Below are 72,089 nucleotides of genomic sequence, written 5' to 3'. Positions count from 1 at the left end.
TGATGCCGGAAGGGCGTTCCATATTCTAGCGGTTCGAATTAGAAACGAGGAAGCAAATCGCTTCGTACGTGTCCGATGAATTTTAACTACGTACGGATGTAGGATTTTCCGGAATAAAAAGTAGCCTATGTCCGTACCCGAGATGTAAACTAAATTTGAACCAAATTTCATCAAAATCGGTTAAACTATTAGGCCGTGAAAAGCTAGCAGACAGACAGACACACTTTTGCATTTATAATAATATAGTGTATAGTATATACATAGTATAGTATATAGTATAAAATAGTATATAGTTTGGACGATTATTAAGTATTTTCTCTTATAAAGGTAGGAATACACTAAGCACATAGAAGTTATAATATTTGATACCGGGCCTACTTGTTTGTCTAAAACACTGATGACATTTTGATGTGGACCATTTCGCTGGTACACTTTATTGCATCGCAGCGGGTAACTTCGTCTGTATGAACCTGGATAAGAATAGATTGAACCACTGGAAGTGTCTATTTGTGTAGAATAAAAATAGACATTATGTTTGTCTAAAACACTGATGACATTTTGATGTGGACCATTTCGCTGGTACACTTTATTGCATCGCAGCGGGTAACTTCGTCTGTATGAACCTGGATAAGAATAGATTGAACCACTGGAAGTGTCTATTTGTATAGAATAAAAATAGACAGTAATATTATGTTTGTCTAAAACACTGATGACATTTTGATGTGGACCATTTCGCTGGTACACTTTATTGCATCGCAGCGGGTAACTTCGTCTGTATGAACCTGGATAAGAATAGATTGAACCACTGGAAATGGCTATTTGCATAGATTATAAAAAAGACAGTAATATTATGTTTGTCTAAAACACTGATGACATTTTGATGCGGATCTACTCGCTGGTACAAATTTAATACATCGCAGCGGGTCACTTCGGCTGTTTGTATGTGGATGTAAATAGATTCAATGACTAGAAGTGACTAAATAAACAAATATTTTTGCCTCAAACACTGATGAAATTTTGATGTGGACAAATTCCTCTGTATGTGCGTGGATGTAAATACATATGTAGATCGAATGACTGGAAGTATATTCTTGTATTATAGCCTTCACTATTGTGATTACCAATACCTTGACGTGTCGGTTCTCAAATCTTAATTTTCTAATGATTCTTATTTCTTACTTACTGATATTTTACATAGGATCTTTGTGGCCACGAAAAGGTATTACCGTATTTATCTACATGCTAATAAATCATGGCTTGACACATCCTGCTAACTTCATTCACAACTTTATTACGTTACCAACATTATATATATGTATATTTAGGAGTGAATTTAGCAAGTTGCATTGAACCTTCCCTTTTAGAATTAGAATAGTGCTATTATTACGATTTAAAAAACCAAACTGCCGCTTCCAGTAAAGCTTTACATCTGAATTTACAAGCCCAATATAAATAGGCAAAAAAGTGACGCGTCCATTGCGCCTCCGATCGCACCGATAATTTTTCAACACACCATCTACTTATTACGATCATAGGCAGAGCATTAACTAACGCGTTGTCTTCCAATCTGGAAACCATGCTACACCAAAATCTACCCTACTTCTAATACAAATAAAGTTGAAATTTCATTGGCGGCGTCAATAATTTCGTTGAGATGTGATTAAAGGAAATTGTAATCAGAGTTGAAGGTGGTAAGGTGTAATTTGGGTTGTTGGAACGCGGGAATGGAGCCTAGCATTTCAACTCGACATCGGTCAAAGAATCGTGACCGGCCCAACCCCGCCACCTGACGACCACTTGTTCGGCGTAACCTCGATGTAACTATACAGCAACCTTACGTTTGAGACTGTTTTAAATACAGGTTCCACGACGTTCCCACTTGGACGTGACTTTCACGATCAAATTATGGATGGTGGCAGAGCATTAGCGCAAAGTCGTGCTTGATAAGATATTTTTTTTTTTTTTCTTTAAATCTGGCTTTACTCTGATTAGCCAATGTCAAGTTTGTGATATTTTCAAGTTATTGAATTTATACAAGTATGGACTCCGTCTGCGCCGGCGCCCGCCGACATACGCGCGGCGCCCCTTTAGAGCGCTTCCCTGTCAGTTCCACCACCAAAAACACCAACTAACACAAAAACCAGCCACTCTTAACAAAAAAAAAAAACACTCCAAACAAGCACAGCACGCGCGCCAGCAAACGCCATCACAGACGAAGTCCGATAAGATATTTACTGATAGACATATTTTTTTTAAATTCTAATAACTATGATGATCTATATCTATGCTAATAACACTAATAAATAAAATTGAAGTGTCTGTCTGTTTGAACGGGCTAATCTTCGGAATGGCTGAACCTATTTTGACGGGACTTTCACAGACAAGTAGAGGATTAACCAAGGAGTAGGTAACAAAGGCTACTTTTTTAACCGACTTTAAAAATGGAGGAGTTGTGTTTTTCTACCTATGTGCACTGATATTACCGAGATTTCTGAACCGATTTGCGTAATTTTTTTAATCGATAGAGGAACTTTGCGACATTGTTCCATAAAAAAAATTTAACTCCTCAATCCTGATGCTGCAGGGGATCTGACAAATCCATGCGGGCGAAGCTGCGGGCATCATCTAGTTTATAATATAAAATTATGAATAAAAGATTTTACTGCTGAAAAATAACATTACTTATACTAATCTTGAAGCAAGCGTAGTGTGGGACGCCCTTCAGCACGATGGACCGACGATATAAAGCTGGCTGGCGGGAAGTGTCTGGATGAGGAAGGCTGAAGACCGGGTGTAATGGCGCTCTTTACGGAAGGCAGGTCCAACTGTGGATGTCCACAGGCTGATAATGAATCATGAACCGACGACCCTCTTGTATACATTATCATGGTGTTTATATTATGTTATGGGTCCATAATTCAAATACCAGAAGTGTGCCTTTTAAATAATAGATAGGTAGAGGTAGGTACCCGTAAACCTCATCAATAAATGACAAAAAATATGCTAAGCCCAGCAGCAACATTTTTTTAATTGCAAATCTGAAACCTAACAAGTACCTAGGGACTATTCTCTACCTTTTGGTATAGTACCTATCTAAGTAATCTAAGTTTTGGTATAGCACCTAGTAGGCTTAGATTACTTAGATTGTACCTATGTAGGTATTGTACCTATATAGGTACAATCTAAGAGTAAGCAGTAAGCACAGTGATTAGCACTTTCAATTTGATTGAGGTTCTTACGCAATATCATACCCACTTGATCAACTCAAACCCTAGTACCCAATTAGAGTCAGAATATTCAGAGAATGGAATACTTTCAGTCTATTTCCAGCAGCCCTAGTAATTACCAGGCATACTAATTTCAAAACAATTTGTCCTACACCGTCTCACGAACTAAACACCGATCGCACATCCATAATAGTCCACATGCAATTCATAATAGTCCACATGTTATTCATAGTGCACGTCGCTTCGTGACCGCCCTGACAGCTACTTTTTATGCTCCCCTGGTACTTAGATACCTTGCGTGCTCTCTTTGTCTACTCGCATTTACCTCCCGTCTGTTTCGCTTGCGATTATTGTTAAGACTAGCTAAAAGACAGATGCGGACAAGTGCAGGACTTAGGCAGATCGTAATCGATCAAAAACTAGGTACTAAAACAAGCTAGATACAAAAACTAGGTAAGTGCGTTTTTTCTATTTACACGTACCTATTTTTCATGCTCTCTCTCCCGGTACGTACCTACTCTATCTAGATATATCTATACTCTATACTAATAAATTAAATTGAAGTGACTGTCTGTTTGAACGGGCTAATCTTCGGAGTGGCTGCACCTATTTTGACGGGACTTTCACAGACAAGTAGAGGATCAACCAAGGAGTAACATAGGCTACTTTTTTAACCGACTTTAAAAATGGAGGAGTTGTGTTTTTCTATTGCACTGATATCTCCGAGATTTCTGAACCGATTTGCGTAAATTTTTTTAATCGAAAGAGGAACTTTGCGATATTGTTCCATAAAAAATTTGGATGCCAGCTCTTCAATCCTGATGCTGTAGGGGATCTGACCAATCCACGCGGGCGAAGCTGCGGGCATCATCTAGTTTTACCTAAATAAGTATTTCCAACTTCCAATTAGAACAATTCTAGATAGTAGGTACCTACATCAGACTGAAAAATAAATGTTGCTTCTGTAGTATAGGTAGGTAACTACTCTTTGTCAATAATAAGCTCTTGTCCCAGCTCCGCGGAATGCCATGGGAACGAGTAGCTGCAATAATGCGGATTATTGAGCTATTAATAATAATATAATATAAGCCTTTTATTACTGAAAATAAAATTTACATTTTAAAATACAATATTATGTAAGTTATACATGCTTTTTAGGTAAGTTTACATAATTCGAATTTTTAATTTTATAATTACAGTAGCAACAAATATATGTACTTATAATATTTCTTTCCATTTTTGTTTTCTTAGTGAACACAATTTATTACTATAACAATAACTTCTTAATTTAAATTTTGATTTTTAATCACAATTTATTCTAAATAAAAACTGTTTTTTAATGGAAAAGCTCATTACACCTATATCAATCACATGGTAGGTATAGGCCTATGGGAAGGTACCTATTTATTGTTAATTGTTATCTATAATAGTTAGTACCTACTAATTTACAATTCAAATTTTATTATTTTTACTAGACAACAATATCATCTTATGTTTTTATTTATAATATTTTAAAAAGCACAATAGATGTTGCTAAAATATATCCGTATACATATTACATATTCTTTGCATTACAACAGCATATTGAAGAAGCAATGATTATACATATTATATCTATCTTTATCTATCATATTGTATGTAAAATATACTTATTTAATATTACGATTCTTATAACTTATATTACAATTAAATACAAATATTTCCCTGTCTTATTTTCTTAATGGTAATTATGTAGGTAATATAATTTATAATGCACCTAAGTTTCCACTTGCGAGTAATACTTATATAGTCACTTTATGTTATGGAAAAATAATGTTGTTTTATAGTAAATATCTGCATGTATACAGTGTGCTTGTAAGTAAGGATCCTTTACACCACAGTTGATTTCTAGTTCGTACTTCATAGTATTAAGTATTAAATAATAATATAATATAATAATATATTGAGCTATTACCTACACATAACAACTAGGGTTTGTGGGGTATGACTGAACATAACTTTTTAAAAACCTTCTTTATAAATTAACCAGTAAAGAGACATTAAAATTGTTTGTAACCCCCGACCCAAAAAGAGGGGTGTTATAAGTTTGACGTGTGTATCTGTACCTATCTGTCTGTGGCATCGTAGCTCCTAAACTAATGAACCGATTTTAATTTAGTTTTTTTGTTTGAAAGGTGGCTTGATCGAGAGTGTTCTTAGCTATAATCCAAGAAAATCGGTTCAGCCATCTGTTTGAAAGTTAGCAGCTCTTTTCTAGTTACTGTAACCTTCACTTGTCGGGGGTGTTATAAATTTTTAATTACACTTGTACTTTAGAGGTTTATAGGTCCAACTATGGATAAATAAGGGCTAACAAGGAAGAAGATGATGAATAATATTATTATACTGCAAGGATCAGATCAAGATGAGCAGACAGTGAGGAAGTGCAGGTCGGATGGCACAAGGGACAGCGCACGTGAAAGTGATTAGTGCAACACAGAGATGCGTTGTCGCGGACAAGGGGCCCTTGTGCTGGGAGGGGAGGCATAGGATAAATGGAACACAACAAAAATGTGCTGCGGGAAAATATATTTTGTAAGAGAAGTAAGTCGTACTCATATTATTAAAAACACGAAAGTGTGTCTGTCCGTCTGTCTGTCTGTGTGCTAGCTTTTCACGGCCCAACAGCTAAACCGATTTCGATTTTTGGTACAGAGTTAGCTTACATCCCAGGGAAGGACATAGGTTACTTTTATCCCGGAAAATCAAAAAGTTCCCACGGGATCCTTAAAGGGCAATCCGTTTAACCGATTTAATTGAAAGGTACGTCAAGTGGTTTTGGGAATTGTGTGGTGCTGCGTATTGCTTGCTTGATGGCTGGATTTTCCTACATGTTTATTAGTGGGAGGGCGTGTAGTGCATATCGTATGCTGCATGATGCACCATACAGATTTGTCTTGTTTAGCGGATTATAGCGAATTAAGCTTTTGGTTCCTTGTATAAAAAATTTAAAAAATTGGTAAATTATTTGACGATTCAGAAGTACTTGTAAAAGTCTATTTGAATAAAAATCTATTCTATTCTATTCTAAAGGATAATGTACTGTACATTTAGTCCCCTATCTCCCCAACGCAGTGCGATGTCGCGTGCGATCGAATTTCACCACCTACAACGGCTCCTTTGTGCGTCCATTAAACCAACACAACCGACAGAGAACAAAAAGCGTAATGTGTTAGCGGCACTTCGCGATGCAATTCCATCGCGCAACGCTAATTATGTGATACCAAGATGTTTGTGGTTAATTATAAGAATTAGTGGCTTGTGGGTCTTGGGTCCATAGTTTAAGGTAGGTACCTATTCGTAACCATAGTTTAAGGTAGGTACTTCGCAAGCTGAAGTGGCAATGGGCAGGTCATGTCTGTCGCAGAACCGACGGCCGATGGGGCAGACGTGTTCTGGAGTGGAGACCGCGTACCGGTAAGCGCAGTGTGGGACGACCTCCAGCCCGCTGGACCGATGACCTGAAGAAGGTGGTGGGGAGCGGGTGAATGAGGAAGGCGGAGGACCGTGTTTGGTGGCGCGCTCTTGGAAAGGCCTATGTCCAGCAGTGGATGCATACAGGCTGATGGATGTGGATGGATGTGGATGGACCTATTCGTACCAAGCTGTAGACCTTATTTTGCCCTCGTAACTCTATTTTACATATCTATGTCTATTTTCAGTAATCGACACTTTTGAGTTTTTCACTTTTTTAATGGACTCCCAAGGGGCTTTCCGACACGACAAAAAATAATTTTCAGGAAAATTTCGATTGGAAGTATGTTTTTTGCTAAGGATTTTGGCAGTGCTTGCATGAAAATTATAAGCTACGGAAAAGTGCAGTTTCCCCGAAAAGTTATTTTGCAAGTGCTGCGTTTTCAATATTAACGGCAGTATTGTACTGTTGTGCTGCAATGCGTTGCAACAATTTGATATTCACGTTCACACTGATACTCACAGTGAGTCTGCTCATAGCCAGCTATCCATTTGGTGTGAACAAAGCCATACAGTGCCGGCCGCACAACGTGCGATATCGCGCGACTTTATCGTGTCTTGTATATTGTGTTCCAAGCTTTATACGTCAAAGCATCGCGAGGTCACGCATAAAGACGGGTCTATACCGGCGGTCGTTGCGCAGTGCCAAATTTTGTAAAACCGTCGTAATTGCAAGACAAAGCGTTACGACTCATGAGCACTTGACGCCATTGTCGGCACACAAGGAGGTCACAGTGTTACAGTCAGGATGTTAACATTGGATGTTAATCATTTGTTATGGAAATCGAGAGCGATTTCTTAACATGTGTTTGTGAAAACTTTGTTAATTTGCTGGCTCATTTTTAAAAATGTGGATGTTTATTGTCTTGTAATTTTTAGCTATTTACCAACTACTCTGTGATGGTTTATTAAAAACTAGCCGATGCCTAAAAGCCTCAATAGCACAACGGTTAAAAGAGCGTACTGAAATCCAAGTCAGTGGCGATTCAAACCCCAGCCGTTGCACTTTTTTACCTACTCCTAGCTTACTTTACGCTTAGTTGGAAAAAAAAGTGAAATATTAGTTATTATAAATATGAGTAATAAGTATAAGTATATTTTTTTTAAAGTCTGGGTAGTAATAAATAGTAGGTAATTAAATAGGCATACACTTCGAATAATAAGTAGGTGATAGATGTAAGAAGACTTTATTTATGTAAGTTCATAAATTCATACTGCATTATGTGTCATAAATGTTGACATAGTCTACAGATCCGAAAATCGCCTAAAATAGACAAAAAAAAATTTTTTTCTTACCATAAAGCTCCATTATATCATGGCAGCTTTATTGCTACTACCATCTAACCTATGGGCTAATAAGTAATATTATTCTAGTTTAAACTTCTACTTATACAAAAAATAAATGAGAAAAAAAACTTAAAAGTCTATCTAACAGAACTTGATATAAAAATATTTTATCATCCTTTTCAAAAATAACCACCATTTGTGATAATTTATAACTCAGTGAAAAGATACTAATTATTCATACGTAGTACCTACCTACTTGATAACCCAAGTAGAGTACAAAGAAGGCTTTAAAAAGACAGCTACCACCTACCAGTACTTGTAGGTACTTACTTACCTATAACGAAAATAATTTCGAGTACAGGAAGCTTGCAATATTTATTAAAGTACTCTTTAAACCATCGATATTGTAAGAATAATTGGGCAAATTCGAAAATTCCGGCAATTTTCCAAACAACCCTCGAAAAAAAACGGGCAAACAAAAATTTGGGACTACTCAAACTGAGCGTGAAATATGGAAAAAAATCAACTACGCAAGTGAACAACAGCCCTATTGAATACCGTCATAAAAATATGATTGACATGTTTCTTAATATGACATCTTTTCGAGCGGTGATATTTTTTTGTCGCACGCCTGTACCAAGGGTTACTATTAGGAACTACTCACATTTTCTATCATTCGAAATTGATATCTATTTTCTGAGCAGTAAAAGCTATTATCAAATTGTACGTTGTAAACCATAAGGTCTAATATTATCAGCAAAAAGTTATAGAAAAGAGATATTAAGTGCTGTGTAATCCAATTTCATGTTCTTTGTCAAATTTCGGATGTGGATTATGTTTCCATTGAGCCACCATGTTTTCGCTGCGATATGTGACTATGTACAAAAGGGATGTCTATGGGTCTTTTTGTCCCTTTGTATTGTACATATCATCGACAGATTGTAGTGACATGGTTGAAGATACCGACAAAACTTTGGTATTTAGTATTTGCCCAAGTATCTACGCAATGTTTGTGATGCAATTATCTTACTTATACCTATAACTTATCTGTTTGTTGTACTTGGTGGTAAGTGATGATGCAGTCTAAAATGGGAGCGGGCTAACCTGAAAGGGTTATAAGGCAGTTTTATTAAACCCTTTGTACTTACTTACAGTGATAGACAATAAGTATGAGTAAGCAATAAACACTACAGATAGCTATAACGCTACAATACTTGTTTACGAATTTCGGCCAAATGTATATAATAGACCGACAAAAGACAAACTAATTGACAGATATGTGTCACATTATTGCATCTAGTTCTGTGAAATGGCAAGTCGATAATTTATCGGCGAAGATAAAGGACGTCGGTCGCTCAGACCCGCAGTGTGTCTGTGGGTTAACATTTCTAGCTCGCACCGACAGGGTTATCGGTTTATCACTATTTATGTCATAGGCGACACTGTTACGCATGTTTATTGCGAATTTATATCATTTTCATTGTATGCATTTGATTATTACGAGCATACCACCCTAGTCGAAAGATTATGTTGCATCGTGAGATGCATAAATTTAGTATGTACTAGATCAACAATGACAGATTACCGGTGTTACAAAAAATGAAACGTAAATGTGTGCGTGAAATAGAGTTGTCTTGACTGTAGCATTGTATTATCGATAGTCTTACTGGCGAAATCATAGGACACTAATGAGTTAGTTTAACGACGTGAAGTAAACAGTATCTTATAATCTTAAAAAATCAAATACATTTCAAATACACAAATAGCAACAAAGCTAAAGCTGGGTAACAAATTATTATTTATTAATGAAATGACTTGGTGCAGCTACTACAAATAAGCAATTTATAATAATCTATATGTATATCACGTTGTCAAGAATAAAAATGCGTAAGTATGGATGTTTCTGCGTGTTTTGGGATTTTCATAAAAATTACCGGAATTTGTTAGTTTTCCACCTCTATTTTTTTAAAGGGTGCAAGTCAATATAATTTGATTAAATACAATAACACTGGTATAATGTCTAAGTGACTAGTCAATAAAAATAAATAATATACATATATGGCGCTCAATTCATAGCTAATGACCTCCCCGATAAGCACTTAAATACAGTAATGTACGGATTACCCATAACCCTGTATATGAAATCTAAGTCACACCAAATAAAAAGGAAAACCGGCCAAGTGCGAGTCAGACTCGCGCACTGAGGGTTCCGTACTCGGGTATTTTTTTAAACATTTTGCACGATGATAAATCAAAAACTATTATGCATAAAAATAAATAAAAATCTGTTTTAGAATATACAGGTAAAGCCCTTTCATAATATGATACCCCACTCGGTATAGTTATCTTACTTTGAAAATTGAAACATATTTTAATTTTTTTTTAAATGGTGTAAACACAAATTCACAGTTTTCAGATTTATTCCAGTATTTGTGCTATAAGATCTACCTGCCTGCCTTTCATGATTATAGGTCAACGGGAAGTACCCTATAGGTTTCTTGACAGACAGACAGACAGACAGCTTAAGCCTATAACATCAAACCTACCGGCAGACACGATTATCGACTATCGATACTTGTGACGTCATCACTTTGTCAATCCCTATCGTAACCAAACGTTTTTAAATTTTACACAAAATATCCAAAAATTCTTCATTTAGCAATGTAATTTGATGATAAGTCTTAAAGGAAACCTATCATCTAAGCTTCCAATAGTTATTTTGCCTAATTTTCAAACAACAAATGACGAAATAATGATTATAAACAATTAGTATAAATAATCAGTAATTACCTGTGAAACGTATATTTACGCGGATTATAATGTCTTGTAACGTCACATTCGCTCACTGAACAAGACACCATGGTGGCAGGACATAGATTTTACGTTTTAATCGTAAAATTATTTAGTAAATGCAAAAAATCACCTCGACTTGGAACAGGCCGAACTCATAAGGACCGATACTCACGTAAACAATGACTTATCGGCATCTTGTTTCGCTATCTCGCTTTCGCTCGCGGCAGTGTGTCTTATCTAACTACTCTCGCTCCCTCACTTTGTCAGTCTTTGAGCGAAGCGAAAAATCGTAGGTCTATGGTGAGATGTACCTAACCTACTCTACTGGGTACAATTACTGTCTCTTACCTATTTTAAAAGTTACGCAAATCCTACTAATATTTGAGTCCCTGTAACTTTGGCATTGCGTTGGAGTACTTACCTATCTCGAAAAACCGGTAGACGTTGGGGTCTCAAATTGTTCGAATGGCGACCTCTCGCTGGAAAACTTGCTCGCAATCTTGGATTTTGGAATAATATGTATAGTGTCTTTAATTTCTATGTAGGGGTCCATAATTAGGTATTTTAATTTTATGAAACAAGTTGAGTTAAAAAAAATTATCATTAAAATCGTGCTTGTGATTTCATCAGACCTTACCCAAAAGTAGTTACCTACCTTACCTCTTCTAAGTTGTCTCCGACCCAATTTTGTTTATCCATCAACACTAATATTATAAATGCGAAAGTGTGTCTGTCTGTCTGTTTCATTTTCACGGCCCAACCGCTGAACCGATTTTAATGTTTGGTACAGACTTGGGGTACATCCCGGGGAAGGACATAGGCTACTTTTTATGCCGGAAAATCGAAGAATTCCTACAGGATTCAAAAAACCGAAATCCAAGCGGACGAAGCCGCGGCCATCCTCTAGTCTAAGATATTTTACACTCTGGTTTTACTCTACACTGCAGGTGAGCACCTTAGGCTGCTATCACGTACCTGCCTACCTAGGTTCTGTTCTTATCAAGCGAGGTCTTAAAGTCTTATTGACATCGATAAAACAAGTAATTGATACTGTAATCAAACCTAGTTACAAGTCAATCCATAGTTGTAAATTACACTTGTAATAAAGTTTATTGCGTTAATTAAATCTTTTGGGGAATAAATTAAATGTCATTGGTACAACATCGAATGGCAATAACGTAATAATTAGCTAATTGGTCACAGAGTAGTTTACGACTGGGAATGGGTGAAACATAATAAAATACGTCAAGCGGGAGCGGCCTTTGCCTTGCCGAGGTTCCGTACTTCATCTATCCATCCATCCATCAGCCTGTATGCGTCCACTGCTGGACATAGGCCTTTCCAAGAGCGCGCCACCAAACACGGTCCTGCGCCTTCCTCATCCACCCGCTCCCCGCCACCTTCTTCAGGTCATCGGTCCAGCTTAGATAGATTTAAATAAAATGCATAGATATTACTACAGATGGGTGTGATTTTTTGCTTAAATATACCTAGTAAAAGAGTTGGAAAGTGACATAGGCTACTTTTTATTCCGGAAAATTAAGTAGTAAAAAAAAAGATTCCGACGAATTGAGAACCTCCTTCTTTTTTCGAAGTCGGTTAAAAACCTAAATCCTCGTGGATGAAATCGCGGGAATGAGCTAGTTTTTATATGCCAGTAGCGATGTAGAATAGAAGCTTTCAATACACACGAAATAAAGGAAGAAAACATAAGATGAACTGGCAAGAGCGTAACATGCGTGGAATTTTTTGTTCATTACATGTGCATTACACGACAAAGCTCATACATTCCTATTTTAAAAAGTGAAGACAATTTGGTACGCTTGTGTGTGTGACACGCATGTGGTTAGCGGCACTTACCTTACAAAGAAAGATTAGTTACTGACGCGGGGTTTACACGTCTTTGGGTTAAAACCCAAACCGTTACCAGCCTATAAAAGTCGTTGATTTAAAAAAAGAATTAGGCAGAATACGTTAACGTACCAAACGTAACAAGCACACATTTAAATATTCAAACACTAAATACAGAACTCTAATTATAATTAGTCATAAATCGGACCGTGGCGACCGTCGATCGAATCTCGATACCGCTTCTCGAGTATCGATTATATTATTGATGTGAGTGTGTTGAGTGTGTGTGAGTGTACGAACAACAGATTTATTGTTAATGGTGTCCCGAACATAATTAAAATGGTTGATGTTTTGCCCGGCCCGCCGCGGCCAGCGTCCTCTTCCTTTGCACAGAGTAGATTCCTCACAGAGACTCTAGTTTAAGGTTAACTCTCAAGTTAACGTTAACGGTATGTAAATCTGTCACTTAGTATGGAAAATGGAGATGTTAACTCATGACCCGAAAATTTTTCTGCGGAATTACTGATACGTGAGAGTGAAAACGAAACAAAGCCATTGATAATACTATATTCCTTCACCAATCTCGACTGTTTAGTGTGTGTATAAATTGATCGCTTGATATATTCCATATTGTATTGTAATATATAATATTTCTTCTAGGTATTTTGAATTGTTTCCACACGTTGACAAGTAGCCAAAGGATCTTTGAATCTTATCCAGTCCACACATGCCGCCGGCTTATCGTATGATTTCATACATAGATCGACCGTGGCTTAATCAGAAGGTCAGTAAGAAAACAGTAGGTGGACTTGTTGGTGACTTGTTTAGTCACGTGTAAGTAGATGGACAGTAGATCCAGCAATAAAGATCGATCGATAAAAAGAGATTATTGGCAGCTTCGATTTTGTACTGCGTCGTCTCTGTTACTCAAGCGTAAGGCCCGGTCTCTACTTAAGTGGAGAGGAGAGTAGATGTGTTAAGTCGACCAATCATTATATAATAGATGATGCAAAAATATTATCACGTCATTTTTTTAAAACTCTGATTGGTTGACTGTACAGATCTCCTCTCCGCTTCGCTTAGGTGGAGACCGGGCCTTAGTGCCGTTTTATCGCCAGCTTGTCAGTCTGAACAACCGAGACGACGACGCTCTAAGAACCGAAGTATCGATTATCTCTTTTTAAAGCTCAATATGTACCTACTAATCTTTTTTGCCGGGTAGGCTTAGGTTCATAAAGTTCGAGTAAGCTCTCTGTGTAATATGTTCTCTATGGCCGTAGTGTTATAGATGATGAGCGATAAGCCTCGACTCTCCTCGTGCCGGAGATGGTCTCACCTCGTACAATATATTGAACGTGCAATATGGCGCCACGGGGCCACATACTCGTATTGCACGATCGATATATTGTAAATTGGATTAATATCGAAAATACATCTTTTATATTCTACTAGCTGATGCCCACGACTTCGTTCTCGTGGCTTTAGGTTTTAAAAACTGGCCAAGTGCGAGTCAGTCTCGCGCACTGAGGGTTCCGTACTCGGGTATTTTTTCCAACATTTTGCACGATAAATCAAAAACTATAATGCATAAAAATAAATACAAATCTGTTTTAGAATGTACCTACAGGTAAAGGCCCTTTCATATGATTATTCCTGTAATTGTACTATAAGACCTATTTACCTGCCAAATTTCATGATTCTAGGTCAACGGGAAGTACCCTATAGGTTTCTTGACAGACACGACGGACATACAGTCAGACAGACAACAAAGTGATCCTATAAGGGTTCCGTTTTTCCTTTTGAGGTACGGAACCCTAAAAACTCGCGTAGGAACTTTAAAAGTAGCCTATGTCCCTTTCTCCACTCCCTATCTTGCCTATAAATTCCAGTGTGAATAAGCTTTGAATGACGCTACAGAAACTTTGCAGTTTGAAACAAGATCACGTAGTTTCCTAGACAGCGTTCTTCGTCACCGTACCTATATACCTCACGTTGGTGGCAAAAAAAAATTGACTATGAAATCCAGTGTTAGAGACTTTGTTGACTACCCATTATTAAACACTGGTACTAAATCGTTTGTTGATACGGTTATACCGGTAGAGCGTTATCAAAAGAAAAGGAACGAAAATCTAATAACGTTATTTCACAGCGCCATTAATCAAAACTAACCGAACCGAAGTTAATTATTAGACAGGAGTTTATTTAATTTATTTTCACGTGGAATATGTCGGGGGACGTCCCGATATATCGGTGTTACGCCCCGCCATTATAGCAGACGGGTCGCACGGGCTTAGGGCTGCCAAAAATATTTATTTTATATTAAAACTTTTCATGTGTGTTCGTAATTAGCATTCTCAATATAATGGCAAACCATAAAACCTATTGAGTATTTGAGTCTAGTGATTCGTACTTATGAAGTACTTTCTAGATGATGGCCCACGGCTTCGTACGCGTGGATTTAGGTTATTTAAAAGCCCTATAGAAACTTTATCATTCTTAGGAATAAAAAGTAGCCCATGCCCATCTCCAGGATGCAAGCTATCTCAGTACTAAATTTCATCCAAATCAGTTAAACGGATGGGCTGTCAAAACACAGAATTAGAGTCTAGACACACTTCGGATTTTTAATATTAATGGATAAAGCTTTTACGAGTGGTTGAAAACACTGCAAGTTTTAATAATAATAATAATATGTAGGTAAAGATTTACATTAGACTCTAATTTAATTGTTATACTTAATACTTATTTAACAATGTCTAGGGATATTTACGAAGTAGAACTCGGAACGGCTTTCTAGAGTAAAGGCAATTTTAATAAATTCTAAAATTTGACAACCCTATTCAGTCACACATCTTGTGGACAAAATTACTATTTCTCTGCTATACCTACGTGTTCAAATTTAAACAAAAGGTGAAGGTCAAAATATTTAATAATAATACCGATTTATAATACTTAGGTAGGTATAGGCTTCTATTATTCTGAGCCCTGACTCCTGAGTGTCTCATTTAAAAAACGTGACACTGGCCGTATTACGGTGTTTGTTGGCCTGTCGATACTAATAACTAACATGATAATGAATTTAGTTAGTTACCTACTTATAAAATTAAAAATAATTTTCATAGCCAAACTATCTCAAACCTTAGACAAAAAGCTCTACGCACCAAGTGATGATATTATTCTTAAATCAAATTAATATCAAAATATTGAAAATTAGTTGGTATATTTCATCACATACTTACATAATATTACGTACATACATTACTTCGCTGCATAATAGCCTCTGGTGGGAAGGCTGATTTTTATTTTTCCTTCCTTCTTTGTATTTCATGGACTTCCGCAAAATAGCGGACTTCTACACAACATTTTATTTTCCCTACAGCACACTCCCGGACTGACCCTGTCTTTTGATATCGTACTATGATAAATGATTGTAAAACAAATCGCATAATGAAACAAATGTTAATAGATACCGACCATTGACTGCTATCAGCCATGTGTTCCGACCAACCGGCGTTATGTAACAGAAAGTAATCCAACAAATCGTACGATCACCATTTTTCAATCGGCGTTTTTATGAACAATTAATAATACGTAAAAATCATTAACGAGCGAGACAAGGGAACAAACGTCGCCGTCCTTTGTGGTCGGTATAAAAAAGGAAGGGGAGATAAAAAGGGATAAAAAAAAGGGATAAAGACTGTGCACCCCGCGGGGCGGCGGAACATCGCCACTAAACCAACACAGGACGTCGAGGCTGCGCGTACGCATCAAAAGCTCAGTGCTCATAATATGATGCGAACTGTAACTATGTTGTATAGGGATGTTTCAAACCAGGTCAAAAATAAATTATTTTGACTAGCTGACGCCCGTGACTTCATCCGCGTAGAGTTAGGTATTTAAAACCCCATGGGAATTCATTGATTCCACGGGCTTAAAGTAGTGTCACTCCAGATCTTCGAAATCAAATCGATCTGTTGCTCCGTTGCGGCGTGATTGAAGATAAAACAACAAACAAACACAAATTAAATAGACAGCCTTCCAAAATAAGTAAAATTCACGTCCTCTGTTAGTCTTAAGTTTCCCAGATTGTTAAATTAACGATTAAACTAAAAAGCATACCTTTTTATTACATTTCATTATTTCATACAAGCTCCCGTAGCTAAGCGCGCGCTACTTTTGACATTTTATAGGATTGTGATTTGATTATTAGGTAGGTAGAGTAACTTACTCTACCTGGTAACAAATTATAAGTATTTGAGTTTAACACTAAGCTAACTTAGCTAACTTACGACCGAAATTATTAATAGAATCCATCCATCGTTAATCTGGTTATTTGTCAAAATATAAGATAATGAAACTTTTAACGAACAAAAATTTTGCAGTAACTTGCGCATGATTTAAGACTATGTTACGTTGCGTACATGGTAGGTATGTGTACCCAGCTTTACATCGCTATTGCTATTGAAATGCAAACGTGTACCGATGATGTACGAAATCGTTTTATAAGTGCTCGTAACTGAAATGTAGGGTGTCGTTTTTGATATTAATGGACGATATTTACGACGAACTGACGAAACGAGGGGGTTCAGTGATGTACTGACGTCATTGTAGTCGCTTTATGAAGTTGCAATATGAAGTCGTATGTTTATTGAAAAATACCAACATATTATGGCCCCTGTACACGCTGGGCCATCTTGATAGGTCTGCTTAGTCGGTTAAAATTAAGGACACTTTTCACGATTGGCGTAAGTATGTCAATTTTTCATTCTGCATTGCCAACCAAAGGCAAAAATGCGTTAAGTGGTTCTCTGTAGTTGTCTACTCGGTAGAAAAGGCATTCTGGACCACCGAACAGTGGTAGATGCATTGGACGATTCAAAAGTACCTACTTGTAAAAGTTTAATTGAATAAAAAATATTTTACTTACCTATTTATTTATTTGACCAAAATGTACCTACTAAGTAATAAGTTCTTACTTCGTAATATCTAAAACTAGATCCTAAATAAAATGGCCCATAAATGTTTCAAGAGTCGAAAGAGAACATCCTAATTTAGACCATTTTGAAGCCTCTTGTACACATTGTCCAATGAACGCGGCGAACATATTATTATACAAAGTCATTTGTCGTAGGTATATTTGCTGTGTACAGCCAGCTGGCTCACCAGTTTGGCAACTGTTATTCATTTCAAATCACATCAAACAACGTAAAATACGTTCACAAGTTGCTTCGATGCACAGATCACTGGGGTGATATTATTTGCTTCGACGGTATTCGTCGATCTGAATGCGATGGGGTAACGTGAACTGGAGTCTTCACACCCTTGAACTATTTTATTATTGACGCTAAACAATAGCGTTTACAGCAATCAGACCAAAATTGTTATTTTAACGCAACATCTGTCAGATTTGACAGGAACAAATGCATTCAGCACCATCACAATAAACTATCAGTCTATTATTACCACTTATTATTATCTTTATCTCTAAAACTGGAAGCTTTTAAGGCAATCAACACTTATTAAGAAAAGTGGTTATTTAATTGATACGTCAATTCAATTGTGCGGTTTATCTCAGCGTCAATTGTACAATAGCAATAAGTTTATCGATTCGGGGCCAGTCTAAAGTGAAACAGAGTTTCGTGGGACGAAGAGGTAGGTATTATGTTGCTAATGGTAACAAATAGATGGCCTTGATAAGCACTGGAACTATTTTTGGAGTTCCATGCCTCAAAAAGAAAAAAACCGGCCAAGTGCGAGTCAGACTCGCGCACTGAGGGTTTCGTACTCGGGTATTTTTTTCAACATTTTGCACGATAAATCAAAAACTATTATGCATAAAAATGAATAAAAAGTAAATTAAAACATATTTTAATTTTTTTTAATGATGTTACCACAAATTCGTGGTTTTCAGATTTATTTCTGTATTTGTGCTAAAAGACCTACCTACCTACCAAATTTCATGATTCTAGGTCAACGGGAAGTACCCTATAGGTTTCTTGACAGACATGACGGGCGGACGGGCGGACGGGCGGACGGGCGGACGGACGGACGGACGGACGGACGGACGGACGGGCGGGCGGACGGACGGACGGACGGACAGACAGACCCGTTAACCTAGAATCATGATATTTGGCCTTATTTTTATTATTAGATACTTAGGTACCTGAAGAGTAACATAGAATACTTTCTATCCCGGAAAATCAAAGAGTTCCTACGGGATTTTAAAACCGTGCTAAAACCCTAAATCCATGTAGACAAGGTAGCGGGTATCAGCTAGTTAGAAATATAGATTAAAGTAGTCCGGTGTCCCACAAGGCGCGTTTCTCGGCCCGATATGTATGCTTATCCATAAAACCGGACGCGTACTTTATAACCTTTTGTCACGACACCAATTGGATGTCCCGATAATTTACTGTAACGTGACGACATTAATACCGGCCCGTGGGCACTCGATAATGTAAATAAACAACCTCTAAATAATCGAGCTGGGGCGCTTGCTGTGACAATATGGACACTGCTGTGATATACGGACGTAATTCGAGACTTAATTGACTGGGTGACCCGTTGAGTTTGCAGTATAATAATATATTTATTATTAAACCTATCGCAAAATGTATTAACAGGATTTGCATACACGTTAATTAAAAAACCATTATTATAAAAAAATATATAGGACTTAGGTGAGTAGATATAACAGATGAAACTCACGACTTCAACCGTGTGGATTTAGGTTTTTCAAGGGGGTTGGTGAAGTTTTAACCAGCTATTTCAAAAACCATTCAGAATAACGAATCATTTAAAAATATTAGTAAATAAATACTAATATTGTTCAAAGTATTTTTCTGCGTAAACATCGTATTTTTAGAAGATAGAGATCAAAAATAAGTATTACAAGTACTTATATTAATAATTATAAATGCGAAACTGTGTCTGTCTGTCTGTCTGGTCTCTTTCTGCTAGTTTTTCACGGCCCAACAGTGTGACCGATTTTTCTTACAATCCCGACGAGCAAAGGCTATTTTTATCCCAAAAAATTAAAGAGTCCCCACGGGTTTTGTAAAAAAACTTAAATCCACGCGGATGAAGTCGCGGGCATCATCTTGTAAGTACATAAGTATAGTAACGTTACTATAGTAACGTATTTTAATTAACGTGATCCATTATAGGCTTGTAGCTCATACCCCGTCGCAGTGGTTGTCACCACGGTCGTGTACCACCGCGGGTGGTGGACCATTGATCGAGTTCAAATGACCGGCGCCGGCGCATTCAGTCCGGAATCTTATTATTAAACGATAGCATTGAATCAGAACTAAAATTAGGTATGTCTTATCATACATAGATATTCGTATCCGTGTTTTTTGTCACTTTATTAACATCCTACTAATTGTTGGTAGGTACACAATTAATGCGAAATTGTGTTTGTTTGTTGGTTTCACTTCACCGTTAAAGCAAGGGCTAAGTATACTATTAGTATTGGTTGAAACGCACATACCTATCTAACTCCGAAAAGTTAGAGGTGTATGTCTGGGATCGAACCGCGACTTCCCGACTAAAAGGCCGACATTTTATCCATTAGGCTATCACGGTTTTTTATAAAACACACACTTTCTTCTTCAATAAACTCTTAAATAAAACTCTTCACTTCAATAAATGACTAGATGGCGTTCCTCTAAAACAAGTTCGGATTTAAAATATTTTCTTTTTTTTTAATCCAATTTTTTTAGAGGCTTTTGTAGGTGACCTACTTATTTGCCAGCCCCATCGCTACAAACTAAACTTAAAACAAACTATAGTAAAATCTAAAACTGTAACAATTTGAGAGAATCACTAACAAATCTATGCACTTTCATTGCCGAAATAGTCATAAGTAAATAATATTTTTCTTAAAAATTCTTTCATTATAAAAATTAATAAATTGAAACCCATCCGACTGTCACAGAATCATCCCCCATCACTTGTCGTTTGTCATTTCGCCGCCAGAAGTTGGGGATGACGACAAAAAAATGACTTTTTCGCTCCAAAGGAGTTAGCCCATTTTTGTCACAATGCGGTAGCGCCACCGCAAAATCATCTAACAAAGACGTGGTGACATTTTGCTTTATGCTGCAAAGCCAGAGGGTACAAATAAAATCCACTTATTTTATTGTACTTTTGTTGTTCTGTTTCAGTTTTTGCGAGGCCACCTACGTCGAGAGTAGCGTGAAATGACAGTTGAGAGAAAAGAAAGAATGATACTTTGGATTAGTTGGAGTCGCTTGTCGGCATCCGATTACGTGCAAAATTATAATACGTAGCAAAATGGATTTTGCGATGTAGTATTCTGACTTGAGACACTATTTATTATAAGTATTAAAGACTTCACTTCCTATGGTTTTTTTTTAAGAATATTTGCCATGTTAAATGACTAATATTCCCCTTTCCTTTCCAACTAAGCGTCAGGCTTGTGCTAGGAGTAGGTACGACAATAGTGCAACGGGCGGGGTTTGAACCGTCGACCTTTCGGTTTTCAGTCCACTCCTTTATCGATTGAGCTATTGAGGCTCTGATTTGCTAGGGTATTTTATAACGCAATATTGCCCTTAGACTTTTACACTACTACTTACCTACTAGTGATAGGATAAAGGATTGTACTTACCCTCGACATAATTTTACTTACCTACTTAGGTACTTACTTCGAATTCTGTTTTATTTCTGCACGGCATCGTTCCGTAACGCTAGGTAGTTAGGACTCTAAAAACCCGTCTGGGCTGCAGGTTTAGGCACCTAACTAGAACTCATATTCACTGAAAGAAATATCCTGACGATCCCTCTAATTTTCTCCTTCCAAAGCGTGACCCTATAAAAGAGGGAGAAATATTCCTGTCCCAATTTCTGTAGAAACTCGATTCAGTAGGTCATTGTAGGGAAAAAAGCACCCCCTTTTGAAAGGAAACGCTTTTCGAAGCAAAAATGCAGAAGGAAATTTCTCTCAGTGCTATGCAGATTGTATGTTTCGTAAATATACCTAGATAGTTAAAATTTTGATACCTAAGTGCCTACCTTCCATGCTAACGTGGTTGCTGTATTTTATAATGAATGAAGAAAAGGTCATGAAAATAGAACAGTGTGCAAAAAAAATTCCTTTTAAGTTCAAAAAGTATAAAGTATAGATGCAGCTCTCCAATTATACAAATAAGTACTTACATACTTAAATTACTTTTAAGATAGGTATTAATGAATTCTTTTCATTAAGGTCATAAACCTTACATAAACATTCCCTCCTATTTTATAATAGTCCAGTTCAAATGTCCATTCAAATTGTAGCGATTTTAAAATCCCCATATTATTATTGAGTTCACAATAAGTAATTCGAGCTAATGCGGTTTTAATGGCGGGCCATGGAGGCATGTTGGCAGGCGGACTCGGAACGTTTAGGGCAAGTTATTTATTATGGCGATCACCATTGTTTCGAGATTTTGACTGATGCCACTGATGGCCGTGTAAATAATCATTCGTTGTGTTATTTTTAGGGTTCTGTAGGAAAGGAACCCTTATAAGATCACTTCGTTGTCCAGCTGTCTGACTGTCTGTCGTGTCTACCAAGACTAAGGGAATCAAAACCTTTACCTAGGGTAGACTTCCCGTTGACGTAAAATCATTTTGGTAGCAAGGTCTTGTCACACAAGTAGGTAAAGGAAAAAAATCGATATAAGTAAGTCGATACTTATCCGTGAATTTGATTTGTTATTATATCACGGATCTTAATAACACTTTTTAATAAAAAATGTTATGTACCTACCTAATTATTTCTTGTACGGAACCCTTCGTGTGCAAGTCTAACTCGTACTTAACCAGTTGTTTTTATTTTCATTTTGAGTTTCGTAATAATTTTGAGTTGTGCCATTGTTGCGTGTATAATAGTGGCATAAGTTAGACATGACATGTAATAAAGTAATGAGATTTTTTACTTTTAGCTTTGTCGCTATTGATTTTAAATTTTCAAATTATTTGAATACCTATGGTTGGTTAGTAAATAAGTTGTTCTGGAGATAGATATTCGTGAAGAAAAAAAAAATACTGAATGTACTATAGACCTAAAATATCAAAAAATCTCACAAGAAAAACGCAGCAGGTGGCATAGCATAAAGCAATGTAGATATTTTTATGTACCTACTTAGTTAGGATAGATACTTGCCTACCTTACTGCATATAGGTATCTATGTACATATTTTACCTGCATCATTATATTTATAATCATAGGATAGGATGCTAGTATTGCAATCGTAACACCTAACATATTGCATCAGATGTAAGGAAACTTAAATTATTTTAATTCATCGCTCAGTAAAAACTTTAAATTCAAATTTCAAAATGAAGTTGACCAAAATTCAAAAGAAACCTAAAGTTCTCATAATAAAACGTGTAGCACACCAATTCTTATCGCACCATCTGTGCTCAAAACTAAAACCCAGCTAATTGGCCCGCTATCAGATCGCACGATAGGGCCTAGCTGACACGCAATAAAATGTATAACGATTCTCTCCAAACCGACCCACCATTGTATTCTCGAAAAACAGAAAAAAATTAAAAAAAAACATCGTCACCTGTCGTGTCATTTGGTCCCAATAAACATGCCGCCAAAGAAAACACGAAATTAGGAAAAAAATTGGAATCGCCGAAAAGTGACCCAACTTGTCTTATGACAGTTCGTCTAAGAATTTCGTAACAACTACACTTTACATGCCAAATATTTATAACTTTATTTCAAAAGCGATAGAGTTTAATATTGAGCGATTGGTGGTTTATTGTTTTAGGCTTAACACAGAGGAACGATTTTTTTGTAGATGGTGTATCGATGACTGGCAAAAGTAGGTTCCGGCCAGTATAAAATAAATATTTTCTAGAGTTGATTTTAATGTAGATGTGGCTAAAGACTGTAATAATTATCAAAATTTTGCACCCATTTTTGACAGCTACGAGTAGATGGAATAAAATGCAAATTAGCAAATACATATTACCTACTGGGCCATCAATTTGATGTAAAACCAACCGACACAACACAAACACATAAAAGTTCCATTAGCTACAATACATACCTATAGAATATACCTACTTAAAGAGTGAAAAGAGTGAAGGAAATGACGCTCGCAGACTTACAAAATCTGAAATCTAAAAAAATTCACAAGAGAAGTGTCCACCTTACCTACTTATATTTTTATAAAGTTTATTTACTTATAACTGTTCTGTGTTTATAACATAAATATAACTCGTCATAACATGGCTTATTTCTTATTCTATACTAGCTTATGTCCACGATTTCATCAGCAAGGACTACAAAAGTTTTGTTTTTTATAGAGGTTTAATTTCCAAAAATCCTTTCTTAGCGGATGTTTACGTCTAGTAGTTTGAGCTGTGCATACTGTATTGATATCTATCTAGTCAGTTAGTCAGTCAGTCAGTCACCTTTTCCTTTTAGGTATAGGTACTTATGTTTAGATTTACTAAAAACCTTTTGTCTAATCGTCTGAAAAAGTTCTTATAGTTTCAAAGGGACATTTTTTTGGCCTAATCGTTTTGACTGACGGAAATTTACGATCTGATACATTACTAAGGGCGAAATAAAACGTAGGCCGGACTTCATTAGGCCCGTTTTTGTTCGACGGTTTCGCATTGTGAAGTAATAATGGCTTTTTAGACTTGTGCTCCTTTGACTTTGATGATGCCTTCCGAATTTCATAGTTTATGAAATCATCAACTTACTTCGGTCAACATTAAAAGTTTTATCCATAAATATCAGGTACAATAATTATGCGAATATAAATATGTCTGTCTGTCTGACAGCTTTTCACGGTTCATCCGTTTTACCGATTTTGACGGAATTTTGAACAGAAATAGCTTGCATCCCAGAGATGACATAGTACCTATACCTATAGGTATTCTCTAGCATCTTTTATACTAATACCGGGAAATCGAAAAGTTCCCACAGGATTTTTAAAAACCTAAATTCTCGCGGACAAAGTTGGATCAGTAGTCAGTACCTACCTACCCTACCTATAAATTCACGTTGTATAGTGTATAGGTATAACTTGTACTTACTCTATAAAACATCTTTATTAGATTAGACTCTATCTTCTATTTACATAAAAAAAGCATTATTCTGAAATCTGAAAGCCCTAATGGCGTTCAGGTGCGCCTAAAAACAGGTGCCAATAAAAGAGCAAAACTGAAATTTCAGGATAATCCAAACCCGCCCGGGCACGATTCCAACGCGTTATCTAAAACATTCGCATTAGTAATACCGCGTCGCAGCTCGCGAAATCCTCATACCCCGCGCCCCGATCTCCCTAAAAAGCTCTGTGACACCTCCCTCCCACCCCACTGCACCCGTCCCGCTCACACCTACACACGCTAGCGACACAATGCGACACATAGCCAACAGGCAAGAACGTCACAACTTACATTTAAAAACGCTGCAAAATCGACTTTACTACTCTAGTTTTAAAGCTAATGCTCTAAATTGTGCGACACATTAGAGGACACCTATATTACAAATATATAACGACCTAACTATTAATTCATGCAACGTAATTTCGACCTTATGTTAAATAACAATACGATTAAAATTTTGTGTGTAGTATGATGGGAAATGTAAAGACACAGTTTTTAAATGTCACGCAGTGTTGTCGTCTCTTTTCTTCGGGATCCTGTCGCATCTGCCCAGCTCCTTTGGCATCCTTGGGCTTGCATGTACCCCCGCACATCTTTCATCCCGCTCTCAACACTACAGCCCAGTGTCCGGTCTCTCAGACTGTCAGCCGGTCGTGTGTTCTCCGTGTGTTGTATGTCACTCCGTTTATATTTGTATCACGTATTATATTAGTACGAGTACATGTAGTGAAGGATTAGATGTGAAATGCACTGTGCAGTGAACTGTGTTTGGTGAATTTGAAAAGAAGCATTCATGATTCAGGTTAGTTTTTCCAAACACGAACTGTTTTTCACTAAAATTCTAATAAGTTTAGTTGTAAAATTCAACTATCGCAAATACGAAAGAGGAAATCGAAATACATAAGCTCTTTCGGTTCTAAACGGAAAGCTTGTTGTTTAGAGCGCTCTAAATTCTAATTGGTGTAGTAATAACGTCACAAAACAAAATGAAAATATTTAAGGTGCCCCTAAATGTGATTTTTAGTGTTGTGTTATTTTTGTCTAAAATGAATCTCTCTCTTTTAGTGCTATTATGAAAAATAAATACTTTGTTTATACTCACAGAATTCGCAAATTTTATTTAGGTACCAGGTATAGGTAATTAAGTCACAAAGTACGTAGTAGGCAAAGTAGGATATTACATATTATTAAGTACTATGTAAATACGAAATTAAACGATTCGAAAATTAAATTATTACTAATAGGTGCCTAAGTCCTACCCACCTACTTTAAGCCTTTGTTTGCTAATAGTTTGATCGACTTTTAAGTAATTGTATTGTGTTTTGGCATTGCGTTTTATTGCCTTTTTGTTTATTGTCTAGTTACTCTATTGAGGCGGCTCTTTTGTTGTTGAACTGTGCTTTAAAACTACAAAAGTCTTATTTTCCAGCAAAATGTTAAGTTTGCAAAGTAAGCTAAGGCACAGGTTTCCGATTTTTGACGTAAATTCTCTTTAGGCAGGTCTTGAAAGTAAAACTAGGTGGAACCTATTTTATTATTTTACTCAGATACAAGTTAGCCCTTGACTGCAATCTCACCTGGTACTTAGGTGGTAGTAAGTGATGATGCAGTCTAAGTTGGAAGCGAGCTAACTTAGATGGCAGTTTTCATAACACCCACCTGTACCCATTGGCACTTTTTTTGATAAAACATTCTGAGGACGTTATTTCCTTCTGTACCTGCCTAGTAGGTACCTATTTACAATGGCCGCCAAACAGAACATCTGTTTTGATCTGTTTTCAGCTGGTTTGTGCGTCAAACCAGCTGTTATTAGGTTACTTCCATAGATTAAAACTAAAAAGCCCTATATTACAGGCGGTAGGTACCTACCTAGCTAAGTACCTACTACTTGATAGGATAAAAATTAAAAACATTTTGCTGACGCGTTTTCAAAAATAGAGTTCCGCACGCGACTGAAAATTCGGCAAGTGCGAGGCGTACTCGCACACGAAGGGTCTCGCACAAGAAATAACACTTTTTGTTTTAAATCATAGCGGTCATTTTGTAGTTCTTATTATTTGTTGTTAGGTATACCTGACAGACAGACGGACAGACAGACAGCGGATGTTTGCTATTAGGATATAATACAGCCCCGTTGGCAACAGAAAGACCTACCTAAGCATTACCTAACCTACCTACCTACCTAGGTTATTAATTTTTTACTGACAATAAGTAAGTAAATAATTAATTCCCGTAGTAGCTAAATTTATTTCCTTTTCCTTTACTATAATTGCTGCTATAAAAAGAAATAAAAAAACCAAAATGGGCGCCGCGTAAATTACCTACTTAATTATTTTTAACCCCCGACCCCCAAAAAGAGGGGTGTTATAAGTTTGACGCGTGTATCTGTATATCGGTGTATCTGTGTATCTGTCTGTGGCATCGTAGCTCCTAAACTAATGAACCGATTTTTATTTAGTTTTTTTTTGTTTGAAAGGCGGCTTGATCGAGAGTGTTCTTAGCTATAATCCAAGAAAATCGGTTCAGCCGTTTGAAAGTTATCAGCTCTTTACTAGTTACAGTAACCTTCACTTGTCGGGGGTGTTATAAATTTTTAATTTACACTTGTTTTAAGTATATAGCTACCTAGGTACCTACCTACATCATCTTGTACGATTGTACGGATTACGGAACCGTTCGGGTGCCAACCCAACTCGCGCTTGACCGGTTTTTCTTTCCATAGAGAATTCTCAACTTAGACTCGCCTAGAAGTAGGCATAGATACGTTCTTAGAATTGAATCTAGATGCCTTGATATTTTTCTTTGAAATGTAGAGTTCGTAGAGTAAAGATAAGAGTTTTCATTCTTGAATTTTGTTTTATATTTTCAACGAAGTCAGATACTACGTAGATAGGTAGGTACCTACTTCGACTCTGGTAAAATTATCAATTTGTCATATTGTAGGTCCCTATAGGTATGTACTTACTTTATAAGTTGCAGGCTTAGGTGAGTAGCTAGTTAAATAAACTATGACCTAAATCTTTCTCATTCTGAAAGGGAATCATGCTCAGTTGTACCTATCTACCTATACCTAGTTACTTGTTGAGTTGAGATGAAAATGATGAAGTAGGTAATTAATTAGCGTTTTTATTTACAAATAATTATAAAAACTTTTATTTTAACCCTCTGATATATAAATTAAGTAGGTACCTATATCTATCAAGTAAGAACCTAATCTCCTCATGTGACCTAGGTATCAAATGGATGCCTAGGTGTTAAATAATCCAAATAGGTAGGACCTTACCTACATAATATTATCTACTTACCTAGCAGTACTACGTAGGTAGGTAGGCAGGTTCCTACTGTACCAATACCTACTAGGTATATCAATAGTTTGATACTACTTAACAATAAATAATTAATGAATGAGTTCATTATCAATCAACATTGCGAAAGTAATTAGGTATTTAATTGCATTAATTGTTTTTATACCTAGTGTTGTGTAAATACTGTAGGTGTAGGCTATACTTATTAGGTGCGTTAAATTTTAATTGCATTATAGCCACCTGTTCATTTTGTTATTATATTATAAGCCTTCCTTTTTCATTCACTATAGGCAGACACACGCTTGACCACAATCATACCTGATGGAAAGTGACAAGTGAGAGATGTGGCCTAAGATTCGTGGATTAATTAGATTAACAGGGCTCTCTCCGTCACTCGCTTCATACAATCGTAGTTCCAATTTCATTTGAATATTAAGCAACCAAAGTCCATGAAATTTGGCAGACATATTCTAGAAACTAATATCTGTGTCTGTGGTGTTTTAGATTTTTCTAAAAATATGTAGTTTTAAAATTACAGGGGCTCAAAGATTTGTGTGTAAATTTTTAAGACCGCGTAACTTTGAAATTGAATATTTTAACAGAAATCTGGAAAACCACAAACATAGATATTGGTTTCTAGAATTATGTCTGCAAAATTTCATGGACTTTGGTTGCTTAATATTCAAATGAAATTGGAACTACGTTTGTATGAAGCGAGTGACGGAGAGACCCCTCTTAAAAAACCGGTCAAGTGCGAGTTAGACTCGCGCTCCGAGGGTTCCGTACTCGACATTTTGCACGATAAATCAAAAACTATTATGCATAAAAATAAATAAAAATCTGTTTTAGAATGTACAGGTAAAACCCTTTCATATGATACCCCACTTGGTATAGTTATCTTACTTTGAAAATTTAAACACATTTAAATTTTTTTTTCAATGACGTAACCACATATTCACGGTTTTAAGATTTATTCCATTACTATATGTGCTATAAGACCTACCTACCTGCCATGATTCTAGGTCAATGGGAAGTACCCTATAGGTTTTCTTGACACGACGGATGGACGGACGGATAGACGGACGGACAGACAGACAAAAAGCAAAATGATCCTATGAGGGTTCCATTTTCCCTTTGAGGTACGAAACAGTAAAAAGTAAAGCTATGCTTTTCACAGTATTTCCCTTCAGAAAAGGATTTCTACTTTTATACCTATCAGTACTTAGGCACCTATCAATTTAATTTAGGTATGTGTGTTCAACAGAAAAACCACCATTGTAACAAGTGTAAATTAAAAATTTTCAACACCCCCGACAAATCATTTTCAAATAAATAATTATGTATATCTAGGCAACGTCCATCTTGACAGCTTGACATTTGTCAATTGACACTTGAATATTATGAACCTAAGGGTTATCTAACCTTCTTTTCTACAAGAAAACTAGAAAATAGCTGATAACTTTTAAACGGCTGAACCAATTTATTTGGATTATAGCTAAGAACACTCTCGATCAAGCCACCTTTCAAACAAAAAAAAAGTAAATTAAAATCGGTTCATTCGTTTAGGCGCTACGAAGCCACAGACAGATACACAGATACACAGATACACAGACACACAGATACACACGTCAAACTTATAACACCCGTCTTTTTGGGTCGGGGGTTAAAAAAACCAAAATTTAAACACCAAATAACCTGACAAAATCGAGTCTGAAATGAACCAGATCATGTCGAATAGTCGATTGAGATGTAAGTCGTAAACAAGTAGGTACCTACTCGGGATAAATTCCTTGGAGCCACCGTCGCAACTCGTAGATCAGTTCTTGATGGCGATGGATTTAGACGATGCTGTGGTTTATTGGACAGGGTATTTTTGGAAGTACCGTGTTGTAACGCTTCGGAGGCTGGATACATGAGTTTGCGCAGATTTATAGAATCATTTATTTTAACGTTGTCTAAACGAAAAAGTGTTCTAAATAACGATAGTTAAACCTACCACGCTGATTCAGATAACTAAATAAGTATAACGAACTTCTATAAAGGAACAATTATTATGGGGAACTCTACAATTAGGTAGGCCACTCTATATTCGAAAGGAATTATGAAATTGTAAACCCACAGCATTAGGCTTAGAAGAAAACCTCATAACCTTAAAAACCGTAAGTTTTTGTGGACTAAGTATGAAGAAGAAATGTAATCCCTCTAAAGAAATTTAAAAATATTGTTATGGTTCTCTTTGGGTATAAGTTTGTGTGAAATATTTTTAGAATTTGTTTTAATTCCGAAATTATAATAATTAAGTAATACAGATAAAGAATTGCGTAGAAAAACCACGGGGATTGAAGATTGAACTGCATCCCTCTAGCCTTGGGGAACTGAAGGTATCCCAAGGCTAGAGGGCTAAAATTTAGACCACAGCCTAGGTAGGTAGGTACAGTAGAACGCCGATTATCCGAATTAATTGGGAACGGGGTCGATTCGGATAATCGAAAATTCGGATAATCGGACATAGACTGGTAATAAAGAAAAACGAACTGTCACACATAGAATAAACTTTATTAAATTTAACAAACTCAATTCTACAATATGTAAGTAGTGCACTAGAGATAGAGAGAGGGACAACAAAACAAAACAAAACAAAAATTACATTACTTACTTACAGTGCTTGGTTTTAATTTTTTATATTACGCTTAGGACAGATTTCGGATAATTGGCGATTCGGTTAATCGGCGTTCTACTGTACTTGTCAATGTAATTTTTTTTTTGAAATTATGAAGTAGTCTTAAATTAGTAATGCCTAATTAAAAAACCAAGACATACAATAAAAAGTCAAGGCAGCAGTTAGCTTTACAAGCTAGCAGTAGGTAGAGTAGGAGCAGATGCGCACGCGCGTGACGCGGACGGTATTAGGTTTCCTGATCCATGTACCACCGCTGGCTATTACTACGTTCATACCTACTTACCTACGTATACAAATTAAACAGCTTTGCTAGAAAGATTCACCTGATCCGACCTATTTACTGAAGCTGAAGTTAAAAAGGTATAAACTTAACGAACTTTTTTCCAAAGATTTTCATTATTAATTAAGGCCGATTCACACCAATTGCGTATGCAGCACGTACACGTGACACGTGCGTAGTGACATGTTTCATACAATTCCATACATTACAACGTAATGGTACGCGGTCTACGCTTACGCAGCCTGTGTGAACGAGCTGTTAGACTTATGAAAAGCTTGATTTGGAACAACTAAAGGTCTTCCTGTGATTGAGTCACGCCTAGCCAGGAAGCTTGGGATCCTTTGGGCAGTAAAGTACCCATTTTTCTAGATCTAATTCGTTTTAAAGTAGCATAGGTAAGTACAAGAGAGGGAACCCTGAAGGCAAAAGCTCAGCAAGTAGGTAGGTATCTAATATAATAAAAAGCTAGGATATACCGCGGTGGCTGAGCCGCATCGAAGTGCTGGTATTACCGTGGTTTATTGAAACAAATCGCCGGTGATCAGCGAAATGCATAGTTTGCTCGGCGCTCCATTAGGCAAATTATTTTTCCCGTTGAAGGTGAGACCGAGTTTCTATTCACTTAATAAGTAAATCACGGATTTTTTGCTCTATATTTGCTTACATTTATTTTATATTCTCTTAAATCACGAGTTGTTAGATAGTACCTAGATGCGTCATTATCTACTTGCGAATAGGTTTAGTTAGTTAATGTTATAAGTATCAGATAAAAAATCCACTAACATTAAACGGCCAAGCCATACTTTTTTCCAAGATGTAGAGTTTGTAGAATCAGAGCTTTTAAGTAGAGTTATTTGTGATTTATTGTTATAAATGTGATACAGTCAAGAGCACTTAAGAGCTATATACCTACTTTGGCCTTGGGATAAGTCCCATGTACAGCTCAAATCTAAGCTCAACTAGAGGTTTGGTTCTACTCGAGATCTCATAATTTTTTAACAGTGAAAGCATTATGAACTTCTGAGTAGGTAACCAAATATACTTACATGAAATATTTTTGGTGGGATGACATAATATTATAGAACAGGAAAATAATCGCAATTGTACAACCTTTTCTCGGTCGTAGTGACAGGCAACGCCATCTATTTTTTGACGCGTTAACTACCGACTCAAATAATTTTCACTTTTTTTAGAAGTTTTCAGCACAGGTTTTCAGGTTAATTAAAAAAACTGGACAAGTGCGAGTTAAACTCGCGTAGAGAGGATTCCTTATGAACTAAGAGCCAGCGCGTGCCAGACCTTCGTTATTTTATAAAAGCTTAAAGTTTCCCTACATATTGTACTTTTTATACCTAAAAAAGGGAGGAACGATAAGCGAAGTTATGAAGTTAGGATCATGCTGTCTTTGGGAGATAACAGTTAACCCTAAAAAGTGACTAAGCATAGGCGCAGTTACCGGCGGTATATTTCTGCAGATCACAGTTGAACTTTCAGTAATGATAATAAATTAATTCAAATATTTCACACTGGTCAGCCAGAATGCTATAATTGTAAATTACACGTAGGTATCTATCTATAAATACTAGAACTATGTACAATAATTGCGTGTTCAAACAGTTTAGTGTACGCAAGCAGGTTAACCTGCCTACTAAATCGTAACAATAAATCAACACTAGATCTATATAACGATACAAAGTTAACCGTTCTACTAGCTTGGTAGGTACCGTTACAGTTTTGGTAAAATAGCTGTATCCTTTCATAACAACGGGTCAACGGGAAGTACCCTATAGGTTTTCTTGACGGATAGACAGATAGACAGACAGACAGACAACAAAATGATCCTATATGGGTTCAGTTTTTCCTTTTGAGGGACGGAACCCTTAAAAAATATTATTCAGGCACTAGTGGAGTTATTAGCTTTTAAGATTTGTTCCAAACGCAAACTGGTATGGTTCCAGTTTTAATGGTAGCATCATGTTTTCGGTAGCCGGACTGCTGTAGTACCTACTTACCTCCTAACTATTAGCCTAGATTATTACCAAATTACTTAATCAAGGCAGTAGATTTGAAGAAAATCGACTATGACAGACGGACACACACGAGTGATCCTATTAGAGTTCACGCATCTTCTGTCCAAACACAAGAGCATCCTACCTACTATTTTGCAGTTATGATTCTTCTTGTAAAGTTCACGTTATAGATATGTGACTTGATACTTTCAACGACTTATAAAATAACGTTACGCAGTGATACCGGTATGTTAAAGATTATAACGATACTCAGTTATACGGTTATACCGGTACTCACATTACAAAGGTCTGTTTTATAGGTAGACCGGTACGTATTAACTCGTACCTAGCAATAAGTCAACACCTCACAAAATCTAACACCGGCCTCAGAATGACCATAAATCGTTTATAGTTCTAGTGACATTCACACCGCCTACTGATTTTATCCGGATTTCTGTACTTCGTGTTTTCATAACAAAGTATAGAGACAGCCAAAGCTATGATTAAAACTAACTGATGCCCGCGACTTTGTCTGCGCGGATTTAGTTTACAAAAAATCCTGTGGGAACTTTTTGATTTTGCGGAACCAAAAGTAGCCTGGGTTGCATGCAATCTCTGTATCTACCAAATTTCGTTAAGATAGCTCAAACCAGCAGACAGACAGGCACATTTTCGCATTTATAATATTAGTAGGTAATAGGTAGGTATGGAATTATGGATATGGATTATCATTCATCATCATCACTACCCATAATATTTGCATAAATATGTACATAACTGACTGATTGACTGACTGACTGTTCTATCAACGCACAGCTCAAACTACGGGGCGGATCGGGCTGAAAGCAGATAGCTATGACGTAGACATCCGGTAAGAAAGGATTTTTGAAAATTTACTCCCTAAGGGGGTAAATTAGGGGTTTGAAATTTGTGTAGTCCACGCGGACGAAGTTGCGGGCATAAGCTTGTAAATAATGGATGATGGTGAGTGACAAAGACGACGCGACGCTCGTTCTAAAGTTCGATATGTAATCTTTCCTATGTAGGCACCTATGTAAGGTTGTACTTACTATAAAGCACCTCAAGCCACTAGCTAAATAATCCCCTAGGTGGAGTGAACAAGGTTTCAGTTTCGCTCATCACTTAGGCTTCCCCAGGCATCAGATATGGCTGGCCGGAGCTCGCCCGAGGCCCTCGACTTCGCACCTAATCATTTCGCAAGCAATTATAATTTCGACGCACGTTTACGATCTTGCATGGTTGACTGTTGCGGGCCAAAGCATTTTGCTAAGGTATTCTATAATTTCTTCTTATATCTTTAATCGCAGTAATGTGGGTCTATACTTAAATATTTTTATACTTATCGGTATTTTGCGTTTATACTATGAAAGCGATAAGTAAGAATTAAATTGAAGCTATCCTCACTACGAGTAAAGAATATAATTTATTTATATTTGAGGTACCTACCAAGCAAAGACTTTGTAGATGACCTCGAGGACCCAACTCCTCAACCCAGATACTGTACAAACTGCATTCCTAAATCCTGGGGATCCCACGGAATTTTTGAAGGATCAACCGTTTAAATGTTTTTACGGGGACAGAGATTTAGGGGAGAGTGTGCATGAAAGAGCCAGGCTTTGAAAGAGCCGATGTGATTTTCCATTACTTATCGATATTCTACTAAAGTTTAATTTTACTCCTTAAATGGCAACACTGGATAGCTGTTACCCACAAACATTTGACAGTTCTACGACAGCAAATGGCCTCACAGGACTGTTACGAAAATTCGGAAGCCAAAAAGTAAGTTTCTTTGTGTTTCTTTCATCTTTTTTTTCAAAAAGGGTATTGCATAAGTTGACAAAACTGATATACAGTATTGGCGTCTATATATTTGCCCTTGTTTTGCATAAATAATATCAGATCAGCGTTCTGGTATAGTGCCTTTTTTTTGAAGTTATATTTTTAAAAGCGTCGTGTTTTGAAAGAGCCAGTTATTTATGCTTTGAAAGAGCCGCCTCTTTCATGACACGAAAACTGGCTCATTCAATACTTTTAATTCTAATTCGTTTTGTTTTAATTAACCCCCGACGAAAAAAGAGGGATGTTATAAGTTTGACGTGTGTCTGTGTGTCTGTCTCTGTCTGTGTGTGTGTGTGTGTCTATGGCCACGTAGATCCTAAACCAATGGACTAATTCTGATGGTTCTTTTTTTGTTTGATAACTGATGTGATTGTTCTTAGCTATAATTTATTTATTTATTTATTTATTTAATCTTTATTGCACAAAATACAAAAAAAAAAAACAAAAGGCGGACTTAATGCCTAATGGCATTCTCTACCAGTCATATTTATAGAGGTCGGGGGTGTCCAAAATTTTTAATTTTAGTTATTTCATTATTATATGATATATGTTTCAGAATAAAAAGATATGTCTTCGCAAGCGTCAACAGCTAAAAAACGGGTAAGGCCTACAACTGCTGCAATAGAAGAGGCTGTAAAAGAAGTGCTTGCTGGAAATCAGTCCATAAATAGAACAGCGTTAGCGTTATCGTGTGGCCTCAAAGGGGTGATTAATTTCTTCTGCCAAAAATGTTTTTAATTTTAAATTGTTTTATATTGTTTTTATTTTTTAAGTTATAGAGTAAGAATACGAATAAGGGCTCTATTTTATGTTTTTAGACAAATTTTTATTAATTATTTAATTTTTAACTAAGACAAAGTTCAAAAGTTTTAATTGTTGATTAAGACAATGTTTAATTATTACTGAGACTGTTTAAAAATTGTGATTTTCATAGAAATACTAAAGTAAGCTTAGTATTAATCTGATTTTAAATACTTAACATAATTTTAATTGATAAAAAACTGTTTAGTACCTCAAAAGTAGGTATCGGCTCTTTCATAACACATGGTGGCTCTTTCATTGACCTGCTGTTATGAAAGAGCCGATTTCCTTTTTTTTTTAAACTATTTATATAAGAGATTATCAGCGTTGTTATCCTCTTTATTTTTATTTTATAATATTGCCAATTAAAGTGATTATAAGAAAACCTAGTTTCATTTGAAAATAATATAGTAAAAGAGTGTTTTTTTTTACACTATTCAAAACTGGCTCTTTCATCCACACTCTCCCCTACCTATTCTTACCTTGCATCCCACGGACGGGCTCTTTCGAATAGGATACTTTTGTCCTGGAAAATCAAATTTCCCACGCGGTTTTATGTAAGAACCTAAATCGACGCGGGCGAAGCTGCGGGCATCATGTAGTAATAAATAATTATATTAATTAATCTGTTTGAGGAATTGTTTACATCAATAGAGAACATAAACTGCTCTAAAGTTTAGAAAACTTTGGTGCCCAAACATCTAAATGGAACTTTGTAGTAATTATACAGATTGTAAAAACCCAATTATGGATCTACTTATCCATACTTTCAGACTAATTTATAGATGCGAAAGTGTGTCTGTTTGCATAATAATTGGTCTGCTAGCTTTTCACCGCCCATCCGTTATACCTATTACCAATTTTGACGTTTGGTACAGATAGCTACTTTTAGCTTGCATCCTGGGAAAGTAGTCGGTAGCCGGTAGCTAACTTCTGAGAACCTACATAGTCTTGTCAACTAGGTATTTGCCCTACTTTGCAGTATTTCTAAAAAAGACAGCAATAACTATACGTAGTGAATATTTGTAATACCTTTTGCAAAAATTACAAAAACATGGCAAAGGTCATTGTCCCTTATCAGTCAACGTTAAGTGAGGTAAGCTGCCCTATTGTCGGCGAAGTGCCACGCTTTGTTATCTATGTGGTTCACATACGTTTATTTTCAAAAGGGACCTTTTCTTAAAAACCAACGCTATTGTCTTCAACATTTTGCTCTTAATTATATCTAGGTATTGTTTCATCTATTTTTAGGGTTCCGTACCTCAAAAGGAAAAACGGAACGCTTATAGGATCACTTTGTTGTCTGTCTGTCTGTCAAGAAACCTATAGGGTACTTCCCGTTGACCTAGAATCATGAAAATTGGTAGGTAGGTCTTATAGCACAAGTACAGGAATAAATCTGAAAACCGTGAATTTGTGCTTACATGATTTTAAAAAAATGTATTTCAGTTTTCAAAGGAAATTAACTATACCAAGTGGGGTATCATATATGAAAGGGCTTTACGTATGACATTCTAAAACAGATTTTTAATTATTTTTATGTATGATAGTTTTTGATTTATCGTGCAAAATGTTGTAAAAAATACCCGAGTACGGAACCCTCAGTGCGCAAGTCTGACTCGCACTTGGCAGGTTTTTTTAAGCTTGAGCCCCTCAGCACGAAAGTTGTAACTGTCATAACATAATCACATTGCTGCTATTTCAATAATTGTTGTGATTCGCTGAATTTGGATTCTTGGTGCAACAGTGTTTTAGCCAATATTCAAAGGTACCTAGTTGAGATCGTTACACTGCATAACCGTATAACGAGGATTTTCATTTTATATTAATTGTGAGTGAATCGTATGATAGTTTAATTTTTTTTTAATTATTAAAATATTATATACTAGCTGATGCCCGCAGCTTCGCCCGCGTGGATTGGTCAGATCCCCTGCAGCATCAGGATTGAGGAGTTGGACTCCAAATTTTTTATGAAACAATGTCGCAAAGTTCCTCTATCGATTAAAAAAGAAATGACGCAAATCGGTTCAGAAATCTCGGAGATTTCGGTGTACATAGCTAGAAAAACACAACTCCCTTTTTGAAAGTCGGTTAAAAAAGTAGCCTATGTTACTTCCTGGTCAATTCTCTACTTGTCTGTGAAAATCCCGTCAAAATCGGTTCAGCCGTTCCCAAGATTAGCCTTTTCAAACAGACAGACAGACAGACAGACAGACAGACAGACAGACAAAAATTTTAAAAACGTGTGATTCGGTTATAGTATCGTTCAAATAACCATATGACCTTAATATGCGGTAGTTATTTCGAAATTACAGGCAGACACTCCAATTTTATTTATTAGTATAGATTAATTAGACTTTTATAAGCTACTAGATGAGGCCTGGGACTTGGTCCACGTGGAAAAGTCTTTCAAAAGTCCCGTGGGCATTTTCCGGGGATAAAAAAATCTGTTTCTGAGGTGCAAGCTATCCTTGTACAAAATGTTAAAATGGGCCGTGAAAAGTTGACTGGCCAATAAATAGATAGACAGACTCACTTTCGTATATGATTTACAATTATAGTATTTTGTAATAGGGAAAATATTATTTGTTTTTTCGATATTTTCAAAAAAATAACTAAGAAGGTAAATACACGATAGCATAGTTAACTATAGTGAGTAAACTCTCGGTTTGATTCTGAATCGACGATAGGTCAAATATTAGGCTATGGTGACGTCAAATCAAAGAAAAATAGGGCTACTTTAGGGCTACCTGCATCAAATGTAAATATTTGACGCCTGCTAGGTAGAATTTGACGCCTGCTAGGTAGAATTTGACGCCTGCTAGTAATGTCGAAGACTCGACGTTTTGTTAGGAGTTCCCTAACTGTCTGTGTTTAAGTTTAACAATTTCGACCATCAAAAGGAGTACAATTATAACTTTGAATAAATGATTTTGACTTTGACTTTGTCGTGAATTGTGGCGTTAGTAACATTTGCATGCCATTTAACTTTTGAGACAACTGAAAAGGTAATTAACAGTGAGGTAAATTGTCCTATTGTCGGCCTTGTGCCTTGTATCAATGTGTCTCACATACGGCCAACTTCAAAGGGAAACAACTTTTTCTAAAACCGACTCTATTGTCTACTTGTCATAAATTCGCAAACTTCAAACGTAAAATTTTAAGACATTTGGGTCTAAGCAAATGTTATCTAGCTCACATTCATGGAAGAGTCTTTTGTAATATTGTTGAGTACTAAAAACGAATTTGGTTGGGTCTATTTGCACCTATTTTGCGTAGGGAAACCCCGAAGCTGATAAAAAAAAGTCGTGTGTGTTCTTTTTGACTTAACCAAAGGACTTAACCTAATAATATTCTTCATCTCAAACTAAACTTGATGTAAAGAATGTTATTTAAACCAAAATGCTGTATGCGTACTTGAAAATAAATTCAGTAAGTATCTAGTTACCATTTTATAATAATCACGTTACATAAATATCATAACAATAAAATTCTTACAGCTAAATTACTCAAGAGCTGAATTTTTAATCTAGTTTATTTAGGACCGATTTCACCAATTTAAAATGGGTAAACCTTATCCGAGAGTAAATTTAGTATTTTGGCAGATTTTCAATACAAAAACTGTTACTACGCCCAATTTATCCTTAGGTTAAACGTCACTCGATGTTGGTGAAATCGGCACTTAGTATATTTAAATTAGATTTGACTTAGAATAACGTTTTGTGGAAATCTGTCATAGCGTCAATTTATTCGTCAATTAGTTTATCTGGCGAATAAAAACCATCCCTATATAAATTAAAAGAAGAAATTCCATAAATAGGTACCTATGTGCCCATCTGACTTCATTATTCCTTCGACTGAGACCTAAATTGGCGCCAATAATTATGACCTGCTTTATTATATCTTAAAACTATTCATAAATCTTTCTTAGTTATAATAAACATTTTGTGTATTCTACAATTCTGCTTCACGAAAGTTTCTTTTTAAACCAACACCTTTAATTACCTCTTCCTTGACTGAAACCCCAAAACAACCTACATTCTCACGGACTACATTCAGGTAAGAAGCTATTGTTATCATTATCAGTAAAACAAGTCAAGGGTCAACCACCCCCACCCGAAGCTCCTTCGGCGTCTTCTTTGATCCCTAGTGTGACAGAAGTTGTCATCTCATAGTCGGTGAGGCTTTTGATGTGATCACACACACCTCCTAAAATCGCGAAGGAATTCCTAAAGTTGTTATCAGTTACCTAAGTGCATAGGCTATGTTGTTCAATTTTAGCAGTTCATGCTTCCAAAAGTTCTGTCAGACGTCTCCAAAAAGTTTACTACGTTAAAGTTTTGATATCCGACGAAACAACGTAGTTTTTCGATTTGTCAAATGTTTTGTAGATCTTGAAGATACTTGGATTATTATTAAAGTGATTTGTGTTTTTAAAAACTACGGAACCCTAAAAATGAGTGAAGATTCTGACGATAGCTTGTGTAAACTGACACAGTTCGTGAAACGTTGGTGGGAAGACGGTTACCAAAAGGTTCGTAGGATAAGTTATTTTAAGCTCTCAGTATTTAGACATTTAGTTACCTGGAACGTATTTATATTTATCTTTCATAATTAACGTGGGCGTATAACATTTCGTTTCGGCTTTTGATCTTAAAGCTTAGGTATGTACCTATTTGAAGTGACAAGGCCACTTATAACGACTAGGTGCTATTAGTTAGTGTGTGTCAATTAGATATTAATTTAATTTTTAAGTCAGAGCTTTGAATCGTGGAATATTTACTTAGTAGATAGGTAAGTAGGTATTTCAGAAAGGAACTCTGCCACAGAGGTCATATGTTCTAAGGGTTCATTTCTATTGAAGTGGGGTGAAGCGGAGACGTATTAAGGAGACCAACTAGAATATTAAATAATGACAATAATATTATGTAACACTTAATCACGTCACCCGTTAATATACTCAATCTAAATATGTACATAGTCTCTTCCTGCATGTCTAAACTCCGCTACGCTTCACAGAAAACGCACTGCAATGTCTACATGGATGATGATGATGATTACTTACCTGTAGGTAGGTTATACGTCGAAAAGACGTATATATATTTATACTTGTGTCTTGGGATTGTCTCGAGCTGAGCCAAATCGATATTTGACCTCTGCCCGTAATCCAATTATTATTAATACATAACGCCATGAGGTGCCTTAAGCCGAGATTAAGATAAGCGGCTCATACTTGTCCACGGTGTATCATTACGGATATTAAGTTAAACGACCAGAGCGGATAATTTCATGTGGAATCTAAATTATATCAAAACTCATAATGGGCTCGCGGACAGATTATAGTGTCTTTGTAATGATAGAGACCAAGCCTCGGTATAATGCTCGTATACGCCATCTTGGCATTAAATGTTGGGTGATTATTAATAATTATAATGGGAATTTGACCATTGCAATTATTAATAATTACATCGCATCAGATAAAATTAACTTAGTTGAGAATGCTAGTTTACTCTTGCTTTAAATGAGGATTTGTGATTTGTAGAAAAATACGTATATCTAAGTAGCTACTTAACTTCTTATCTTGCTACCTAAATTAACCAAATTAGAAATCAAAAGCCTCTTTAATAAAATACATAGGTAGGTACTAGCTAATGCCTGCCACTTCGTCCGCGTGGATTAAGGTTTTATTAAAAATCTCGTGGTAACTTTGATTTTTCAGAATAACAAGTGTAAATTAAAAATTTATAACACTCCCGACAAGTGAAGGTTACAGGAACTAGAAAAGAGCTGATAACTTTCAAACGGCTGAACCGATTTTCTTGGATTATAGCTAAGAATACTCTCGATCAAGCCACCTTTCAAACAAAAATAAAACTAAATTAAAATCGGTTCATTAGTTTAGGAGCTACGATGCCACAGACATACACAGATACACACGTCAAACTTATAACACCCCTCTTTTTGGGTCGGGGGTTAAAAAATAGGCTCTAGGATGTATATTTGAACAAAATTTTGATTATATATTAAGCTAAGACAGATAGATAGTTAATAGGTATTATTAGTACTTAGTAGGTATGGATTTGGGATTGCAATTAATTATTATTATTAATTACATTGGATTAATTTAATCTACCTATTTGGAAATGTTAGTTTACTGGTTTAAATAAAGATTTGAAGAATTTACCAAATACGGAAAAACACGCAATTTACTGTGTGTATAAAATATATATTAATTTAATAAAGAGGCTTTTGCCAATTTGATTAAATAATAAATCACACCAGATTTGCGTTTTAATTGATTGAAACTGTTCGATTAATGTACTTAGTTCAGTTTTTAACAAAATGCTGTATTTTCTATTTTAAAACATTTTCAAAGTCTACGGTATTATTTTTATGAAGTTCCGCCACTTTGTTTGCATGGATTTAACTTTTTAAAGATTCCGTTGAAATTCAGTCAGTTATTTCTACTTTTATATAATAAATACTAGATGATGCCCACCATTTCATCCGCATTGATTTAGAATTTTAAAAATCCCGGAGGTACTCTTTAATTTCCCGGGATAAAAATTACCTTTAGTTGAACTATAATATCCATGCAAAAATTATCTGGATCTGTTGTCCCGCAACGGCGCGATTTATTGTACAAATCAGCGTAGTTACACATTTTCGCTTTTTTTTAATTAGTATGAATGAATAGAAAAAAAAATTGTAATCATTTCAATTTTTCATATCTAGAGCTGGTAAACTTTTTACTCACTAAAATTGCACCTGTAAGATGCAATTTTATTGAGCATTGAGAATTTTAGTGAGCAGTTTACCTATGACATCGAATTACAAAATATTTGTTTGAAAGTTACGCTTTCTCACTCTCCCATATCAGAACACTGATTCATAATGATATCGACGTTAATTAAATTAATCCTAGCACACGAAATGGCCACCCACGCGGCACCGACGCCATTGTTGTAACAACGACAAATATTGATACTCGCTGTTTGATGTAACATTGTGATTCGGACACGATTGTGCATATAATTCGTTGGAACAATAATAGATGCCGCAACCTGACCTTTACAATGGTTTTTATGGGATGATGGATGATACGCGAAGTCGACATGTCGACAGTTGGCTCATTTACCCTACGCGACGCGACGGTTTAATTAATGTTTTCGTGGACCGTGTTTTTTATTCGACGCTCGCTTTGCAATGTATTTTTGCATACTTATTATTATTTTGTAGGGTTCTATACTGTGAGTAAGTAGTACAACAAGTAATCTTTAGTTTCGTCCAGATTCCAGTCCATCTGTCTGTGTGTCACAGCCATTTTATCTATATCTATATACTAATCTATATCTATACCTACTAATACTAAATAAAATTGAAGTGTCTGTCTGTAATTTCGAAATTACTACCTCATATTACCTAAGCTCATATGGTTATTTGAACGATACCATAACTGAATCACACGTTTTTTAATTTTCGTCTGCCTGTCTGTCTGTTTGAACGGGCTAATCTTCGGAACGACTAAGCCGATTTTGACGGGACTTTCACAGACAAGTAGAGGATAAATCAGGGAGTAACATAGGCTACTTTTTAACCGACTTTCAAAAAAGGAGTTGTGTTTTTCCACCTATGTATACCGAAATCTCAGAGATTTCTTAACCGATTTGCGTAATTTTTTTTTAATCGATAGAGAAACTTTACTTACGACACTCTCCTATAAAAAATTTGGATTCCAAATCTCTAAAGAAAAAAAGCTAATTTAATCAGCTAGCTTAGACACCTAGCATGAATGATGATACACCTAGCTTATTTACCTACTTACCTAGGTGTATCATCATACTAATTATTAAAATTTGCAGATACTAGCATTTCCCACCAGAAACAGTCCCCTGTCTTGGAAGCCGTCATTACGCAAAGCTGCTCAGCATCCAAACCAGTTTACTCCACGTATCCATGCACTGAACAATATGGCTTGTCACGACACCGAGCCAAAAACGATCATCGCGAAATGGGCATTTCGGAAAAAAACACAACAAAACCATCCAACGCAAATTAAACCTTATTTTCATTTACTCTAAAGTACAAACCAGTTTGTTGTGGAATCTGAAAAAATGTAGTGAAATATGTCCGCTTGTCCGGTAGGCGTGGGTCATACGGAGCAAATTTAAATTGCACTCTTGTAGTTTAAAAATAGTACTTATTCAGTAGTGGGTAAGGTTTAAATATAAATTGTGTTTATTTGACCGGTCAATAACCCTTTGGTTGCATACTTTTTGTGTCTTAATTTCGTTTTCCACGTGGGAACTTCTTCGAATACCAGAATGTACATTAATATACCTACTTACCTAGTTTCGATTCATTCTATTATGTATTTTATCCTTATATACTACATTCTAATATTCTATTCGAAATAAGACATAGAGACAATTTTAAATAATTCCTATAGATAATTTATACAAAAGAACACTTTTTAAATAAAAAACTAACTACAAAAAATAACCCACATTCATCCAATTAATGTCCATTTTTCTGAACGACATTATAATAATATTATGCTTCTTACAAAAACGTCAACATTTGAAAAAAATAACTCAAAACCTGCACAAATCTTGAAATTATTCTACCAATTTATTCGTATAACGAAACGTATACTTTACTTAAACGACACTTTATTATCGTGCATTTATCCATTTTGTGGCATTAGAAAAGAATTTAAACTGAAGCTTTCTGTTTTTTTGTTTGAATTATGAAATTGCCGCCGACGCCGGTGCGGGCGGCAAACGACAATTTAATTTTCCCCAGAAACGTATAATGATATGGCAGCCATCGCTTACACGGGTTACACGGCATAATCGAGTGACAAACGATTTAAACATCAAGTATCACGCCATGGAGACGACATAGTCACAGTATAAAGAAAGACAGAGTAGTCCGACGCCTTTGATTTCGTGGTATGACGACCACGATGACGACTTCATCGAACTTCTGTATACAATATCTATCCTATCCTTATTTTCTACTACAGTACCCGGCAAGAAGGATTACGTATCGACCTTAAAAAAGAGATTTCAGATTCGTAGAGCATCGTCTCTGTCACTCATAGATGGATATAATATTGCGCTACTACTAACTTTCTTGATGGTTCTTCTCGATGGGAAGGGAATTCCGAACCAGTGGTTGATTTTTTGGCAATCCAAAGTATTTTATAAGCTTTTATAAGTTTGTTTGAATAAAAAAGTCCTATTATAATGTCCCGATTTTATTGCTATGAAAATTGCACTTAACAAAAATCTCTTCTTATAGATTAGCTAGGCAGCTGTCGAAACATATAAGCCAAAGCTATTCAGAGCTTTATATTTCAAAATCAAGTCAACCACCCAAAAAATAAGTTACAATGCTCTCTTAGTGTCAGGTGTGGGTTAGCACACGAACCACTTTTTTAGTCCAACTATTTAGTATGCCATTTAATGACAATTCCATATACTTTAGATCCAATGGTCCAGTACTCTGGCAGAGAAGTAGGTGCGTTTTCTATAGCTTCTCCTATTCGACGAAGGTAGCCTTTTGATTGCTTTTGAATTAAAAAGACAATCACGCGTCTGTATACGAGAAGACCCGTAACACCGTGCCTGTTAAACTGAGATTAACTGGATATTTACAGTTAATATTTCATTGCTGTACCCACTATAGGTAAATAATAATTAATTGGTGAGCTTAGTGCCAATAAAGATGATTAATGTTGTACAAAAACAAATAACTTTAAGGTGTTTTGATAACAATTAAGTAATTTGTTTACTAAAAAAAAACGTTTGATTTTGTCTGTTATAGACAAAATCTAGACTGCTACTTGCTACTAAGTATATTTAAGTTATAATAAATATGTATTAAAAACGTCCCTGTCCATTCATATTATCATTTTATTTATATTAAAGGAGAATAATTGTATGCCGCCGGAATATAAGTACCTAAGTACCTACCTTTTTTTTGGGAAGTGGATTTCTTTGTGAAATTCGCGATTAGATTTTTCGATTACAAATCGGTCTGTAATCAGAAAGGAACGTTTGATTTATTAATAGCACACTACCATTGCACATAGACGTCTACATAAAAATTACTGTTTTCATATTTGAAATTATCAATCGGCAGGTTAAATCCAGTTATTTTGCAGCACTTACAGTTCAATTATAACAATAATAGCAGCATTAACTCGAGCTTAAGGAGTGGCCGATTAACAGAAACTCAAGTTTGACAATGTGAACCCGGCCCCAAATACTTACCAAATGAATAGTAATTTAGTTTTCGGATTAAATCGTTCCAAACACGCGACAGAAACCACTTTTCTATTCTCGAGTCGACTCGAAACCGTCATTTTACACAATTTTACCCAATGGCTCTCCGTTCTCGGAATTAATTCGATATTAGCCTTTGAAAACGCAAGGTGTGGTTTGGTGTCGACCCGATAGTTAGTTTGAAGAGGCATTAGACCAACCTGTCTTTAAAATTGCTATACGTAGACCGAATCTTTATAGGAATAGGCGGATACATTCAAATTAATTTAATCGAATCAAGGTTGTGAATATTTATGGGTGCATGATTTTCGTGATCTAATATTAAATGCCTCTCAAGATGCGTTCTCAAGCCCACGCATCCGAGATACTTATTTAGCCAGTGTGATCAACTTTAATAAGAAAAATAAAGAAGATAAGCTGAACACGAGCCATATTGGGATAGGAGGCGAGAAAAAACCAATTTATGTAGTAGATCACTTGACCCCGGAATTGAAGAAAATACACGCATCTGCCAGGCAAACAGCTAAGAAGTTAAACTACAAATTCGTATGGGTAAAGAATGGGCGCGTGTTTCTAAGGAAATCGGATGACTCTGAACATATTGTTGTGCGGAATATTGAACAGTTAGAACAATTAAAATCTTAATATTGTTTTTCTATTAAGCGTCTAGTCTCTTTTTGTAATTCTGTTAACATACGATAATTTAAATATTTACTATCAAAACGTCAGAGGAATACGGAGTAAAACAAGGGAAGTAAAATTAAATATTCTATCCAACGACTTTGATATATTAGTTTTCACGGAAACTTGGCTCAACGATGGGGTATTCGATGGTGAGTTTATTGATAGCCGCTACACAGTATACCGACGGGATAGAGAGCAAGCGGATATAAACAAAATTAAGAATGGAGGGGGAGTTATGATTGCGGTTAAAAATAAACTTAAATCTTGCCGTGTATCGCAATGGGAGAGTAACCATGAAGACCTATGGGTGACGGTGGACGTAGTAATTCATAATAAGCCTAATCATATTGCTATTTGCGCTCTATACATGCCACCGCCTGTCAAACGTGACACACTCAATATATTCTTGACCAATTGCTCTAAAATAATAAACGACAATAAACACGTGCTCCTTATAGGCGATTTTAATATAGGTAGTCTGTCATGGTCAAAGTTACCGGAACTGAATTACTTGTCCCCATCATGTAGTTGCAGTCTTGACTCCATCCTCGTAGATTTTATTGAAGAACATGACTTAAAACAATTTAATGCAATCTTCAACACTAATGAACGACTACTCGATTTAGTTCTATCTAATTCTACTCAAGTCACAGTTAACAACAATGACAATCCCATCAGCACAGTTGATAATCATCACCCACCTCTATCGGTAAGTCTAAAACTAGGAGAGCTATCTACTATTAAAGAAAAGGTTGTTGAAAAATATAACTTTTATAAGGCCAACTATGGTGCTATAATTAAAGATTTGGACAACACACAATGGGTAGATTTACTCGGTAAGTGTGATAATGTCAATGATATGATAAGCATCTTCTATGAAAAATTAGACTCAATCATCGAGAAACACGTTCCGAAAACTAAACCTAGAAATAAAAAGTTCCCAGTTTGGTATAGCAATAAACTTATATTGCTATTAAAACTTAAGAATAAGCATAGGGTTAAAGCTAAAATCTACAAAAATCCTTTAGATAAAATTAAGTTTGAATCGTTAAGAACTGACTGCAATAAATTAATCAAGGAGTGCTATAGCAGATACATTGAATCAATCGAAGTTAACTTAGCAAGTAATCCCAAATACTTCTGGACTCACCTAAAAAACTTAAGACAGTCACCAAACACATATCCTGCAAAAATGATTTATGGTAATAAGGTTGCTACGGACGGTCTCAGTTTATGCAATTTATTTGCTGATTTCTTCGCCTCAGTATATAATACGAGCGACCCTCCCAACAGCAATTCTTATAACATAACTATTAATAATTCCACCAACTATCTTTGTCACGTGAACTTCACCATCAAGGAGGTATTCCAAAAATTAAAAAGACTTGACACGAAGAAAGGAGCTGGCCCTGATGGACTGCCCCCTTTTCTGATCAATAAATGCGCCGCGCCTTTATCGCTCCCAGTCTGTATGATATACAACAAATCATTGCGTTTAGGAGTTTTTCCTGATTTATGGAAACGCGCTAGAATAGTACCCATCTATAAAAAGGGTGGTCACGAAAATGTCACTAACTACAGGCCAATCTCGATTCTGTCAACTTTGTCGAAGGTCTTTGAGTCTCTGTTACATCCCGTACTATCACGTCACGTCCAACACGCACTTTCTGAAGCTCAGCATGGTTTCATGAGCTCTAGGTCAACTGTCACAAATCTGTCAAATTTCATAAGCTTTGTTACAGCTTCTGTGGATGGCCGTCGTCAGGTAGATGCAATATACACAGACTTCTCGAAGGCTTTCGACAAGGTTAATCACAAACTGTTAGTGGCAAAACTTTCTTCCTTTGGCCTGGGTGGTTCGCTTTTATCATGGCTTACATCGTACTTAATTGACAGATATTCATATGTAGCTGTTAAAGGTCATTCCTCCCAGCTATACAGTGTGACGTCGGGTGTTCCCCAGGGATCCATCCTGGGACCACTATTATTCAACATCTTTATAAACGACATAACTAACTGTATTTTCAATTCCAAGTGTTTAATTTTCGCGGATGATTTAAAACTTGCCAAAGAAATACTGACAGACGACGACGCTCTATCGTTACAAGGGGACATAGATAGAATTGCCGATTGGTGCAAATTAAATGGCATGGATTTAAATCCAGCCAAATGTTCCTATATTAGCTTTACGCGTCGTCGTACTCTAATTGAAGGCAAATATACGATCAACAATTGCTCGCTTCAAAAACTCGAAGCCGTCCGCGATCTGGGGATTACCATTGACGCCAAATTACGATTCAATGTACACATCGAAAACATTTGTAGATCGGCTCGTAAAATGTTGGGCTTCTTGTTTAGAAATGCTAAGCCATTTAAAAGCCTTAAAACTAAAAAAATACTTTTCGCTACACTTGTTAGAAGCAAACTAGAATACGGCTCGGTGGTATGGAACCCTAGCTACCAAGTACACAAGGACCGTCTAGAAAGCATACAAAGACGATTCACCAAGTTTTATTCTATTGGACAAGACAAAAGACTATCCTATATCTCTCGGCTTAAACTTTTTAAATTAAATTCATTATCGGACAGACGCAAAGTTCATGACATGGTATTCTTCCACAAACTTGCAAACGGAACCATGGATAACTCGGAACTGTTGAGCCAAATATCCTTCAAAGTACCCTCCCGTATACCGCGGTATCCTATTCCTCTGTTCACTCACCGAATCAGTAGAACCAATCTAGGTCGTCATTCGTTAATACCAAGGTTTAGTAGTACATATAAGGAATTTTTGGACAAGGACATTACCACGGATCTGTTTTGCGATAACCTGGCTAAATTTAAAGCCAAGTTGTTCAAATCATTCGATTCCTCAATAGGATAACGATAATTAGTGTCAGTCCCTAGCCGTAAGTATATTGTATTTTAGATGATTTAGATAATTTAGCTTAGTTTAACTTAACTTTACTTTAATTTAATTTCCATCTTATTATATTCTTTTAAAATTTATAACTTAGGTATTTTTTCATATTCCTTAGGTTAGATATTATATTATATTTTACTGTACGACTTATGTTTATGTTAATGCATGCTGTGACTGCCCGTAAGTGGAGTTGCATAAGAGCCCTAGAATTTAAGGAACAACATGTATTTAATCTAAATGTGTAACTCTGTGGGCGGTACATAAATAAATAAATAAATAAATAAAATGGTGGGATACCAAATGGAGTGTCGTGATGTATAAAAATTATGTTTTGACATGATGGCTGCATAAAACCGGTCATAAAGAATGAAAAAGAACATAAGTTTTATAAACGGACAATAGCCTGTTTACGTGCACAAGCACAGTTAAACTGATTTAGGCCCGATTTTTTAATCGTCAAATAATTTTTATCTGGGGAATAAATATGACGTTTAACAGATTTTCTATACAAAAACTGTCAAATCTCAAATTTATTCCTCAGATAAAAGTTATTTAACGATTAAAAAATCAACCGTTATTATACTATTTAATGCTGTCAATTTTCAGCAAACGTATAATGGCTCTTGCTAAAAAGTGAAAGAATTAAAAAAAATACTAATGCAGTTTAACTGTTTTTTTGCAAACTGTATCTACTCCTTACAAATAGATTATGAGGCGAAATTCAAATGCGACAATCGACAACAAAATTTTATCAAGTTTCAATATATTTTTCCGGAAAAGATTATATTTCCTGCAAGATTTTGTGTCACAAATTCACAAAGTTCTTCTTATTGTTACAGGAATCGCAATCAGGCAGCGCAGAAAGATGGAGTGGATGTGGACCCGAACACAACCTGGCTCTCCAACAGATCCTCAAGCTCCAAGAAGCCAGAGCGTTTCACAAAACCTCTCTTCTACCAATATACAAGAAAAACGGTCTTCCATCACCCCCAGGGGCGAGACAGGAATATGAACAAATGAAAGAAAAGAACATGGACAACCATGATGAACTTAGAGCCTTCGAGCATTTAAAACTCGAAGCAGAATTCAGACGACTTATGGAAAGATCAGCGAAGGAAATACGCAACGATGAATCTCTTAAATACTTTCAACATGTGATGGAAGTAAAACACAATTTTGATTATTTAAAAAGCATTCAAGAAACTAGAGCTAACTCTGTGGACAAAGATCTGGAAGTTAAGAAAGAAAAGACGTCACCAAATTGCAATCGATATACACCCGACCAATTACATTCACCTCGAAGAACTTCGTCTGCAGAAGCCTCTCCTAATCACAGTATCCACTTATCTACCTCATCAAGCCCCCTCTCAACCACTAGTCCTGTAAATTCTTCACCTTTAAATCATCTACAGAACATGCAACCATTTGATTTTAGAAAGCATAAGGTTAGTGAAAATAAAGAAGAAAACAGAAAAAGTAATTACGATATGACCTCGACAGAGAAGGCAGCAATGGATGTGATGAGAAGTCAGTTTTTCAATTTTCAACTACCAAATAATTTACCCATGCCACCAATTTCTATGCCTTCAACGTTTTCTCATCCTGCAGCGATGGTAGCTGCTCTCAGCCAAAATCCAATGGGATTAGCATCTCTGCAAGCACTTTTACCACAAATATCAGGAAAACAGACCGAACATCCTGAAAGTAGAATTAATAACTCTACTGGAAAAATCAGATCAGATAGTTTAAGAACAGATGAAGAGAATGTTCTGAACCTAAGTAAGGATGCTTATGTAGAAGCAGCGCAGAAAACGAGAGATATGATGTTAGGAAAATGTATTAGTCCACCAAAAAGACAATGGGGTGCTTCTCAAATGCCCCTGAATTTAGGTACTCATTTTATTAATCCTACCACTGGTAAAAAGCGAGTACAGTGCAATGTGTGCCTTAAAACCTTTTGTGATAAAGGCGCCCTGAAAATTCATTTTTCCGCGGTCCATTTACGTGAAATGCATAAATGCACAGTTGAAGGTTGTAGCATGATGTTCAGCTCAAGAAGGTCTAGAAATAGGCACAGCGCTAATCCAAATCCAAAACTACATTCCCCTCATTTAAGACGGAAAATCTCACCACATGATGGAAGAAGTGCTCAAGCACATCCTGTTTTAATTCCTCCGCCTGGCGCTGGCTTAAGTATCCCATCAGGAATAAACCCAATGCATCCATTTGGATCGTACCCACTACTTAATCCATCGCAAAATATGAGACAATATACCTCAAACATGCCACTCGATTACAAAAATAACTTAAATTTCTCATCTTCAATGGATATTCCTCATCATATGCGACGTGAATCAAGCTCTGTTGAAAACAAAGATCATGAAGGCAACGGAGAATCTGACGAAGATGATGGAATTGTAGTAGTTGCTGGCGACGACGATGACGATGAAAATGATCACGTAGATACAAGTGACTATTATTCTAATCTTAATAAATCAATAGGTTCAATAGAGGATTCTGAAACGGAATATGACCAAAGAAGTGTAAGTGACAATAATGAAAACTCTGATAACGTAAAAGATACCACAAGTCCAGAAGTTATGAAGAGAAAAAGAAAGAATTTTAACCCAACTAGACTTAAAAATGACTATCTAAACGAAAACACTGACCAGGAAAGTAAAAATGACGAACAATGCAATGATACAGACAGAGTATTAAACCTGAAGAGAGTCAAATGCGAAGAAAGTGATACTGGCCTTACTGACTATTCAGTTCCATATGATAAAGTAGAAAACCTTAAAATAAAACAAGAACCTTCTTCAGTCACTCCAGTTGAAACCACCGAAATGAACTATAGTGCCCAAGACTTACGAGTAAAGGAAGAGCCTGTTGATAAAAGTGAGTCATCTAAATCTCATGAACCATATCATCAACATAACGATCAATATTCATCTGAGAATTCATTGAAAAGACTAGAAAGATTATCTAAAGGAGATTTTCCTAATATTGCAAAGAAAATTGATACACATAGTCCTCTAGGACCGTTTAATCTAAGTGTAAATGATAATATCGATTTTTCTGACAGATCTCCTTCATCATCTGTATCGAGCTATGACTATGGATCAGAGGATGTTCAAGGGCAAATCTATGGTCATTTCGACAATGGTTTCTTTGTAACAACTACTGACGTCCCGATAGACGTAGACTGCCCGCTTAAGTGTAGAGTATGTGATAAAATGTTCCAAAATATTTATATACTTAAAACACATTATCAAAACGCTCATTTAAAAGTAATGTATAAATGTAATAACGATGGATGCAGAGCAGCTTTTAACAATAGGCGCAGTAGAGATCGTCACAGCTCAAATATGAATCTTCACAGAAGAATTCTAGCTGATGACCTGAGGATATTTGACGAATCACGGATCTTAGACAAAATTAAAGAGCAAATGGAACTCCTGGTGAAATTAAACGATGAAGAACGAGCATGTCCGTACATAGAATCGCAGAAGTATTACCGTGCTAGAGAAACAGAAAAACCAAAAGGTCATTTAGGACACATGCATTTTAGTGCGCCTTATCCACCGCTTCCGTTGCCAGAATCCTACTTAAATGGTCGCGACATGTTCAACCAACATCCTTTCCTATTTACGCCATTTGGAATGCTTCCAAATTTTCCGCCTTTGCCATTTGGTTTCTTGCCACCTAGTCTGAACGCGTTCGGTTGCCAAAATCCAAGTTATTCACCCCCTATGGCACAAAAACTCAGCTATTGTGTCGAGGATGAGGCGCCTCGACCCAATAAGGATGGTTATCCGTGCCGTGGTTGCAGAGAGTGTTTCAAAGACTTGTCTAGCTTGAAGCTACATTGTGAAAGTGTTCATGTACAGCTATTACATCGGTGTTCAGTGAGTGGTTGCAACGCTGCGTTCTTCTCAAGGACTAAGAGAAACATTCACAGCGAAGCGCACGCCAATCGTCGGCAGAATGGTAGGGTCCAACCTACTTCGTGACCCGATTACGCGAAATCCGTGTTTATGGGCTGTTAACCACGGCCAAATATCCAGTGCATTTGTGATGTTAATTAGACTTACCAAATAGCTTAGTAAGATTAGATCGTGTACATGTCCAGTACCTTTGAATTCTCAATAAATCCATGTTGTAAAAATGGCGAGAAACTTATGTAACTGTAGGTTATATTTTACAAACGAATAAAACATGGTTTGTGATTTATTTTTAAGACCTTTGTAAATATTTAGTATAAGTATATTATCATAGCAGAGATAAGTGATTATTTAAGAATGTTTTAAATAGCTTTCCTAATATTGTACGTAAGTATAACATATTTTGTAAACTCTTCAACATTCCATAGTAATATTGTGCAATAAAACTGTATATAGTAGGTACCTAATAGATATTATAATGATGTACAAATTTGTGGCTGAAATTTCTTAGATATTTCCATTTGGAACTAAATAATATAGAAACTTACTATTTAAAGTCAAAAATTGAGAGGAGTAGCGTGGTTCAAACAAAGTAATTTGGTTCGCATTTGTAGGTTCAAATAAAGCCAATTAAAATAGACAATTTCTAAAAAAAATATTCTTAAAGCATTGTATTTTATTGCTTAACAAATAAACATAGTTTGACGTACTGTGATTTAAAATCTCTTAAAATGTAGTTTTGTTCTACTCCTAATTAGTGTGCAGGCTTGACCATTATTCTAAACAAATGTTTAAAATAAGTGTTTTAAATGTTTAACACTTTTTTAAAAGATGTTTCATAAAAATAGTTTAAAACTTTAGTTTAAAACTTTTTAATCTTTAGTTTCCCAGGTTTCTGAATGTGTCGTGTTAAAGTTATACGAGCTCAAAAAACTTGTACTAATCTTTGAGCCACTGTAACTTTGAAACGAGATACTCATTTTCACGGAAATCTGATATAGATTTTTGTTTCTAGAATGTTTCTATAAAATTTCATTGAGTTTGATTGGTTTATTCAAATGAGAACCAAATTACGCTTGTATGGCAAACGCCGGGGAGCTAGGATTACCTACTTCTCTTAAGATATTATGGGCCTTCTGGAATTCTGTAATTTACCTACCGGAAGTTTCTTCTAATACTGTAGTAACTTTGACAGCATTATTTTGTCGTTTGCCTATTTTTGAAAATTTTACTAAACTACGCATAATATTTTTATTCGTCCACTACAATTCATATTATTATTATACTATATTATATTGGTCGATTTATAAATAATGGTACTTATTTACTTATATTTATAAATTGATTTGATTAATAATTAAGTTCTTACTTTATTTATATTTCTTTGCATAAGTCAAGGCCCAAAAATGGTAGAAATGTTAATTGAAAGAATACCTACCTATACCTAGTTAATGAGCTGGCGAACCTATTTACCTAATCACTTCTGGTCAAAATACATTTTATTCAATCTGAAACTGAATTCAAAGTTCGTGATTTTGATGACTGAATATACCTATATGAACTCATTTCCAAGCAAAATGGTACAAAATTTTGTCGATGAATATACCTTTTATATCCGCAATTACAAAAAATATCCCTAAAACATATTTCTTTTTATTCTCTTCCAATTTACATAAAAATGTGTGCCTAAATATTGGTTTTCCATCAAATAACATTTCCACTAACGAGTGTCTGCTAGTTTGGCGCTAGTGCATTATTTTATATAGTTTTGACTTTTTTATGAATAAAATGTTCAAAGTATTATAAAAGCATTGTATTTACTGCTTAAAAAATAAACATACCTAGTCTGACGTATTGTGATTCAAAATGTATTTTTGTCCTACTCCTAATTAGTCGGCATCAGGCTTGGCATTGTTCTGAATCTAAACAAATGTTTAAAACATGTTTTCATTAAAATAATAGTTTAAAACATGTTTTAAACAAAAAATATTTTGTTTTTTAACTGTTTTTTCCAACCCTGGTCTACATGTCTTTATTTTCCTAAACCTACTTAAGTACTTACATATTAAATTATTATCGCACGAATAATATAAAAATATCATACTTAAGCTCTTTTCATTTCTTATACCTACGCGTATTGCCATTCTTAATTTGATATTTTTATTTGGAGCAGCTAATTTTGATTTCACGAGAGCCAAACTAGCCACATAACAATTTTTGTTATTATGATGTAGGTATAAATTGGAAATCCATTCTAGATCTATTCTAGCTATTTTGGTGCTAAACAACAAAATTATAATTTCACTATCAAAAAAATGAAAACTCTGTGAAAACTACTTCAAAATCTTTTAATGACCCAGACTAATTGAAAAAGATAGACGGAGTCCATACCAAAACAGTTAATTTTCGTTAAAAGGAGCCAGTTTTATTCGCGATAATTATGTGAACATAAGTTATCAGTACAGTCGCGATCGGCTACTTTTATTGCAACCGGCTTTATAATATCATGGCACCCCGTTTATCTTTTTCCTTTATTGTGTGTATTAGTGTAAAAATTTTGTTACATAATTTAAAATAATAATTGTAAGAACCAAAAAGTATTATGTATTTAAGACGGGTGTAGATGCAGCTGCACTTTGAAGCATGTTATTCTTCCTTTTGCCAAACATTACTAAATATAAAAATAAAACGTTTAAAACAATTAAGCGTACCTTCTTTTATTTATGCTACCTATATTATTATTCAAGAACAAACTTCTCTTTTGAGGAATCTGTATAAGCATATAAAAGAAAAAGCTGACTGACTGACTGACTGATCTATAACGCACAGCTCAAACTACTGGAGTGATCGGGCTAAAATTTGGCATTCAGATAGCTATTTTGATGTAAATATTGGCTTAGAAAGGATTTTTGAAAATTAAATCCCTAAAGGGGTAAATCAGGGATTTGAAATTTATGTAGTCCACGCGGACGAAGTCGTGAGCTTAAGCTAGTAGTAGTGAGATTATAATATTAACAGACGAAATGTTGATAATGTATATTTCTTAATGTATTCATATCACTGTTTTGATTAAATGATAGTTTAAATAAAAAACGCAAAATGAGCCTGAATCAGGTTGTTAACCCTAAACACTAATCACTACAGATAGAGCTAGTTATTAAATTGGCACAAGCATTAGGAACCAAACCAAAGCAAATTGCAAGATCTCTAAGAAGATCGAATAAGAAAAAAGAAGGCGATATGAAAGGACGCCTACGTGATGGGACGTGCAATCGGATTCTGTGACATTTGAGGTAGGTAAGGTAAATATAAAATATGCGTAACTGACAGGCATTCAACTGGCTTCATTTTTATGAACTCATTTTGTTAGTGAGGGCTCCATTTGTGGTATTATCTATGGTAATCTGTTTTTCATCGTCGAAAAATCGTTCAAATGAACACTAAAACTATCCAACACTAGCACTTCTCCTTTCAGCAAAGGTTGCCTGGTTGAGATTGCTCCAAGCAATAAGGCCGCCTTTGCACACAATTGTTTTTTCTGTTTTCTTCTTTCTGTGTTGTGATCCTTTACATGTGTTTTTGTGTGCAATAAAGTGTTCTATCTATCTATCTATCTATTTAAAAATACCTAGCTACCTACGTCAGCTACGTAGACGCGAGCGCTTTTTTAACGCTCGTTAAAAAACTTTTGTGTGTACAAGGCTTTAAACACCATGACTTATTTTCTCGTCATTAAAACGACAATAGGGGCGGTCAGTTTACAGAGAAGTAACAAAATCAATTTACTGACATTGTCGCTCAGTAATGGAGTATTGAATAATTAACGATCGCGACATCACGCGATGTCAGGGACCGGCGGCGTGACAGCGACGTGTCGTGTGACGGAAATGTCACGGTTTATACGGGCGACTATAATCTATAATTCATTGGCAATCGATTACGTGGTTATTGGTAGGTACTCAGTAATAGTCCTGACGTAAGAGTAGGCGTTTTTGAAGAAAGAATACTCAGAATCACTCGGCATGGTGATAGAAAGATGTGTGAAAGAAAGTGTTTTTCTATGTGATCTAATCAGGAGTGAGGAGATCCGTAGGAGAATCAAAGTAACCGACAGAGCTCAGCGGGACAAAAGCAGGTCATCGTCAGCCGATGGACGTCCACTGTTGGGTATAAGTCTGTTGTAGGGAATTCCACAAGCCGCAACCTTACGCCGACTGAGTCCTAGCTCCTTGCGACTTATTGACGCCGTCTGTCAACCTAGTGGGAATTTGCCGACGCTGCGTTTTCCGATGCGAAGTCGGCATTTCAGCATCTTGGGACCCCAACAATACATTTTAAAGAACTTCGAATTACCGACAAAATGAAAAGATTTTAATAATTTTCAAATAGGTAAGTAGGTGCATGTCTTACTTAACTAACATTATTTTGATAAATTCTAATCTGGAAGAATTCATAAAACAATAATACATACAGTATGCCGACATACCAAAATTAGAAATAAAAAAATACCTACTTATATCCTAACTGTGCGTCCACACACTGCTCTACTCGTGCAATTAATCGCGACGTCGCCGCACTAGGTTGCTTGCCTTTGCAACGCGATGGACGTTGAAACTGTGGCTATTGCATACTTACCGACAAAATAGGGTGCGATGGGTATGAACGAGGAACATGCGAGTAACGCGGCCACGCTACGTCTCTGCCTCTGTTCCTCGCGCCCTCCCATGCCACACGGGCAGTGTGTGGACGGGGGGTAACAATTTCGGAAGCCCAATACAATTTATTGCAGCGCCATAGAGCTGGGTTGCCATTTACATAATCAACTCTGATCAAATACCACTACATTTGCATTGGAAACGTAGGTAGGTATGGGAAGCTGTGTTTATTCATATTATTGCAACTAATCTAAATAGTTGTCTGATGATCTATACATCCTCTGAATGTAAATCGAGCATCCTACTGTGATCAATAAACGCTTTTATAAGCTCCATCTACCTTTTTTCCTTTAGTCTATGATATCGGGATGAGTTGCGGTTGGCGCATTCAGAATAAGAACCGAACGTCTCGCTTGTCAGCAATTTGTTTTGAAAAGAGAACACTTCTAATTCGCAAAAGGAACGCTCCTATGTTTAAAAAGTATCGTCACGCGAACTAAAGTCGTGTGCATATTGGTATGAGCTTAGAATATTTTTTGAGAATCCATGTTAAATTAAATATTATAAATTATGCGAAGATAATATGTCAGTTTATCTGTCTGTCTGCTATTTTTTCACGGCCCATCCGTTAAACCTATTTTGTGAAAATTTAGTAGGTAAGGTACCTGGATGGAAGGAAGGTTATTTTTATCCCGGAAAATTATAAAGTGTTTTTGTACGGTATTTTTAAAATCTAAATCCACGCGGATGAAGTGGCAGGGATTATCTACTTAGTAACTAAACTGTTGTGCTAAATTCCCCTTTCTCTACAATGTGTCAAACTATGTGTAACTACCTACTTAGATCCTAAGACATTACCTAAGTACTCAAACGGATGTAATTTGAATGTATCAACTTTTTCGATTTCAGTAGATAGGTACGCTCCCGAAATTGTGAAAAATCAAATTAAATATTGACTGAAAATTTTACTTAACATTCAGGACTTTCCAATAAATGTCATCTACTCTGAGTTCCTTAAAAAACACATTCGCCTAATGTGAACACGTCTTTACGAATTCGAAATTTGAATATGAAAAGTATAAAACGGTGCCTTTCTAGAGGGTTTTATACTTTTTTTCTGCTAATGAGTGTGGCTTCTTAGGGAGCTGGTTATTTCCATAGATAATTTCGGTTCGGAAATTTTTGTAGAAACACCCATAATGTTAGCGTTGGTGTTTTACTAATGAACAGGTTTGAGGCAACCATGACGAATAAACTTCAAATCGTATTGATACTACGTAAGTAGTAGATAGGGATCTACCTATAAGCAATGTAAAAAGTGAAGACAAATTCGTACCTACTTGTTTGCGTGGCACATAGATAGGTGTACCTACGCGTAGCACCTTAAGTAGATCAGATAGGTACATAGTGGTGCGTGGTTTATGCACCTGTTGACACCTTCGAGCTTGCTTCAAAAAATGACCTAGGGGTGTTTTATTAAAAATTGGCCTGCCTAATATTTTACGAAAAAAATCGAGATAACAATGCAATAGCGACATTAATAAAAACCTCGAACCATAAAGCACGATATAATGTTTTAAAGTAGGTATTGTTTCTGAACGATCACGCGAGCGATGGCCGCGGGGAAGCGTGGAACAATCGAATTCGGACAATACGAAATTTTGAATTTGGAAGCTTCGCCGCGAGCGCAGTTTCGTCATCCTATAGCACGCGACGCCATGACAGCTGCCAAATTCAGAAGGTTAGCTATAGGTATTAGGTTTTTTTTCTCTCGTCTGGCTTTACAAATATTAGCCAATGTCAAGTTTGTAGATATTTACAAGCTAGGGAAATTATATAAGTATGGACTTCGTCTGTGCCGGCGCTTGCCGACATGCGCGCCGCCCCTCTAGAGCGCTTCCCAGTCAGTTTCAGTATGGTTCCAGCACCAAAAAACACCAGTGAAACACAAAAACCGGCCACTTTTAACAAAAAACACTCCAAAAAGGCACAACACGTGCGCCAGCAAACGCTAATACAGACGAAGTCCGTAGGTAAGTTAGCTATAGGTATTTTTTCTTACCTATAGATTACCTTAGCTATAGGTACTTGTGTTTTACAGGGCAGTCGTAATTTAAAAAACACGACTGCCCTGTAAAAAGTTAAAAAAATCACTTTTGAGTAGGTATTTACTTAACTACCTAGATTTACATTCCGCAATGAATGAACAGCATCTAGCTACAGAAATAAGTCTATGGTTAGATAAGTACCTACTTAAGTACCTAATATTAATGTGATTAAGTAGGTATCTACTCTCCACACATTTGAAGAATTTTAAATTTCAAATAATTTAAAATCTGTGGGAACAAACAAGCGTGTCTTGAAGGAATTACAGAATTCGATTTTCAAAATTGCGTTTCAGTAAGCATTCCTACCGAATTTTAAATAATTTAAATATTTTATCCAAACAACTTTTATTTAGCTAAAGGCATCAATTAACATTCGGGCACATTACCGAGCTGTCACTTTAGCTATGAAAATAAGACCCTTACAAAGAGATTTACTTTAAGGTTAGACCGACTATTAGGGAGGTCGAACAACAATTTCAATCCAACAGGCACCAACCTGTACTACCTAGGTTGAGTAGGTACTATTTATCTAGGCATGCTTTGACACAAAACTCTAGATAGGAACGGAAGTGAGTACTTAAGTAAACTGTACCTAAATTGAAACAACTTTTCACTAGAGTTACGGTCAATAATAATTATTCAGCAAAAATAACAGAAACATAGAAAAAATAACAGAAACACAGAAAAAATAACAGAAACAACAAAAAATAAAATAACATCAACAAAATCAATAAATAACAGAAACAAAAGAGAAATAAAATAACATAAACAACAAAAAACTAAAGTAACGAAAAAAAAAAACATAAAATTCAGCAAATTAACGCCAAATTAAAAATACAGAACACAATACAAACGTGTTAAAAAAGAAATCAGTAAGAAAGAGGATCTAACGTGAAGAGGAGCCACTAGCCAGTAGCCGTAGATTGAGAAGGAGCCATTTATTGCGTTAGCGGCTTTACCATTTATTGCTTTAGCTTGCTTTAGCGGCTTTATCCGATCTGCACTCCTATTAAGTATCTACGTTCAAGTATCTTTGATATTATTCGAGATCTTTTGCACCCGAAATCGAAAAACACCAGTAAAGATATTCAGTAGCGCTCCCAGCTACAATTTCGAGAAATCACCAAAAATTCTAAACTCGAACGATTCGAATGAAAATATTCAAATTCCTTGCATAAGTAGGAGATAGGTAGGTAAGTTTGACGTTTGACAGCTCGTGAGAATGTTGTGACGTGCTTCGATATTTAAATTGTTGACGAATAACTGAAATATCGACATTCTTTTGAGTCTACGTGTCTTTGGAATTTTGTTCTCAATTTGAATGCGTCGCAATTTAGATTTTTGAATAGCTGATTCTTTATTTTATCCACAATGATCATAAAATTACTATAATACTAAGGTTATACTTTGACATGCATTCTCTAAGTAGGTACCTACTGCCTAGTGTTCTGGGTAGCTAAGTAGATGTAGTAGGTAGCTGTGTTCTTATTAAAATAAAGAATAAATAGTAGTAATATCTGACAATATAATGTAGGTATCTCACACTTAGATTTTTATCCTACACATAACAGATGTCTCAAAGAATTAGCCAAAAATCGCAAAAGGCATAAGTAGTTACCTAACTAGATTCATAATTTTGTTTTATCAGAAATTAATTTGTACCTAAGTAGGTACCTACTCAGAATTTCAGCAGGCCCCATTAAAACAAAATTTTACATTGACGAAGTGGAAGATAGGTAGGTACTTAGGTACTCGTAGTTTGGTAGATAAGTAAGTATCTTATCCATCTATATAGGTATTATCTATACTTACTCTATCTACTATAATACTCGTTACGCAGATACCTAAGTATCTAAGCTACGTCAGTAGGTACCTACTTATCTATAAAATGCGAATAAAAATATTTTAATCAAAATTATCCCATTAAATTATTAAAACGCCAGACGGCAGACCTACCTAATCAGCCGAAACACGCAAAAATTCCCACACGGAAGCCAAATAAATGGATAGTTAGGTGAAATTTGGTTAATTTCGAGCTAATTTCATATCACATCGATCGCGATCAGAAGCTCGTGCCGAGATAGCTGAATTGATCTCAATTTGATAAATTTCCTGCACGCTCCTTGATGTTCACGCAATTTATTAAATTCGACATATTTTATTTTATTTTTAGAAGTACTTACCTATTAAAAATTGAACTTCAACCTCAGCTTTAACTCTAAAGTCTAACTACTTTTATTATTATGAGCTAATACTTAGGTAATTATTAGGTAGAATATACCTACTTATTTAGGTATTGGCAGAGTTCACACACCTTTGAGAACAATATGGAAAACTCTCAGGCATGTAAATACTAACCTACGTTTTCTCAAGATGTTTTCCTTCATCGTTAAAGCAAGTGACATTGAGAAAATCTTCACAGTTAAAAAATTTCAGCAAACCACTCCTGAAATACACCCACTTCCCGAACGTTTCCGAATACAAATTCATGAATGTCATTCTAATTCAAACATCGTGGGCGGCGGTCATTGGTCCGCTAGAAATGTCACCGCCGACTTTCCGCGCGCTGCCATTGGTTGGAAGTGTCACCGTGTCGCAGTGCGTGACATTCCCGATTGGACCGGGCACGCCTACACGCGTGTTCTAATTTTAAATTTAAAGCTCTTATCAGTCATTGGAAACTGCGGCGGCACGTTAATGAAAGCTGATTAATACAATTTGAATAGGTAGAGCTCGCTAGTATAGGCACAGAGTACCTACTTAAAATACAAGTATCTACTCATGTGGTTTAGGAACCGTAGATAGGATAAGTATATCAAAAAGTACAAACACGACGTTAAGCCAAGTCTATAATCTGATGGGTAATCTAAACTCAGATACACCCTTGTAAGGAGGTAGGTACCTACTTACCTGTTTTAGAAAAGAGTTTGAAATTGGACGCCTAGGTATTATCAAATCTACGTATGCCTACCTATCTTAGGAATAAATTATTAGGATCTAATGGTAGATATATCTATGTACCTATACCTATCTAACAATTTAAATGCTTCATCCGCGTGGGCTACACAAATTTCAAACCTCTTTAGGGATCGAGTTTTCAAAAATCTTTTCAATAGCAGAGGTCTACGTTTTAATAGCAATTTGCAAACCGAATTTCAGCTTAATCTCTCCTGTAGATTGAGCTGTGCGTTGATGGATCAGTCAGTCACCTTTATCACACTAATATTATTAAGGAGAAAGTTTGTATGTGTGTGTGTGTGTGTGTGTATGTTTGTTACTCCTTCACGCAAAAACTACTGGACGGATTGGGCTGAAATTTAGAATGGAGATAGATTATACCCAGGATTAGCACATAGGCTACTTTTTATCCCGGAAAATCAAAGAGTTCCCACGGGAATTTTAAAAAACCTACATCCACGCGAACGAAGTCGCGGGTATCAGCTAGTGTGTTTTATATTTCAATAGGAAGGTAAGTAGCTATCAGCATGGCAAACAGCCTAATCTGTCTAGTAGTCTGAGCTGTGTGTTGGTAAATCAGTCAGTCACCTTTTCCTTTTTATAGGTAACTGGTAAGTAGGTACCTATTTAAGTAGATAACATGACTTTACCTATTAAGTATACTTAGTAAGTAAGCGTCGCAAAGTAAGGGTTTATCTAAGCTGGACAGTTAGCTATCTAAACCGAGGAGGTTTTTCAGTCGGTGTCGCAGGGCGGGCGGCGGCGTGCGCGGAACTATTGATCGGCACACGCCCGGTGACAAATGCCGCTAATTCCTGATACTGCCACTTGCCACCGCTGCAGATACTGGCACCTAGGTGAAACTAGACAGACAGATATCTAGATAGATATAAAATGATTTAGATTTATTTATTAGTTGCAAAATTTTAATATGTAGGAAGCACAATACTTAGGTCTTAAAATTATAAATGTCCAATTGCAATCTGCCGTGCAATGGCACGCAATTCTTCACTAGTTACATTTTTATAGTTAAAGTTATTTAAATAGGTACATACAAGGAGAAAATATATAAAAAGTTTTATGTCAAAGAATAAGTAGCATTAGGTAGGTATGTGAGGTAGTGATGGGAAGTGATTAATTTATTGTAGCAAGTAGGTACCTATACCTACTTAGGTACTTAGGATAGGTAAATTACAGAGAAAGTAAAGTATAAGGGCTGCAAATAAAATTGGTAAAATAATTCTTCACCTTTTTGTTTTACGCCGTAGCACGTAGGTAGTTAGCTTGTACCTAGGTACTTACTTACCTTACTTTTTAGTCGGATTCAGAATAATCGCGCATCTCTTCAAACTTCGAATATTGGTGCAAACTTTTCGTTGGCTCGGTTTTTCGAATTCATTCCCAAGTTAATTTTGTTAGCTAATTGGAGTTTCCTCGAGTTATGACGATTCGTGCGCCTCTATTTTATACCTAAGTGGGGCCTAACAGAAACCCATAGCATACAAACACAGCACACTGTGAACTACTAATCCAAGCTAAGATTACCTAAGTATAAATGCTAAAGTGTCAGTCTGTTCCGTAGCTTCATTTAAATAAATAAATAAAATATTAAAAAATAAAAATTTAGCAGCTAAGCTAAAATAAAATCATTGAAGGAATTATAGAAGCTTACAGACTCCTCGAGCAGTCGTTGTTACTAATATTAGTATTAGAGATAGTGAGGGATAACTGCGCCAGGGCAGTTGACTGCTCGACTGCATGATTGAATTTCGCTATGCTGCTCGGCGCAGGTGTGCTAGCTAAGTACCTACCTAGTCTATAAAGATGTGCAGTCGCAGCTTGGTGCGATCAGTCATGAGTCATGACTGCTTTAAGCTGTCCATGTAACTAGGAGCGCTATAAGAATAATGATAAGAATTAAGATAAGTAGGTATGACGCGCAATTAGGTAAGTACCTAATTTTGATGCCTGCAACTTTGTCCGCATGGACTTAGGTTTTTAAAAATCACGTGCGAACTCTTTGACTTTCCGGGATAAAAAGTAGCCTATGTCACTCTCCAGGCTTTAACAGGGCTCTCTCCGTCACTTACTCCATACAGTCGTAGTCAATACCAAAGTCCATGAAATTTTGCAGACATATTCTAGAAACTAATACCTATGCTTGTGGTGTTTTAGATTTTTCTAAAAATATGTAGTTTTAAAATTACAGTAGCTCAAAAATTTGTATGTTAATTTTTAAGACCGCGTAACTTTGAAACCGAATACTTTAACAGAAATCTGGAAAGCCACAGGCATAGATAGGAATTAGTTCCCGGAACGTTTCTACAAAATTCCATTGAGTATGATTGGTTAGTATTCCAAAGACGACGAACTACGTTTGTATGGAACGAGTGACGGAGAGACCCCTCTTAATAATGCCCATGCAAAAATTCACTTCAATTCGTTGTTCAGTTGCAACGTGATTGAAGGACAAACCAACAGACAAACACACTTCCGCATTTATTATGTGGGTAGTGATTCACATAATATGTAAATGATTAATTATATAGGCAGGTAGGTATGTACCAGGTTTAAGTTGGGATGAAAAAATCGTCGGTCGGATTACGCCTCGGTTTACAGCCAGCCGTTAGCTTTTATAGCGGTGGTGATTGACCTTATGATACCTACCTGCTCACTTTACTTGACTCCGTGCTGAGAATGGGAAACGCCGTGAAAGCGTAAGTAGTAAGTACATACCTATTTAACTTATTTATACCGGGTTACTGGTAATATTATGTCGGCAATCCGTTAAGGGGATGTAGGAGTGGTGATTTGCAACCAAATGACCCCTAATGACCCTTGCAAATTTCAACCATTTGGTGGGTTCCCAACGAGTACTTAACACCAAAACGAGTAACAGTGTGACAGTGTGATTTTTTATTATTATTATTGTTTTATTGTTTTATGATTTATTAATTTAATTAATAGTCTAACTATATATTTTGCACGCCATACACAAATGGCAAAATGTGAAGAACCAAGGACCTGTCAATATACCTACCATCATTGTTACTCACATTTCGCAAAATAAAGAATCATTTCATTTCATTTCGTTGGGAATTTTTCGAAAATGTTCTCCCAACGAGTTACACTGCACCTACCTACTTAGCTGTGGTGTCCCGAGTCACACTGTAGCTTGCATGGGTTGATCGTGATAATCACCGATCTTAATCCATATCCTACCATGTTATCTTCGCTCTGGTCCCTTCCATATCACTCTAAAATACATTAAAATAAACTTGTAATGCAAAATCTGATTCGCAGCGGGAAGTAACTAAATCGGATACGTAACGGAACCGACGGACGAGCAAATTGGGTTGCAGAGAACAAGATTAACATGTCTCCTGTTCAGGATATGAACTGGACTTTAATAATTGCCCACATAGTTCTTAGGTTACCCGTCGGTGCCTACACTGCAGTTCCTAGCTTTTAACTAGGTATCATGAAGCTTACAATCTACGAAATAGTTGGAATAAAGGTGATCGCATATAACGCTGGAATTTTCAGACGTCCGCAGAAAGAGCCGGCCGCATCAATTGCACTGAAAAAATATAGATAAATTCAGTTATTGAATAATAAGGATGTGCGCAAATTGGCTAAGTATATCTTATTATCGCCTAACCGATCGCTTTCTTTCAGCACCAGTATAGGATTAGTATAACCAATATTACAAAAATGAGCATGGTTGATAGAAATTGGAGCCTCATAACAAGTAACTACATACTTATTACTTAAATACCTAATAATGAAATTGATAGACACACTTATTCCCTGCGAGAGAGCGCCATTCAGATTTTCCCTGAAAAACTTTTTCCCAAAATTTTAAGGCGCTACTTTAAATAACAACGAAAATTTTAACAAAGTAGGTATAGTAAGTAAATCTGAAGACGAATTAGGGCACGAGAAATGTATACTTACAATAATAATTATTGATTACATTATAATTAGGTATTATGTAATTACCACCAATCACCATATTATAATAAGTATAGGTACCTAGGTACTGTACGGACTCAAATATTTTCGTTTGAAAATACCTGAAATAGGCCTGTTAATAAACTTAAAAAAGAGCTATTAACATTATAGATAAACCTGCAATTTATTCCAAGGGAAATCTTTATTTTCTTTATTCGCCACTTCTAACACTCAAGCCATTATCCCGAACTCATAAACCCAAAAAACAAACTGCGCAACCCTTGAAGTTAACCCTCGGCATAATAAAAATAAAACGACAATAAAACGGGGTATAAAAGTGTCCGGGTCGAAATGAAATGGAATGCAAATGTGAGTGAAATAAACAAGCGGGGTAAGGTGAAGTGGCTAGTTATGGAGAGTGGGAGCACGGAGGTAGGGTGCTCAAGATTTGTTGCTCGAGGACACGGAAATCGTGTTTTTATTTATGGGTTAAATGGGTGAAAAGTTTTGTAAAGTCAAGCGGTGAATAAAACTTTCAAAAGGGAAAAAGCCTTTAGGTAGGTTTACATTTATCTTTTTCAGAAGAAACAGAAAGTTTTTGATTGTCTAAACTTTCTAGAGAAACACAGCACTGAGACTTCATAGCCCCAGGGTTTCCACGGCTCAACTATTAGACTTTACTACTTTACTTTTTTTTAGACTTTACATACCTAATATCTAATACCTACCTACCTAGGCCAGCGACGATAGGTACAGTTTTAAGGTTCGGTCGAAGACACAAAAGGCGCGACCTAAACGTGTTCAACGCGGCTCCTGAAGATAAGATTCCTGAAAGAGAAACAACTTTTTCTCGGTAGGGAGGGAATTCCGAACGAGATTCTTCGAAAGCACTAGTAAAAGTAATTTTAATAAAAAACTATTCTATTCTATTTAATTCTATTCTGCTCGTAAGAAACTGTATGTACCTACAGGCGTTTCCACTGTGAAGCATGAGTCGACTTGGAACTTGGAAGCTACGTTGCCGTTGCTGCTATTGCATGTCGCGTCTTCGTCATTCCAACTGCTGGGCATCCATTGCTGGGCATTATTATGTACATGAACCTATCTTTTAAGGATTTCCACACTTCACGGCTTTGGAACATTATTTTTTTTTAATTCGATTCGAAATCCCAAGGCAAGGGAAACCCAGTCATTCAGCCGTGCAAATCTGTAAGTCACTGGCAGGTTTGCGCGGGAACGCTTCCATAAACAATGCCATTAACGCGAGCGTTACGCGGCAGATTTTAAATTTGGAACGTTCCGCGGCCATTCGTCATGTCGCCGCCAACCCGCGACACTGTGCCGCCAATGCGACATGGTATACTGCGCTTGAATAGTTTTGAGATTTTCGCAAACACTCTAACCTAAATAAAAAACCAATTGAAGCTGTCTCCAAACTTGATGTCATAAAATGTATTTCCGTGCTTTAATGCCATTGATAAATAAATAATCAGGCTGAAGACAGGATGATTATTCTGGTGGATAGCTTTGAGCACAATTTCAAACTATCTCATACGCTAAGTTAAGTTAGTGTTACAGATAGTTTACCGTGTAAAACCCCATTAGAGGTTCATTTCATAGGCATGGATCTATAAAACTAATGACTAGATGAGATGGTAGTCAAATTCTTAATTTGGACTGCTGGATATCGTTCAAAACTAAAATTAGGTAGTATATGAGCCTTTTAAATTTTGATATTGCTTGTTCTTGCACAAATTCGGGATTTTTCAAATTTTTAAATAAAATACTGACAACTAAAAATAAAATATAGGAAGAAAATTCTACGTCATTTTGTTCAAGTATCAAAAGTTATCAGTTGCGCTACATCTTGACTAATGACGTCATGTGTCCCGCGCAGCGCAAGAGCAAATGACTCGCGATGAATTTAAAATTTGAACTCGGAACAGTTCGCTAACGAGGGAGGCGGCAGTGTCGTGAGTTATTGTGGAGCTGTCGATGTCGTTCAGAACTGGAGTTTAGTAGTCTAAGAAATATTGGATGATTTGTTGAAGGGGTTTATACTGGCCCGAATTTCCAAAAACTTCCTGTGGCAGTAGGCACTACACACTAGTAGGCCATTCTTGTCATAGGAGCGAGGGCTTTGGAACTGAAAGGACCTTGAGTGGACACCGCGTACAAGTTAGCGTAGTGTGTTGTGCTCTACAAGGGAGCACAACAAGTGTAGAGCAAGGTGGAATAGGCCAACGACATACAGTAGCTGGATGAGGAAGACTGAGTGTGGTGGCGCTCATTGAAAAAGGCCTCTAAGTAAGTACATGAAGCAGAAAGCGTTCACAGGCTGAAAAGATTATGATGATAATGGATTTTTGCTTTAAGGACAACCTGGGGGCTAGGAATAAGTAAGGGGTAGGAGGGTAAACATATTAATTTGTGTTTTCTTATTTCTCATAAAGATTTAAAAAAAATATTTAATTTATGATGAACTAATCACACTAATATTATAAAGGCGAAAGTTTGTATGTGTGTGTGTGTGTGTGTGTATGTTTGTTACTCTTTCACGCAATAACTACAGAATGGATTTGTCTGAAATTTGTAATGGAGATAGATCATATCCTGGATTAGCACATAGGCTACTTTTTATCCCGGAAAATCATAGAGTTCCTACGGGATTTAAAAAAACTGAAATCCACGCGGGCGAAGCCGCGGGCATCTTCTAGTACACTTATAAAAATAACAATGTCATATTCCACAAAACGCTTTTTCTGTTCATTTAGAGTTTACACTAATTGCCAAGTATTTTCATAATTATTTATATGAATTTTTATTATTTTTAAATAAAAAATGTATTTCGACGAAGTTGTTGGAGTTAACAGAGTGTTCTCGGACTATTTAAGCTTCAAATTATTGAGAACATTTTGCTTTTAACTTTGCATTGGTGATTAAGTGTTGACTGTTGTTGCATTTAGTTTTGTGACATTGACTGTTATTGTTGACATTAATTTTAGACACTTAATTGAGCAAACGTAAAGTCATAAATTAATACCTACTGCTTTATTGAAGCGTTTAACTATTTATCACGTACGGTTACGTATAAATTAATAAAAAACTAAAATTAACATTGGCACAGAAATAAAAAATAAATAAATATGGAGATTTAAGTAGGTATATTAAAGGCTAGGTAAAACCATACAAATATTAAAATCACATCAAAATGTCCTGTCTTGATCCGTTAGGGTATAGGTACTTAACTTATATATTTTATACTCTAAGCTTGATTCAAAATATATAGAGGCTAGAACTAAAACTGTTGTCACAACTACATTAGTACCTTTTTACCTATAAAAATTCCAAACGTAATGTAAGAACTAAAAAGACTCTCAAACAGTACACTCGAACGAATATCTCGGTAATCCTACCGAGTGCCGACAACAGTCAGTCAGTTGTAGTTGCGTTTAAAAATACATACGACGCGGGTGGCCCCCGCTAGATCAATTATTACCAATTAACACGCGCTCAGGAAACTGTGTGCACTATGGTGGATGGAAATCACTGTAATATGGATAGGGTTACTACTTGCTAGCTGAACGGATTTATACCTTCGGCTTTATGGTTAACTAGCTGATACCCGCGACATCGTTCACGTGGATTTTGATTTTTAAAATCCCGTGGGAATTCTTTGATTTTGCGGGATAAAAAGTAGCCTATGTGCTAAACCAGGATATAAATTATCTTTGTTCTAAATTTCAGCCAAATCCATTCAGTAGTTTTTGCTCGAAAGAGTAACAAACATATACACAAACTTTTACCTTTATAATATTAGTGTGAGTAAAAAAACTAGAATGTATTATTACACGAATGGCCAAAAAAGGTATGTAATGTTTTCAGGGTTCATGTATGTATGTTTGGATGTGAGCAAAACTACATAAACGTTTGATTTGAAAGACAGCCCCCAAATATCATGATACTTACCATTAAACACTTAAATAACAACAATTTCGACAGAATGACCGGTTTCGTTAAGTTTACCTAAAGCACTTAACGGAAACGGTCAACCACCCATAATATGACCAATGACTACCTAAGGGTCACGGGAATGACAAGCACAAAAAGTAAAAAACACAATCATTTTACTGCTGGGTTTAAAACAGCGCTAATGAATTTTAATTGCGCTTTTGCAACCTTAAGCACCCATCTTACAAAGACCTCCATTATACGACTGTAGTGCAAGAAGTCTCCTTACCTTAATAGGCATCTACAGATGTACCAACAAATCTGTCGCAACTTTCCTATTTGGGGGTTAAGATTGATATACCTACTAGCTAACAAAACAATTAATGTCCTTAATCATGGCTACCAATTATTATGTTGGACTGTTGGAGTTAAGTAGAGGTCCATTATTTTAAACAGTTGTTTTTTTTTTTTTGTAAATTTATGTATTCTTTTTAACAGCTTACATAACAGGGCTGTCTCCGTCACTTACTCCATACAATCGTAGTTCCCATTTCATTTGAATATTAAGCAACCAAAGTCCATGAAATTTTGCAGACATAGTCTAGAAACTAATATCTGTGTCTGTGGTGTTTTAGATTTTTCTAAAAATATGTAGTTTTAAAATTACAGGGGCTCAAAGATTTGTATTTTTCTTTAAAAAAAGGCCCAACTTTGTGCTCGTTTTTCTAGACAACGAAGCAATTTAATGAAATTTGGAAAAACCACAGACCTAGAAAATTTAATGAATATTATGTAGTAAAAAAATTATCGTTATATATTTTATATTGTTATAATTATGTGGGAACTACGAAAACCAGAAATTACACC

At 36.1% G+C, this 72,089-nt stretch overlaps 1 protein-coding gene across 1 annotated transcript; it reads left to right on the top strand.

The window, feature by feature from the left end:
- Window positions 1-25,463: 25,463 nt before the first annotated feature.
- On the top strand, window positions 25,464-54,245 carry LOC123874280 (zinc finger protein basonuclin-2-like). Its single transcript, XM_045919521.1, has 2 exons — window positions 25,464-25,620; window positions 50,492-54,245. Exons 1-2 carry the CDS (start codon window positions 25,612-25,614, stop codon window positions 53,663-53,665), a joined length of 3,183 nt encoding a protein of 1,060 aa, XP_045775477.1. The 5' UTR covers window positions 25,464-25,611; the 3' UTR covers window positions 53,666-54,245.
- The last annotated feature ends 17,844 nt before the right edge of the window (window positions 54,246-72,089 follow it).

The sequence above is a fragment of the Maniola jurtina genome, chromosome 18 (assembly GCF_905333055.1).
Source record: "Maniola jurtina chromosome 18, ilManJurt1.1, whole genome shotgun sequence".
Classification (NCBI taxonomy): domain Eukaryota; kingdom Metazoa; phylum Arthropoda; class Insecta; order Lepidoptera; family Nymphalidae; genus Maniola; species Maniola jurtina.
The sequence above is the reverse complement of the archived record's forward strand: the minus strand, read 5'-3'. Positions and strand labels throughout refer to the sequence as shown.